This window comes from Rutidosis leptorrhynchoides, chromosome 4 (genome assembly GCF_046630445.1).
Source record: "Rutidosis leptorrhynchoides isolate AG116_Rl617_1_P2 chromosome 4, CSIRO_AGI_Rlap_v1, whole genome shotgun sequence".
Classification (NCBI taxonomy): Eukaryota; Viridiplantae; Streptophyta; class Magnoliopsida; order Asterales; family Asteraceae; genus Rutidosis; species Rutidosis leptorrhynchoides.
The window spans coordinates 634,623,157-634,695,245 of record NC_092336.1 but is presented as its reverse complement, the minus strand read 5'-3'; the positions used below and the strand labels follow the sequence as shown (position 1 = coordinate 634,695,245).

Below are 72,089 nucleotides of genomic sequence, written 5' to 3'. Positions count from 1 at the left end.
CTATAGCACTTATGGTTATGCGTGGAACCCCTATTGGTACCAATATCATCCTTAGTTTACTTATTTTTATTTTTATTTTGTAATTTGTAATTATTGATATATTTAATATTTTTGTTAATATTGTGATCATTTTTATAATTATCTAACTTTTATTCTTAGATTTTAATAATTTTTGAATGTGGGGTAATAAACCAAACTTCAAAAATATGTATATATGTTTGCAGTTTATCTTATGTACACAACAGGGTAAAACAACGCATTTTCAAAGACTGGCATTAAGTTCAGCAAAAGCAAGTAATTTTGACGACAATGATGCAAAATGTATGTGAAATAACAACAAGACGGAATGAACAAATGACGTGCACCATTTATCATTCAGCAAACAAACGCCAATATATTTGGAAACTTTGGTAAAAATTTAATCATTTTCACACAAATCACCCTCAATAATTTAAATTGTTACTGATTTCTTGCAAATGAGGGCATTGCAAGATCTTAAGTGTGGGAAGGGGTTAAATTCTTTCGGATTTTAAAAATTTTTTACTTTATACACTTGGTTACCATTAAAATACTAGTAAAGCAGTAGTTGTATTAGAATCTAGTGCTCTCTGATAAAAAAGAACAGCCCTAGTCTTATATACTGACTACCCAATTCTAGTAAAATTTTTCAAAATTTTCAATTAAATGAATTCAAATCATGTTTATACATATTTATGAACGATAAAACTAGGTTTTAACACCGAAATTATTGTTACCTCGGAAAGGACATAAATTGAGAAACAAACTAAAATGTTAAAATTCATTTAAAATGGAATAGAGGACGATAAAAAGAAAAATAAAAACCCAAGTGTGGGAAAATTTACCAAGTTATTTTAAACATATGTCACATATATTTGTAACAAATAACTGAAAATACTTTTGCTTTGGACTAAACTAAACTGTTTTACCCGATGAAAGAAAAGAAGAGATGGATCTACACGATGAATCAATTCCATCATTAAAAGGAAGTAAAGTCTTCCGAAAAAGACACGCGCTTCTTGATTTAGGTCATGAAGTTGTCGTTCAGACCAGCTGTAGGTTGACGAAAAATCTAGAAAAGTCATCACTAAAATCAGCTGGAAATCCACGGACCTCAGCATTAAACAGGGTCGCCAAGTGGTCAGATTTATCCTAACCATGAGAAGGATTTATCTCGTACAATGGGGGGGCACTATGCAAATTAGCTGGATAAGACTAATGAATCAGATCCCCAGAAAGGATAATCTCCTTAAAGATTAAAAATCAGCTTTTAAGCCTGATATTACTCAATCCTTGAGATTGACCTTAAAGATTGAGAATTACAAACTCATGGAATTCAATGATATCTAAACTCGAGCTTAAACGAGAAAATATTTTGATCAAAAATACAAACCGATTTGTTTTCTGAAAACCCTATTTTCAATGCGTTCATTACCATTGAACGTAAAATCCTAGGAATTCACCTGGAATTCATTAGGTCACCTGAACCAAATCGGGTGTCAACCGTAAGAACGGTGGTTGCATAGCATGGTCAAAGACAGGACCTTGTGCCAGACCGAAAAATTATAAGGGTGAGCTTTACTATTGCTCCTACCAAGGATAGTAATTGCGTCCGACACGTTATAGACCATAATCAAAAGCATGTCACGGGACATTGCCTTAAACAGTTGCTTGTTCAACGCTTTCCTTTACAACCGGACGGTAGTTTACCGAAAGGTAATATACGGAACAAGTAAACTGGACGTGTTGCTTTCCAAATACAAGGTTAGCAAGTGGGTGACACAAAACCGCAAGTTTTGAGCTAAAATTTTCAAATCTGAAACCCACCAAACCCACAAAAATATTTTGCAAACACCGGTGAAGGGTTATTCCGGAAAACTTATCTAGGGTAAAAACTAGATTTAATTTTCAAAAGATCAAATGTTTTCATAAAGATCCAATTTTCTTAATGGATCTAAATTTTTATAGTCATGTGGGACTGTAAACCATATCGTTACTACCATTGTTTATACCGCCGTATAGAAATCACTGATGTACAAAGTGTGAAGAATAAAGAAGTGATTCTAGTATTTCAAGACAATATTGCTTGAGGACAAGCAACGCTCAAGTGTGGGAATATTTGATAATGCTAAAAACGAACATATATTTCATAGCATTATTCCTCAAGAAAGACAAGCTTTTAGTTGCAATTGTTCTATTTACAAGTGATATTCGTTTAAATAATAAAAGGTGAAGACAAAAGACAGATTCGACGATTTGAAGACGCAAACGACCAAAAAGCTCAAAAGAACAAAAGACAATCAAAAAGGTTCCAATTATTGATAAGAAACGTCTCGAAATCACAAGAGTACAAGATTCAAAACGCAAAGTACAAGATATTAAATTGTACGCAAGGACGTTCGAAAATCCGGAACCGGGACTAGAGTCAACTCTTAACGCTCGACGCAACGGACTAAAAATTACAAGTTAACTATGTATATAAATATAATATAATATATAATTAATTATATTAATTATATATATATTATATATATATATTTAAAACCGTCGGCAGCAGGAAACTCCAAGGGTGTAAACTGAAAATACCTCTCCGCGACTCGCGGAGTTTGAAGGCTATTTGGCCGCGAGTCGCGGAGCCCCAAAAATCATTCCTGGCTATAAATCAACCCGAATTCTGATCAAAATCAACATCAATTTTTTTCTTCTCTTCATACGAAGTAATATATATTTATATTTATAATTTATATTTTAATTTTAATTATAATTCTAATAATAAGGGTATGTTAGCGAATGTTGTAAGGGTGTAAGTCGAAATTCTGTCCGTGTAACGCTACGCTATTTTTAATCATTGTAAGTTATGTTCAACCTTTTTATATTAATGTCTCGTAGCTAAGTTATTATTATGCTTGTTTAAAACGAAGTAATCATGATGTTGGGCTAATTACTAAAATTGGGTAATTGGGCTTTGTACCATAATTGGGGTTTGGACAAAAGAACGACACTTGTGGAAACTAGACTATGGGCTATTAATGGGCTTTATATTTGTTTAACTAAATGAAAGTTTGTTAATGTTAATATAAAGATTTACAATTGGGCGTCCCTATAAATTACCATATACACTCGATCGGACACGATGGGCGGGGTATTTATATGTACGAATAATCGTTCATTTAACCGGACACGGGAATGGATTAATAGCCACTAGAATAATTAAAACAGGGGTGAAATTACATTCAAGGGTAATTGGTGTAATTGTTAACAAAGTAGTAAAACCTTGGTTTACACGCAGTCGATAACCTGGTGTATTCATTAAACAAAGTATTAAAACCTTGTTACAATTCGAATCCCCAATTAGTTGGAATATTTATCTTCGGGTATAATAATAATTTGACAAGGACACTTGCAATTTATATTTATGACTGATGGACTGTTATGGACAAAAACCAGACGGACATATTGAATAATCCAGGACAAAGGACAATTAACCCATGGGCATAAAACTAAAATCAACACGTCAAACATCATGATTACGGAAGTTTAAATAAGCATAATTCTTTTATTTCATATTTAATTTCCTTTATTTTATATTTAATTGCACTTTTAATTATCGTACTTTTTAATTATCGAAATTTAATTTTATCGCATTTTTATTATTCGCAATTTCATTATCGTTATTTACTTTACGCTTTAATTTAAAGTCTTGTATTTATTTTATATTTTACATTAGGTTTTAACTGCAACTAAAGTTTTAAAATCGACAAACCGGTCATTAAACGGTAAAAACCCCCCTTTATAATAATAATATTACCTATATATATATTTGTATTTTTATAAAAGTTAACTAATATAGCGTTGAGCTTTGTTTAAAGATTTCCCTGTGGAACGAACCGGACTTACTAAAAACTACACTACTGTACGATTAGGTACACTGCCTATAAGTGTTGTAGCAAGGTTTAAGTATATCCATTCTATAAATAAATAAATATCTTGTGTAAAATTGTATCGTATTTAATAGTATTTCCTGCTAAAATATAAGCTATTTTATATACACCTCGTTCGACATCAGGACCCTTTAAATCGAAAATCCAAACCCTCTGCCTAGAATCTCATAGAAACCATTCGTCAAGAAAGTTCGAAGATCTATACATCTCTAATACATATCCCAAAATGTTTTTATGTTACAGCATAAGTAGTAGGTTATAGGTGCTAGTAATAGTAATAGTGTATACATGTTATTTATTTTATTTTTAATTGCATATAATTTATAATATTATTTACATGTTTCGGTAAAAATAATAACCGAAGTAAAAAGTAAAAAGTAAAAAGTAAAAAGTAAAAAAATAAAAAGTAAGAAAAGAATACTTACTAGTAGTAATTCTTCAAAGAGAGAATGAGAGAAATTTTGGTGTGAGTTTGAATGAGAAATGAGGGGTATTTATACTTGAAAAAATTAGGTAAAAAGAATAAAATAATTAAAAGAAAAAGAAATATTTTAATTCTTAATGGGATTTTAAAATTAAAAAGTATTAAATGTTAGGTCATGGGATAATGCACAAAATAAAATAATAAAAGTAGTTTTTCCATTACAATTTTTAATTAAAAAGTAATTTATTTATTTATTTATTTTTTCATTTATTTTAAGGATTTTTTTTTTATATAAATAAACAAATTGATTTAATGCTTTTCCAAGAATATTTGTCAATAATATTTTATTTTATTTTTTTATTATTTTTTTTAATTAATAAATACAAATTTTGCATAAATAATTCGGTATTTTGTATTTTTAATAATAATTATGATTTTAATTATTAAACTATAGTTTTAGTAAGTTTGTAAATATTATTACATTTATATATAATTAGATTTATTATATAGTTAAATATATAATACATTAACTAAATAATAAAAGTGATACAAAGTTTATATACTTAGTTAAATTATGTCAAATTATATAAATTAATAATATATTATTTATTTAAGCGTACATTGTTGACTAAAAATTACTATTCGGTCAATATTTAATTGTATATAACAACCCTTAATACATATAGTCAGACATATAACCCTAGGGTTAATTCAGTAAATTTAGAAGTCGAAAAGTGAGGGTTGTTACAGAAACAGTTTACATGCATCAACCAGTTGGTTTTCGGGATCCTAAACGACCAACTCACGTTTGTCTTCTACAACGTTCTCTTTACGGGTTAAAACAAACACCCCGTGCTTGGTACCAACGTTTTGCCGACTTTGCATCTCACGTTGGTTTTCGACATTGCAAGTGTTACCACTCTTTATTCACATATCACCATGGTTCCCAACTTTCCTATCTATTGATATATGTCGACGACATCGTTATTACTACATCATCTGCTGCCCTACACTCTCACATTTTGTCTCTATTTTCTAAAGAATTTGCTATGAAGGATCTCGGCCCGCTAAGCTCCTTTTTGGTATTTCGGTTACTCGACATCACTAAGGCTTATTTCTCTCTCAACGGGGCTACGCTTTGGATATTATCACGCGTGCTGGTATGTAATCTAGTAACCCCGTCTTCACACCAGTTGACACTCAAAGCAAGCTAAGTTCATATTCATGTGACCTGATCTCGAAGCTAAAAGAATACCGTAGTTTATGTGGGGTATTACAATACTTGACTTTCACTCTTCCCGATATTTCCTATGCCGTTCAGCAAGTCTGCTTACACATGCATGATCCTCGTGTAGGTCATCTGCTCGCGTTAAAACGCATCATTAGGTACCTTCGAGGTACTTCTTCCCTTGGCTTGCATATCTCCAAATCCAAAATGCATAATCTTGTTGCTTTTACTAATGCGGATTTGGGAGGGTGTCCGGATACACTCGGTCAACTTCGGGTTACTGTGTTTACTTAGGTGACAACTTACTCTCTTGGTCCTCTAAATGCCAACCTACATTGTCCCGATCAAGTGCAGAAGCGAAATATAGGGGTGTTGCAAATGTAGTAGCTGAATGTTGTTGGTTACGCAACTTATTGCTCGAATTACAGTGTCCTGTTTATAAGGCTACTTTGGTTTTTTGTGACAACGTTAGTGCTATTTATCTCTCCGGTAATCCCGTGCAACATCAACGTACCAAGCACATTGAGTTAGATATTCCCTTTTTACGCGAAAATGTTGCTCGTGGCCAAGTGCGTGTTCTACATGTTCCTACCCAGTTTCAAATTGCAGATATTTTTACTAAAGGGTTACCACGTCTATTATTCAATGACTTTCGGACCAGTCTGTGCATTCGTCCACTGATCGCTTCGACTGCGGGGGTGTATTAGACATAATCATACATATCACATCCATAAATAGATATTTGTATTATTTAGAATATATATGTATAGAAAAGATAGTCAACAATATAATCTCTACATAGTTGTGATCGCTGTGATGTACCTTAGCTGGCATATGATATGTACGTGTAAATATATAGGCGATATTACATGAATGAAGAGAGAACATTATACTCATACATTTGCTTTCAGCCGGGAGCAAGGAGGAAGGTGCATTACTCCTTGCTATCAAGTGAAACCAAGGTCGCAAGGGAGCTAGGCACCTTGCTCTTTGCGAGGATAAATTGACAATTTTTTTTTAAGCGTTCGTGCAAAAAAAAGTTAAAAAAATAGACTTTTTGGTGATAATCTCCTTTTAAAATGGAAGAAGAAAAAGCATAATTACATTGTCACTTTTTAATTATTTGTTTAATGTTTTATTTCCCTTTACATATGATATGATTGTGCTGACGTGTATGGCTGTATTTCAACATGTGGGACAATGCTACATTGCTACTATTAAAATATTGAATTATTTGTTCGTGACATAATGTTGGGCGTTGAAATTAAACACATTCCTAAAAAGGTATCGTAATGATTGTTTAGTGGAAGTTGTTATGGAAAATAAATTGACCTATGGAAATTCAATACCTGCGGAAATTGCGGGGAGCCGGCAGGAAGGAGACAAGCTCCATGAAACTTCAGAATACATTTTGAAGCCAATTGTTGTCACTTGCTAACCGGACGTGAAATGAGCTACGGAATGCTTCGTAATAGATTAAATCATGTCGAGTACGTTGTATTTTTGTTATATATGTTAAAAGTATGTCGTTATCAAACAAATTCCTGACATGCTATGTTGCTGAATTCTTTTTTTTTTAATGACGAAAATTTCATTAAAAAATGACTAGCCTATTAACTATTAAGGCACTATAAATGATCGTTTGTTCTTGGCTTGCACGTATCTTGCGTGCCTGTTTTAATGAATGATCATTGCTTTCATGTTCAACAACAAAAAAAAAAAAAAAACACTAAAAATGATCCATAATATGTTGCTAAAATATGTACATGGAAATGAAATCTTCTCATGTTGTTAGCTAATATGACAATAAAATTAATATTAATTGTTAATTACACTTTGTTCCAAACTTTTATTTTAAAAGGAAAAGAAATTAGATGATTTTTTTATGTTTTCAAGTTATGACAGTTAAAAAGAAAAATGTAGAAAACTGACGATTTTAGTTTAGTTTTTCTTTCCGTCTTCATTTTCAAATCAGAAAGATACCCCCTTTTTTTTTTTTTTTTCAATCCTCTTTATTTTTTCCTACTTTCTTGATAAAACTTGGGATCAAAAATATATGATAGCTTAATAAATTTTTTTTTTTATCAATTACGCTAATACTAACCAACAAGGAGCTATGATAATTTCCAAAAGCTTAATTAGCTAAGGATTTAATCAAAAAAGTTTTAGCGATCCTAAATTAAGTCAAGAAAAAACTAAGAAAATAAAATAAAAGTCACTCTCTTCATTGAATGAGAATTGGAAGCAACATCAATTCGAAAATTTTCAAATCATCCACATAGCAGCCGAAGATACGACAATTACGAAAAAACTAAAGACTCTTGCCTTTAAGTCTTTTTGTTCGGAAAAAGCGGATTACAAAGAAAAAAATATCGTAGTGTTTATAATCAATATCAATAATATAATACTAATAAATTCCGACAAAACTTTACATTCCATCTTTATTATTCATGTTTCATAGTTATCTTTACTACAAATGTTGTTTTTTTTTACATTTTTTTCTAACTCGAGAATACATTTAAGCTAACTTATAGTATTACTTTCATTTTCACCATTTTTCTTTTTTCTTTTTACCAACAAACCTTTAAAAAAACTACCAAGAAGAGAGAAAATTACAATTCAAGCAAAGAGTTTTGTAACCAAGAAACCAGTAAATCCCCATAGTTAAAATTCTAAAAATGTTTTCACAACATCATTATTTCACTGCTAGCCCGTATTACCATTGAAATCCCCATAGTAGATCCGCCGTTGAAAGAAACCTATTGTGCTAGAAATTTACATCTACTAGAAATTCATAAAGCGAACTAGCCATGATACTGTCATTGGTGTAACATTTCTTAAACTTCAACACTGAATTGCGGTAACTCCAAAGCATCTAAAGAATAGAAAGAATGTGAACCTCTAACACATCTCAGGATACTTCCAGCCGCATGTGAATCATAAATTCACGATCAAATGTCCCGAATGTTAAACCATTGCGGAAAAGATGTGTTTGTTCATCACCCATGAACCTTTTTTTTATATCTTTATTTGCCATTACATTCTTTTCTGTTTAAATAACATAAGAATGCAATGTAGGGATAAGTTATGATTTTGTATGTTGAAAGGGTTGAATAACGAGTCTCTTTACACAAAGTAGAGGAATGTCTCTAAATTTTATCTATGACATACCACGTGATATTGTAATTGTTATTTGAATTGTTTATTATTTAATATATATTTTGTAACAAAGAAAGACCAAAGCAAAAGAATTGAGATTATTTGTATATGTGGGATTGGGTAACTCAACTTTTTTTCTAGTCCACTATAAATGTGCACTGCATAGGCTGCAATAATTGAGATTATTGGAATAGTTACCACAAAACCAAAGCAAAAGAAATTCAATTTTGATTTTAATAGGATAAAAACGACAAGTACTAAGGAAGGTTATATCCCGTTAATATTCACATTTCAAAAAGAAAAACATCCAACCAAGGGAGGCTTATATGCAAATTATAATTAACACAATCATGTGTCTTTTTCTTGTTGGCATCCTACTAAAGTTTCTTCTTGTTCTCATGTATACCTTGAGTTTATAATTTCAGATGTTAAACCTTTATCAGGGCTTGAAAGCCCAAAATATGAATAAAAGCATATTCGAGCAAATGGAACTCGGGGGGGGGGGGGGGGGGGGGGGGGGGGGGGTGTTTTGAAATGTCCCGTTCTTATTGATTAAAAACGTTCCATATTAATTGATTTCGTTGCGAGGTTTTGACCTCTATATGAGACATTTTTCAAAGACTGCATTCATTTTTAAAACAAACCATAACCTTTATTTCATAGATAAAGGTTTTAAAAAGCTTTACGTAGATTATCAAATAATGCTAATCTAAAATATCCTGTTTACACACGACCATTACATAATGGTTTACAATACAAATATGTTACAACAAAATAAGTTTCTTGAATGCAGTTTTTACACAATATCATACAAGCATGGACTCCAAATCTCGTCCTTATTTAAGTATGCGACAGCGGAAGCTCTTAATAATCACCTGAGAATAAACATGCTTAAAACGTCAACAAAAATGTTGGTGAGTTATAGGTTTAACCTATATATATCAAATCATAATAATAGACCACAAGATTTCATATTTCAATACACATCCCATACATAGAGATAAAAATCATTCATATGGTGAACACCTGGTAACCGACATTAACAAGATGCATATATAAGAATATCCCCATCATTCCGGGACACCCTTCGGATATGATATAAATTTCGAAGTACTAAAGCATCCGGTACTTTGGATGGGGTTTGTTAGGCCCAATAGATCTATCTTTAGGATTCGCGTCAATTAGGGTGTCTGTTCCCTAATTCTTAGATTACCAGACTTAATAAAAAGGGGCATATTCGATTTCGATAATTCAACCATAGAATGTAGTTTCACGTACTTGTGTCTATTTTGTAAATCATTTATAAAACCTGCATGTATTCTCATCCCAAAAATATTAGATTTTAAAAGTGGGACTATAACTCACTTTCACAGATTTTTACTTCGTCGGGAAGTAAGACTTGGCCACTGGTTGATTCACGAACCTATAACAATATATACATATATATCAAAGTATGTTCAAAATATATTTACAACACTTTTAATATATTTTGATGTTTTAAGTTTATTAAGTCAGCTGTCCTCGTTAGTAACCTACAACTAGTTGTCCACAGTTAGATGTACAGAAATAAATCGATAAATATTATCTTGAATCAATCCACGACCCAGTGTATACGTATCTCAGTATTGATCACAACTCAAACTATATATATTTTGGAATCAACCTCAACCCTGTATAGCTAACTCCAACATTCACATATAGAGTGTCTATGGTTGTTCCGAAATATATATAGATGTGTCGACATGATAGGTCGAAACATTGTATACGTGTCTATGGTATCTCAAGATTACATAATATACAATACAAGTTGATTAAGTTTTGGTTGGAATAGATTTGTTACCAATTTTCACGTAGCTAAAATGAGAAAAATTATCCAATCTTGTTTTACCCATAACTCCTTCATTTTAAATCCGTTTTGAGTGAATCAAATTGCTATGGTTTCATATTGAACTCTATTTTATGAATCTAAACAGAAAAAGTATAGGTTTATAGTCGGAAAAATAAGTTACAAGTCGTTTTTGTAAAGGTAGTCATTTCAATCGAAAGAACGACGTCTAGATGACCATTTTAGAAAACATACTTCCACTTTGAGTTTAACCATAATTTTTGGATATAGTTTCATGTTCATAATAAAAATCATTTTCTCAGAATAGCAACTTTTAAATCAAAGTTTATCATAGTTTTTAATTAACTAACCCAAAACAGCCCGCGGTGTTACTACGACGGCGTAAATCCGGTTTTACGGTGTTTTTCGTGTTTCCAGGTTTTAAATCATTAAGTTAGCATATCATATAGATATAGAACATGTGTTTAGTTGATTTTAAAAGTCAAGTTAGAAGGATTAACTTTTGTTTGCGAACAAGTTTAGAATTAACTAAACTATGTTCTAGTGATTAAAAGTTTAAACCTTCGAATAAGATAGCTTTATATGTATGAATCGAATGATGTTATGAACATCATTACTACCTTAAATTCCTTGGATAAACCTACTGGAAAAGAGAAAAATGGATCTAGCTTCAACGGATCCTTGGATGGCTCGAAGTTCTTGAAGCAGAATCATGACACGAAAACAAGTTCAAGTAAGATCATCACTTGAAATAAGATTGTTATAGTTATAGAAATTGAACCAAAGTTTGAATATGATTATTACCTTGTATTAGAATGATAACCTACTGTAAGAAACAAAGATTTCTTGAGGTTGGATGATCACCTTACAAGATTGGAAGTGAGCTAGCAAACTTGAAAGTATTCTTGATTTTATGTAACTAGAACTTGTAGAATATATGAAGAACACTTAGAACTTGAAGATAGAACTTGAGAGAGATCAATTAGATGAATAAAATTGAAGAATCAAAGTGTTTGTAGGTGTTTTTGGTCGTTGGTGTATGGATTAGATATAAAGGATATGTAATTTTGTTTTCATGTAAATAAGTCATGAATGATTACTCATATTTTTGTAATCTTATGAGATATTTCATGCTAGTTGCCAAATGATGGTTCCCACATGTGTTAGGTGACTCACATGGGCTGCTAAGAGCTGATCATTGGAGTGTATATACCAATAGTACATACATCTAAAAGCTGTGTATTGTACGAGTACGAATACGGGTGCATACGAGTAGAATTGTTGATGAAACTGAACGAGAATGTAATTGTAAGCATTTTTGTTAAGTAGAAGTATTTTGATAAGTGTATTGAAGTCTTTCAAAAGTGTATAAATACATATTAAAACACTACATGTATATACATTTTAACTGAGTCGTTAAGTCATCGTTAGTCGTTACATGTAAGTGTTGTTTTGAAACCTTTAGGTTACCGATCTTGTTAAATGTTGTTAACCCAATGTTTATAATAACAAAAGAGATTTTAAATTATTATATTATCTTGATATTATCATGTATGAATATCTCTTAATATGATATATATACATTAAATGTCTTTACAACGATAATCGTTACATATATGTCTCGTTTAAAAATCATTAAGTTAGTAGTCTTGTTTTTACATATGTAGTTCATTGTTAATATACTTAATGATATGTTTACTTATCATAGTATCATGTTAACTATATATATATCCATATATATGTCATCATATAGTTTTTACAAGTTTTAACGTTCGTGAATCACCGGTCAACTTGGGTGGTCAATTGTCTATATGAAACATATTTCAATTAATCAAATCTTAACAAGTTTGATTGCTTAACATGTTGGAAACATTTAATCATGTAAATATCAATCTCAATTAATATATATAAACATGGAAAAGTTCGGGTCACTACAGTACCTACCCGTTAAATAAATTTCGTCCCGAAATTTTAAGCTGTTGAAGGTGTTGATGAATCTTCTGGAAATAGATGCGGGTATTTCTTTTTCATCTGATCTTCACGCTCCCAGGTGAACTCGGGTCCTCTACGAGCATTCCATCGAACCTTAACAATTGGTATCTTGTTTTGCTTAAGTCTTTTAACCTCACGATCCATTATTTCGACGGGTTCTTCGATGAATTGAAGTTTTTCGTTGATTTGGATTTCATCTAACGGAATAGTGAGATCTTCTTTAGCAAAACATTTCTTCAAATTCGAGACGTGGAAAGTGTTATGTACAGCCGCGAGTTGTTGAGGTAACTCAAGTCGGTAAGCTACTGGTCCGACACGATCAATAATCTTGAATGGTCCAATATACCTTGGATTTAATTTCCCTCGTTTACCAAATCGAACAACGCCTTTCCAAGGTGCAACTTTAAGCATAACCATCTCTCCACTTTCAAATTCTATATCTTTTCTTTTAATGTCAGCGTAGCTCTTTTGTCGACTTTGGGCAGTTTTCAACCGTTGTTGAATTTGGATGATCTTCTCGGTAGTTTCTTGTATAATCTCCGGACCCGTAATATGTCTATCCCCCACCTCACTCCAACAAATCGGAGACCTGCACTTTCTACCATAAAGTGCTTCAAACGGCGCCATCTCAATGCTTGAATGGTAGCTGTTGTTGTAGGAAAATTCTGCTAACGGTAGATGTCGATCCCAACTGTTTCCGAAATCAATAACACATGCTCGTAGCATGTCTTCAAGCGTTTGTATCGTCCTTTCGCTCTGCCCATCAGTTTGTGGATGATAGGCAGTACTCATGTCTAGACGAGTTCCTAATGCTTGCTGTAATGTCTGCCAGAATCTTGAAATAAATCTGCCATCCCTATCAGAGATAATAGAGATTGGTATTCCATGTCTGGAGATGACTTCCTTCAAATACAGTCGTGCTAACTTCTCCATCTTGTCATCTTCTCTTATTGGTAGGAAGTGTGCGGATTTGGTGAGACGATCAACTATTACCCAAATAGTATCAAAACCACTTGCAGTCCTTGGCAATTTAGTGATGAAATCCATGGTAATGTTTTCCCATTTCCATTCCGGGATTTCGGGTTGTTGAAGTAGACCTGATGGTTTCTGATGCTCAGCTTTGACCTTAGAACACGTCAAACATTCTCCTACGTATTTAGCAACATCGGCTTTCATACCCGGCCACCAAAAATGTTTCTTGAGATCCTTGTACATCTTCCCCGTTCCAGGATGTATTGAGTATCTGGTTTTATGAGCTTCTCTAAGTACCATTTCTCTCATATCTCCAAATTTTGGTACCCAAATCCTTTCAGCCCTATACCGGGTTCTGATGTGCAGCGGGGTAGTATATAAAATAGTTATTATTTTACTAGAAAATACTATTAAATACGATACAATTTTACACAAGATATTTATTTATTTATAGAATGGATATACTTAAACCTTGCTACAACACTTATAGGCAGTGTACCTAATCGTACAGTAGTGTAGTTTTTAGTAAGTCCGGTTCGTTCCACAGGGAGATCTTTAAGCAAAGCTCAACGCTATATTAGTTTACTTTTATAAAAATACAAATATATATATAAGTAATATTATTATTATAAAGAGGGGTTTTTTACCGTTTAATGACCGGTTTGTCGATTTTAAAACTTTAGTCGCAGTTAAAACCTAATGTAAAATATAAAATAAATACAAGACTTTAAATTAAAGCGTAAAGTAAATAACGATAATGAAATTGCGAATAATAAAAATGCGATAAAATTAAATTGCGATAATTAAAAAAATACGATAATTAAAAGTGCGATAAAATAAAATAAATAAAAGTGCGATAATTAGAAGTGCAATTAAATATAAAATAAAGGAAATTAAATATGAAATAAAAGAATTATGCTTATTTAAACTTCCGTAATCATGATGTTTGACGTGTTGATTTTAGTTTTATGCCCATGGGTTAATTGTCCTTTGTCCTGGATTATTCAATATGTCCGTCTGGTTTTTGTCCATAACAGTCCATCAGTCATAAATATAAATTGCAAGTGTCCTTGTCAAATTATTATTATACCCGAAGATAAATATTCCAACTAATTGGGGATTCGAATTGTAACAAGGTTTTAATACTTTGTTTAATGAATACACCAGGTTATCGACTGCGTGTAAACCAAGGTTTTACTACTTTGTTAACAATTACACCAATTACCCTTGAATGTAATTTCACCCCTGTTTTAATTATTCTAGTGGCTATTAATCCATTCCCGTGTCCGGTTAAATGAACGATTACTCGTACATATAAATACCCCGCCCATCGTGTCCGATCGAGTGTATATGGTAATTTATAGGGACGCCCAATTGTAAATCTTTATATTAACATTAACAAACTTTCATTTAGTTAAACAAATATAAAGCCCATTAATAGCCCATAGTCTAGTTTCCACAAGTGTCGTTCTTTTGTCCAAACCCCAATTATGGTACAAAGCCCAATTACCCAATTTTAATAATTAGCCCAACATCATGATTACTTCGTTTTAAACAAGCATAATAATAACTTAGCTACGAGACATTAATATAAAAAGGTTGAACATAACTTACAATGATTAAAAATAGCGTAGCGTTACACGGACAGAATTTCGACTTACACCCTTACAACATTCGCTAACATACCCTTATTATTAGAATTATAATTAAAATTAAAATATAAATTATAAATATAAATATATATTACTTCGTATGAATGAGAAGAAAAAATGATGATAAATTCGATCAGAATTCGGTTGGCTTTATAGCCAGAAGTGAAATTTGGGGCTCCGCGACTCGCGGCAAAAAGCCCTTCAAACTCCGCGAGTCGCGGAGAGGTATTTTCAATTCACACCCTTGGAGTTTCTGGCTGCCGACAGTTTTTAATATATATATATAATATATATATAATTAATATAATTAATTATATATTATATTATATTTATATACATAGTTAACTTGTAATTTTTAGTCCGTTGCGTCGAGCGTTAAGAATTGACTCTGGTCCCGGTTCCGGATTTTCGAACGTCCTCGCGTACAATTTAATATCTTGTACTTTGCGTTTTGAATCTTGTACTCTTGTGATTTTGAGACGTTTCTTATCAATAATTGGAACCTTTTTGATTGTCTTTTGTTCTTTTGAGCTTTTTGGTCGTTTGCGTCTTCAAATCGTCGAATCTGTCTTTTGTCTTCACCTTTTATTATTTAAACGAATATCACTTGTAAATAGAACAATTGCAACTAAAAGCTTGTCTTTCTTGAGGAATAATGCTATGAAATATATGTTCGTTTTTAGCATTATCAAATATTCCCACACTTGAGCGTTGCTTGTCCTCAAGCAATATCGTCTTGAAATACTAGAATCACTTCTTTATTCTTCACACTTTGTACATCAGTGATTTCTATACGGCGGTATAAACAATGGTAGTAACGATATGGTTTACAGTCCCACATGACTATAAAAATTTAGATCCATTAAGAAAATTGGATCTTTATGAAAACATTTGATCTTTTGAAATCTAGTTTTTACCCTAGATAAGTTTTCCGGAATAACCCTTTACCGGTGTTTGCAAAATATTTTTGTGGATTTGGTGGGTTTCAGATTTGAAAATTTTAGCTCAAAACTTGCGGTTTTGTGTCACCCACTTGCTAACCTTGTATTTGGAAAGTAACACGTCCAGTTTACTTGTTCCGTATATTACCTTTCGGCAAACTACCGTCCGGTTGTAAAGGAAAGCGTTGAACAAGCAACTGTTTAAGGCAATGTCCCGTGACATGCTTTTGATTATGGTCTATAACGTGTCGGACGCAATTACTATCCTTGGTAGGAGCAATAGTAAAGCTCACCCTTATAATTTGTCGGTTTGGCACAAGGTCCTGTCTTTGACCATGTTATGCAACCACCGTTCTTACGGTTGACACCCGATTTAGTTCAGGTGACCTAATGAATTCCAGGTGAATTCCTAGGATTTTACGTTCAACGGTAATGAACGTATTGAAAATAGGGTTTTCAGAAAACAAATCGGTTTGTATTTTTGATCAAAATATTTTCTCGTTCAAGCTCGAGTTTAGATATCATTGAATTCCATGAGTTTGTAATTCTCAATCTTTAAGGTCAATCTCTAGGATTGAGTAATATCAGTCTTAAAAGCTGATTTTTAATCTTTAAGGAGATTATCCTTTCTGGGGATCTGATTCATTAGTCTTATCCAGCTAATTTGCACGGTGCCTCCCCATTGTACGAGATAAATCCTTCTCATGGTTAGGATAAATCTGACCACTTGGCGACCCTGTTTAATGCTGAGGTCCGTGGATTTCCTGCTGATTTTAGTGATGATTTTTCTAGATTTTTCGTCAACCTACAGCTGGTCTGAACGACAACTTCATGACCTAAATCAAGAAGCGCGTGTCTTTTTCGGAAGACTTTACTTCCTTTTAATGATGGAATTGATTCATCGTGTAGATCCATCTCTTCTTTTCTTTCATTGGGTAAAACAGTTTAGTTTAGTTCAAAGCAAAAGTATTTTCAGTTATTTGTTACAAATATATGTGGCATATGTTTAAAATAACTTGGTAAATTTTCCCACACTTGGCTTTTTATTTTTCTTTTTATCGTCCTCTATTCCATTTTAAATGAATTTTAACATTTTAGTTTGTTTCTCAATTTATGTCCTTTCTGAGGTAACAATAATTTCGGTGTTAAAACCTAGTTTTATCGTTCATAAATATGTATAAACATGATTTTAATTCATTTAATTGAAAATTTTGAAAAATTTTACTAGAATTGGGTAGTCAGTATATAAGACTAGGGCTGTTCCTTTTTTATCAGAGAGCACTAGATTCTAATACAACTACTGCTTTACTAGTATTTTTAATGGTAACCAAGTGTATAAAGTAAAAAATTTTTTAAAATCCGAAAGAATTTAACCCCTTCCCACACTTAAGATCTTGCAATGCCCTCATTTGCAAGAAATCAGTAACAATTTAAATTATTGAGGGTGATTTGTGTGAAAATGATTAAATTTTTACCAAAGTTTCCAAATATATTGGCGTTTGTTTGCTGAATGATAAATGGTGCACGTCATTTGTTCATTCCGTCTTGTTGTTATTTCACATATATTTTGCATCATTGTCGTCAAAATTACTTGCTTTTGCTGAACTTAATGCCAGTCTTTGAAAATGCGTTGTTTTACCCTGTTGTTTACATAAGATAAACTGCAAACATATATACATATTTTTGAAGTTTGGTTTATTACCCCACATTCAAAAATTATTAAAATCTAAGAATAAAAATTAGATAATTATAAAAATGATTACAATATTAACAAAAATATTAAATGCATCAATAATTACAAATTACATAATAATAAAAAAAAATAAGTAAACTAAGGATGATATTGGTACCAATAGGGGTTCCACGCATAACCATAAGTGCTATAGAATGCTTCGGCAGGGTCATACGTAGGATATGGTGGCTGCATCTCTATCGACCAAGGAGGGAAGACGGGCTTCGGTGTAGGAATATAGTTTCTACCTATATGTTGGCAATGCGCTATGATCTGGTTCTGATGAACTTGCCAATCTTCAAATGCTCTCTGTCTAGCATTTTCGTATTCCTGAGAAGCTATAAACCTATGCATCTCATTCCCCCCTCCTACATTACCTTGTTCCTGGTTTCTCTCTACCTGTGGATGTCTACCATTGTATCGTACTGCGGCGTTATTTCGCCGCTTCAACACTTTCGCACCATGGTATACATTTAAACCTATAGTGTCGCGGGGTTCCGGCTCTTCTACTAATAATCCCCCCCGACTTATATCCACACCGAGATATTCACCAATCAAAGTAATAAAAATACCACCTCCTATTATGCTATGTGGACGCATCCCTCGAACCATAGCTGATAAATAATAACCCACACAATATGGTATACTTACAGCGCTGTGTGGGTCTCGAATACACATATGGTAAAACAAATCTTGTTCATTTACCTTTTCTTTGTTTTTACCCCTTTGTGTAATCGAGTTAGCTAAAAACCTATGTATTACTCTTAATTCGGCTCTATCTATATCCAAATAAGAGTAGTTTCCTCCTTTGAAACGGTGATGGCTTGTCATTTGACTCCACACACCGTGTGTATCAAAATTTTCATCTATTTTCCTACCGTTTAGTATCAATCCTCTACAATCGGCAGACGCTAATTCCTCAGGCGTATATATACGTAAAGCCTGAGCCATGTCCAGTAAAGACATGTGGCGCATCGAACCGCCTAACAAAAATCTAATAAAAGAACGATCGGTTAAACTAGCTACCCGATCATTCAACTCTATACTACATAACAACTCTTCACACCATACTTTATATACAGGTCTGCGTATGGTGAATAAACATATCCAGTCATTAAAAGAAGAATTACCATACCTCTGTACCAGTAATTCCCTAATTGGCCCGGCCAATTCTACAGCTTCCAAGGGTCCCCATTCTATGACCCTCGGTACCTCAACAACCTTGGAATGAAGAGTATGCAAACCCCGTTGATATTTTGGATAATCTATCCAAAGTCTGTCAAATCGCAGGTTCGGGTGCAACTGTTCCAAGTGCATATCTGAAAAGGTCATGACTGGATGAGGTACATCCTGCTTGTAGTAGTTATCTACCTCCTGTTGTTCCAAGTTCTCAGCAGGAGCGTGACGGGCTTGGGATGAAGATTCACCCCTCTCATTCTGCAAAACACATCAAACACAAATTTTGTGCATCCAAATATGCATTAGTGTCAGCAAAATCATCAATCAAAATAATTACAATGACATTATCAATTTATATCAAACTTAAGCTTATTTTCACATTTTTATCAAATCTACTTTTTCAAATAAGCATATACGAAAATTTTCGCCAAGTTCATAAGCATTTATCTTAAATAACATGTCAAAATAATCATTACTAGCAAATAAACAAGTCTCAAATGGCATTATTTTTCAAAAATCAAGTTCATGAATTTTGGACTTGAAAAAGTCCACTTTAATTCTCAAAATCATGTTTAGGCTCAAAGTTTGGATCATTTAACTACCTAGACATGTTACACTACTCAATTTAGCAACAATTCATGACAAAAATCGGCCATAACCTGTTTATATCAAAAAGCCCCAAATTGCTCAAGAACACAAACCCTAGATTCTAAAGATTTTGAAGTTTTTGGCTTCAAATCATGTTAACAAGCATCAATCTAGGTTATACATGCATAATATACTAACAATTTAACACTAATTACACTAAAAATTAACAAAATTCAAATTATGAAAATATGCTCAAGAACACACTAAAATTCGGATTTAAAGGTGATTTGGGGTGTAATTGTACCTGTTTTCTTGAGTAATTCTTAGATATCATCCTTCTCAACATGATTTTAGCAAAAAATTTGGTGATTAACGGTTAAAAATTGAGATTTTTGGGGGTGATTTTCGTGGGTTTTCGGGTGCTTTTTCGCAGAAAATTTCTGTGTTTTTGGTGGTGGGAGTTTACTGATCGATTCAGCTGTTTTATTTTTTTTTCTGTGTTTTGGTCCCTCCGCGAGTCGCGGAGGTTTTCACTGAAAACTCCGCGAGTCGCGGAGTTACCCTTTTTTTTTTTTTTTTTTTTTTTTTTTTTTTTTTTTATCCTTAACTTATAAAACAATTAAGAAATTAATTTTAAAATTTTGTTTCCCTTGTTATTTAGGACGAGGTCGTTTCGGATCGATGTCCTAGTCCGTCCTTCGACAAAATTTTAAAATTTGTCTTTTTTGTAGCGATTGTTTTAAAAGCTAAGATTTTTGGGTTTTTTCAATGTTTTTGGCATACTTTAAATCAATAAGATTAAAAATAATGATAATAAAAGTTCTCGTCCCTCCCTCGGGTAAAGCAATTTCGGTTCAGAGACCTAGTCTTCAACTTACGACGAATTTTAAAAATCATATTCTTAACTTAATGAGATAAAGTAAATTTTTGTTTTTAAATTCACACAACTTAAATATAAAATTCAAAATTAATATTAAAAATTCAAAATTCACACCAAACTTAAAATTTGAAATGCATAAAATTAAAATTTCATATTTTAAAACTTAAAAATTCACACCAAACTTAATTTAAAAATTCATAAATTCATACCAAACTTATATTAATTTTTCAAATATTTACAATTTTAAAAATATTGTTTTTACAAAGTTTACAATATTAATTTAAGATTTAAATATTAATTTTAAAAACATAGTAAAAATAAAATTAAAAATCTTTTTGTCTTTTTTTTTTCCCACTTTAATCAATCAAATATTATCAAAAATATGCGCCCCTCTTTTCGGTAAAGTAATTTCGGTTCCAAAACCTAATTTAACTCATGACGAATTTTTGAAATATTTTGGGTTGATTTGATTAAAGATATTTATACCTTAGGAATAAACGTTAAATTTCGCAGTGATGTAATAAATTTTTGAATGATATCAATAATTTCGGTCGCCAAACCTAATTTTATTTAATACCAATTTAATACTTTTTAGCGAACAAATTAGCGTTTATTATCAAAAGGTTAAAAATAAAAATAAAAATAAAAACTGTACAGACATACCTGTGAAATAGATTTCTTAGTTATATGATCTATTATATTCATAAGATAGTCGGTTTAATTGGTCTTCCATGGCTGCATAGGCGTAACCTCGAGCATTCATTGTCTTTTCTTCTAAACATATGAACGGTCCGTCTCTGCATAAAGTAACAAATTCGGTATTTGAATAGGTTTGATTATTTGAACATTTACCTCCATGTGACCATTTTCCGCATTTGTGACATTTTTCTAGGTGTCGTGCTCTTCTTTTCGCTGCGGATTTTGATTTTCCTTTACCAAATTGTAACTTATTATCTTCGCATCTGGATCCTTTTCTAACTCCGTCCATTCTTTCTCTGATTACTGATACTATTTCACTCGGGAGTATGTCATTATTACGTTTAGTGATCAAAGCGTGTAGCATTAGACCATGGTTTAGTTCACAGGCAGTCTTCATTTCGTAAAAACCTAAAAAAAATAAAAATTCAGAATGGGGGGAGAAGACTAGTTCTTTAGGGTCTGCTAGGGAAAGACCATACGTGTTCCATTTTCGAAAATTACACGAAAACAGACAATCTAACTCTAACAGAAATATATATTATCCTTTAAAGACTTGATTCTCCCCATACTTAGTTAGCTGTGGTATTGAAATTGTGATTAACTTCGTTGTCGACTTCCATCGGACCCTGTATGTAATGTTTAACTCTGTGACCATTAACTTTAAATTCAATCCCATTTGAATTTATTAATTCTATCGTTCCGTATGGGAAAACTCTTTTGACTATGAATGGTCCAGACCATCTTGATTTCAATTTTCCAGGAAATAGCTTGAATCGTGAATTGAAAAGAAGAACTCTGTCTCCTTCTTTAAATTCTTTTGAACTTCTGATTCTTTTATCATGCCATTTCTTCGTTCTTTCTTTATAGATTAACGAATTCTCGTATGCTTCATGTCTTAATTCTTCTAATTCGTTTAGTTGACTTAATCGTAGACGTCCGGCTTCATGTAAATCAAGATTACATGTCTTCAAAGCCCAAAATGCTTTGTGTTCAATTTCTACTGGAAGATGACATGCTTTTCCATAAACAAGTCTAAAAGGTGTGGTTCCAATTGGAGTTTTGTAGGCTGTTCTAAAAGCCCAGAGTGCATCCTCCAATTTAATGGACCATTCCTTTGGATTTGATCCTACGGTTTTCTCTAGAATACGTTTTAAAGCTCGGTTGGTATTTTCAACTTGTCCACTTGTTTGTGGATGATATGCGGTGGAGATTTTATGAGTTACTCCATATCTTTTAAGAACTTTCTCAAGTTGATTATTACAAAAATGAGTACCCCGATCACTTATTAAAGCTTTCGGTGTTCCAAACCTTGCAAAAAGACGTTTTAAAAAGTTTACTACAACTCGTGCATCGTTAGTTGGGAGAGCTTGTGCTTCCGCCCATTTAGATACATAATCAATGGCTACGAGTATATATAGATTATTATGAGATTTTGGAAATGGACCCATAAAGTCAATACCCCAAATGTCAAATACTTCACATACTTGGATGACATTTTGTGGCATTTCATCACGTTGACTTATTTTTCCGGTCCTTTGACATGCATCACAGGATTTGCAAAGAAGGTGTGCGTCTTTGTAAATTGTAGGCCAATAGAATCCAGCTTCATAAACTTTTCTTGCTGTTAGTTGAGGCCCATAATGCCCTCCTGTTGGTCTTGTGTGACAATGGTTTAAAATTTTACTAGCTTCATCTCCAAATACACATCGGCGTATTATTCCATCGGGACAACTTTTAAACAGATGTGGATCTTCCCAGAAATAGTGTTTTATATCACTGAAGAATTTCTTTCGTCTTTGGTACGATAATCCTTTTTCAAGGAATCCACAAACTAAGTAGTTTGCATAGTCTGCAAACCATGGGATTTCTTTATAATCTATCTTCAATAGATATTCATCAGGAAAGTTGTCTTGTATGGCCGATTCATTCAGAACTTCTAATTCGGGATTTTCAAGACGAGAAAGATGATCAGCGGCGAGATTTTCTGCTCCTCTTTTATCTCGGATTTCAATATCAAACTCTTGTAAGAGTAAGATCCATCGGATTAATCTTGGTTTAGCATCTTGTTTTGAAAATAGGTATCTAAGAGCAGAATGGTCGGTATAGACCACCGTTTTTGCTAGAACGAGATATGATCGAAATTTGTCAAAAGCAAAGACAATAGCAAGGAGTTCTTTTTCAGTAGTTGTATAGTTCGTTTGTGCTCCTTGTAATGTCTTACTAGCATAATATATAGGTTGAAATCGTTTTTCAATCCTTTGTCCTAAAACGGCTCCCATTGCAAAATCACTTGCATCGCACATTAGTTCAAATGGTAGATTCCAATTTGGTGTTATCATGATCGGTGCATTAGTGAGTTTTTCTTTAAGAATATTAAAAGATTTGATACATTCATCTGAAAAGATGAATGGCGCATCCTTTTCTAGGAGTTTATTCATAGGAGTGGCAATTTTAGAAAAATCTTTTATGAAACGTCGGTAAAAACCGGCATGCCCTAGAAAACTCCTAACTCCTCTAACATTGGTGGGATGTGGAAGTTTAGCAATTACATCTACTTTAGCTCTATCCACTTCAATTCCTTCTTTTGAAATTTTATGTCCAAGAACGATGCCTTCTTTAACCATGAAATGGCATTTCTCCCAATTAAGTACTAGATTTGATTTTTCGCATCTAATTAGCATTCGTTCCAGATTAACTAGACATGATTTAAATGTATCACCGAAGACTGAAAAGTCATCCATGAATACTTCCATGCATTCTTCTATCATGTCGTGAAAAATCGCCATCATACACCTTTGAAAGGTTGCAGGGGCGTTACAAAGTCCAAATGGCATGCGTTTGTAAGCAAAAGTACCATAAGGGCACGTGAATGTGGTTTTCTCTTGGTCTTCGGGTGCTATTGGAATTTGAAAATATCCGGAAAATCCATCTAGAAAACAATAGTAACTATTTCCGGCTAATCTTTCCAACATTTGATCTATGAAAGGTAAGGGAAAGTGATCTTTTCTGGTGGCGTCATTTAATTTTCTATAATCAATACATACACGCCATCCTGTTACAGTCCTAGTAGGAATAAGCTCATTTTTCTCATTTGTGATAACAGTCATGCCACCCTTCTTAGGTACGCATTGAACTGGGCTTACCCATGGACTATCAGAAATTGGATATATCAAACCTGCATCTAGCAGTTTAATAATCTCTTTCTTAACTACATCTTGCATATTAGGATTTAGTCTTCGTTGGCGTTGCACATACGTTTTATGACCTTCTTCCATAAGGATTTTATGTGTGCAATACGAAGGACTTATTCCTTTAATATCATGAATCTTCCATGCAATGGCTGGTTTATGAGCTTTCAACACAGAAATGAGCTGTGATTTCTCATTTTCAGTAAGAGAAGACGATATTATTACAGGTAATTCAGATTCACCATGTAAATAAGCGTATTCCAAATGGTTTGGAAGTGGCTTTAACTCTAATTTCGGAGGTTCTTCTATCGATGATTTATATCGATATCTGTCTTCTTCTTTTAGCATTTGAATTTCTTCTGTTGTTGGTTCATATCCATTGGCTATAAGTGTAGCTAACATTTCAGCTTCTTCAATTGGTTCATTTCCTTCTCCTAAAGAACATTCTCCTGTTCCTTGTAATTCTGGAAATTCTTCTAATAATTCTGCATGTGCATCTATAGTTTGAATATAATAACATGTATCATCTGCAGATTGTGGTTGTTGCATTGCTCTATCAACTGAAAAGGTAACACTCTCATCCTCTATACTTAGGGTCAGTTTCTTACCGAACACGTCTATCATTGCTTTAGCCGTGTTTAAGAATGGTCTTCCTAATATGAGAGGAACTTGAGAATCTTCTTCCATGTCCAAAACAACAAAATCTACTGGAAATACTAAAGTACCAACTTTAACTAGCATGTTCTCCATTATCCCTCTAGGATATTTTATTGATCTATCGGCTAGTTGTATGCTTATTCTTGTTGGTTTCAATTCTCCGAGGTCTAGTTTAGCGTATAGTGAATACGGCATTAGATTTATACTAGCACCTAAGTCTGCCAATGCTTCTATTGAACTAAGACTACCCAGAAAACATGGAATTGTGAAACTTCCTGGATCAGATAGTTTTTCTGGTATCTTATTCAACAGCACTGCTGAACAATTAGCATTCATAGTAACAGCCGAGAGTTCTTCCATTTTCTTTCTATTCGTGATTAGATCTTTCAAGAATTTAGCATACCTTGGCATTCCTGAAATCACATCAATGAAAGGAAGATTTACATTTATCTGTTTAAACATATCCAAGAATTTGGATTGCTCGGCTTCAAGTTTTTCTTTCTTCATTTTACTCGGGTAAGGAAGTGGTGGTTGGTATGGTTTAACATAAGGTTTATCCTTAACTGTGTTATCTTTATTAACCTTTTCAACTACCGGTTCTTTTTCCTTATCCTGATCAGGTTGTGGTTCTTGTGGAGTAGGAATAGTTTCATCAGAAGTTACAGGTATTTCAGGTGGTTTAAGTGTTGTACCACTTCTTGTGGTAATAGCTTTAGCTGTTTCATTCCGGGGGTTAGCATTCGTATCACTAGGTAAACTTCCCGGTTTTCTTTCACCTATTAACCTTGCTAGGTTACTTACTTCTTGTTCTAGATTTTGAATAGAAGCTTGTTGATTTCTAAATGCTTGAGCATTTTGTTCATTTGTTTGTTTTTGAGATGTGAAAAACTGCGTTTGAGTTTCAACTAGCTTCGTCATCATATCTTCTAAATTCGGCTTTTTATCATCGGTTTGTTGTGGTGGTTTGTTTTGAAAATTTGGTCTTTGCTGATTATAAGTATTATTGGATACTTGTTGATTGCTAGGACCTTGTTGGTTGTTGTATGGAATATTTCGGTTATAATTCTGGTTTTGATTGTAAATCGGTCTTGGCGGTTGATAATTATTCTGATAATTATTTCCAGGCCTTTGGTTTATGTATGAAATATTCTCTCTTTGTTCCATTGTTAATTCAATACTGAGACAATCTTTTGTCACATGTGGTCCTCCACACTGCTCACAACTAATTCGTATTGAGTGAATATCCTTAGTCATCTTTTCCATTCGTCTCTCCACAGCATCTATCTTTGCGGAAATGGAATCTAAGTCATGGCTAGAATCGGCTCTAGCTGCTTTAGATGATCTAATGATATCTTTTTCTTGGTGCCACTCATGTGAGTGGGAAGCAGTATTATCAATAATTTTGTAAGCATCAGTTTCGGTTTTCTTCATAATCGAACCACCAGCTGCTATATCTATGTCTTTTCTTGTAGTGATGTCGCATCCTTGGTAGAATATTTGTACTATTTGACAGGTGTCTAAACCATGTTGCGGACATCCTCTTAATAACTTTCCATATCTTGTCCACGCCTCATATAGAGTTTCATTTGGTTTCTGTGTGAACGTAACAATTTCTGCTTGAAGTCTTACGGCTTTAGATGCAGGAAAGAATTGTTTAAGAAATTTGTCAATTAAAACATCCCATGTATCAATCGCCCCTTCAGGTAACGATTCCAACCAATCTTTGGCTTCTCCCTTTAAAGTCCAGGGAAATAACATGAGATATATCTGTTCATCCTCCACTTCTCGTATTTTAAATAGTGTGCAGATCCTATTAAAGGTACGTAGATGTTCATTTGGATCTTCCTTCGGTGCACCACTAAATTGGCATTGATTAGTCACCATGTGTAGAATTTGTCCTTTGATTTCATAATCTGGCGCATTAATGTCTTGATGAGTAATTGCGTGACCTTGGCCAGTGCGTTTAGCTCTCATTCGGTCTTCCATACTTAAAGGTTCTAGATTCTCCATAATTGAATTTGTTGACTCGGTATCACTAGATGATTCTGATTTAATAGTTCGTTCCTCAACAATATCTGTTTGAATGATTGGTGGTTCCGGATGAAAGTTTAATGGTTCAGGATCTATGAACCGTTCCTGAATATTTTCTGGATTCTCAATTGTGAGGTCGGGTTCAAAAAATGGATTATCGGTAATTTGAACTGAAGTACTTGGTCGACTGGATGACGATTCTAAAGAAAAATCAACGGCGGTTATATTTGTTAAACGATGTCTTGATCGAGTTACAGGTGGTGAACGTACAAAAGGTGGTGAACGTCTTGCTCGGTGCATTCACAGAATATCCTATTAGTTTTTAAAAGGAAAGAAAAATTATAATAAGTTATCCAATCAATAGACTTTTCTGATTTTGCCCACGTTTCGAATAGCCAAAAGATGCAGCAGAGGGGCAGGATTCGTTTGGTCTCAATATAATTGAGGACTGTTTGGCTCCAATAACCCGGTCCACGTACAAATCCAACTATTACTACGAACCAGAAAATTTTGATGTCTATCAATTTAACCACTCAAAATAAATTTTCGTAATTTTTAGAAATTTAGATAAGAAGTAGAATAAAATTCTAAGTCCTAAAAACTAGAATGGCGAGAAATAAGAGAGAAAAAGATTGCGCGTCGAAAAATGTCGAAAAAGAAAAAATGGTTGAAAAATAAAAGGTGACGGAAAAATAAAAGAAACTTATCAAAACTTAAAAATACTTAACTAATTTAACCTTATTACTACAACTAACTTAAAATTATAATCGCAAATTGAAATTACTAATTGGAATGATAATTGATACATAGTAAAAGGTGTAAAAATATTAAAGCTTACAAGAAAAACTAAATCCCAAATGGAAATAACTTAAAAAGAAACTAAAACTTAAAAAGGCGTCGCAAAATTCTAAAGCACCTAAATCTTAGTCTAAAGAAAAGGCACTTAAGGAATTCTACGGCAAAGCCTAAAAATATAGGAGTAAAAATAACTATAGCAAAAACTAAGTTTAAAATTAATTATGAGCTAAAAATACAAAAGTTACGCTACAACGATTAAAAAGGTACAAAATATAAAAATATACAAAAAATTGTAAAAAGTACAATTTTTATAAAAATATTATTTTATATTATTTATTTTACTAAACTATTAATTTTACAATTTAATAAAAACTTAATTAATACTAAATACATAAATATAAAGTAAAAATAAAACTAAAATTAATAATAATAATAATATTTAGGTTTTAATAATAATAATAATTAAAAATAACCCGTGATTAGGGTTTTTGTCTGTGTGTCAGAGTATCTCCGCGAGTCGCGGCAAATAAAGAGGAAAACCCCGCGAGTCGCGGGGTTCAGGAATTCAGTTGACAGGACTTACTTTTTACGCGTTTTTCTTTTTATTTTTTTTTTTTATTATTTTCTGTTTTCTGTTTTTAATTTAAATAAACGATTTTAAAATAAAACTTATATTTTTATAAACTAAAATAGAAATAAAGAAACTTATAAAACTTAAATATTTACAAAATCTTAAAAATACTAATATTTTTGTTTTTCTTTTTATATTTTTGAATAATTAAAACGTATTTTTACAAGAGCGAATTTTTAATAAAAGTAACTAAAATTTTTTTTTTTTTTTTTTTTTTATATTAGCGTTGCGCTTCCGGCTTTTAAGATAGTTCCCCGGCAGCGGCGCCAAAAATACTTGATGTGCAGCGGGGTAGTATATAAAATAGTTATTATTTTACTAGAAAATACTATTAAATACGATACAATTTTACACAAGATATTTATTTATTTATAGAATGGATATACTTAAACCTTGCTACAACACTTATAGGCAGTGTACCTAATCGTACAGTAGTGTAGTTTTTAGTAAGTCCGGTTCGTTCCACAGGGAGATCTTTAAGCAAAGCTCAACGCTATATTAGTTTACTTTTATAAAAATACAAATATATATATAAGTAATATTATTATTATAAAGAGGGGTTTTTTACCGTTTAATGACCGGTTTGTCGATTTTAAAACTTTAGTCGCAGTTAAAACCTAATGTAAAATATAAAATAAATACAAGACTTTAAATTAAAGCGTAAAGTAAATAACGATAATGAAATTGCGAATAATAAAAATGCGATAAAATTAAATTGCGATAATTAAAAAAATACGATAATTAAAAGTGCGATAAAATAAAATAAATAAAAGTGCGATAATTAGAAGTGCAATTAAATATAAAATAAAGGAAATTAAATATGAAATAAAAGAATTATGCTTATTTAAACTTCCGTAATCATGATGTTTGACGTGTTGATTTTAGTTTTATGCCCATGGGTTAATTGTCCTTTGTCCTGGATTATTCAATATGTCCGTCTGGTTTTTGTCCATAACAGTCCATCAGTCATAAATATAAATTGCAAGTGTCCTTGTCAAATTATTATTATACCCGAAGATAAATATTCCAACTAATTGGGGATTCGAATTGTAACAAGGTTTTAATACTTTGTTTAATGAATACACCAGGTTATCGACTGCGTGTAAACCAAGGTTTTACTACTTTGTTAACAATTACACCAATTACCCTTGAATGTAATTTCACCCCTGTTTTAATTATTCTAGTGGCTATTAATCCATTCCCGTGTCCGGTTAAATGAACGATTACTCGTACATATAAATACCCCGCCCATCGTGTCCGATCGAGTGTATATGGTAATTTATAGGGACGCCCAATTGTAAATCTTTATATTAACATTAACAAACTTTCATTTAGTTAAACAAATATAAAGCCCATTAATAGCCCATAGTCTAGTTTCCACAAGTGTCGTTCTTTTGTCCAAACCCCAATTATGGTACAAAGCCCAATTACCCAATTTTAATAATTAGCCCAACATCATGATTACTTCGTTTTAAACAAGCATAATAATAACTTAGCTACGAGACATTAATATAAAAAGGTTGAACATAACTTACAATGATTAAAAATAGCGTAGCGTTACACGGACAGAATTTCGACTTACACCCTTACAACATTCGCTAACATACCCTTATTATTAGAATTATAATTAAAATTAAAATATAAATTATAAATATAAATATATATTACTTCGTATGAATGAGAAGAAAAAATGATGATAAATTCGATCAGAATTCGGTTGGCTTTATAGCAAGAAGTGAAATTTGGGGCTCCGCGACTCGCGGCAAAAAGCCCTTCAAACTCCGCGAGTCGCGGAGAGGTATTTTCAATTCACACCCTTGGAGTTTCTGGCTGCCGACAGTTTTTAATATATATATATATAATATATATATAATTAATATAATTAATTATATATTATATTATATTTATATACATAGTTAACTTGTAATTTTTAGTCCGTTGCGTCGAGCGTTAAGAATTGACTCTGGTCCCGGTTCCGGATTTTCGAACGTCCTCGCGTACAATTTAATATCTTGTACTTTGCGTTTTGAATCTTGTACTCTTGTGATTTTGAGACGTTTCTTATCAATAATTGGAACCTTTTTGATTGTCTTTTGTTCTTTTGAGCTTTTTGGTCGTTTGCGTCTTCAAATCGTCGAATCTGTCTTTTGTCTTCACCTTTTATTATTTAAACGAATATCACTTGTAAATAGAACAATTGCAACTAAAAGCTTGTCTTTCTTGAGGAATAATGCTATGAAATATATGTTCGTTTTTAGCATTATCAGGTTCCGTCTTCCCGAATATTAAGATGCTTCTCCGATCCTTTGGGTATTTCATCCTTTAAATTTCCCTCTTTTAAAACTCCTTGTTGCGCCTCCTTTATTTGAGTAGTAAGGTTATTATGAATCATTATATTCATAGATTTTACTCGAATGGGTTCTTTGTCCTTCCTGCTCAAGGCATCGGCTACCACATTTGCCTTCCCCGGGTGGTAACGAATCTCAAAGTCGTAATCATTCAACAATTCAATCCACCTACGCTGCCTCATATTCAGTTGTTTCTGATTAAATATGTGTTGAAGACTTTTGTGGTCAGTATATATAATACTTTTGACCCCATATAAGTAGTGCCTCCAAGTCTTTAATGCAAAAACAACCGCGCCTAATTCCAAATCATGCGTCGTATAATTTTGCTCGTGAATCTTCAATTGTCTAGATGCATAAGCAATCACCTTCGTTCGTTGCATTAATACACAACCGAGACCTTGCTTTGATGCGTCACAATAAATCACAAAATCATCATTCCCTTCAGGCAATGACAATATAGGTGCCGTAGTTAGCTTTTTCTTCAATAACTGAAACGCTTTCTCTTGTTCATCCTTCCATTCAAATTTCTTCCCTTTATGCGTTAATGCAGTCAAGGGTTTTGCTATTCTGGAAAAGTCTTGGATGAACCTTCTGTAGTAACCAGCTAGTCCTAAAAACTGGCGTATGTGTTTCGGAGTTTTCGGGGTTTCCCACTTTTCAACAGTTTCTATCTTTGCCGGATCCACCTTAATACCTTCTTTGTTCACTATGTGACCGAGGAATTGAACTTCTTCCAACCAAAATGCACACTTTGAAAACTTAGCGTACAATTCTTCCTTCCTCAATACTTCTAACACCTTTCTCAAATGTTCACCGTGTTCTTGGTCATTCTTTGAGTAAATAAGTATGTCATCAATGAAAACAATGACAAACTTGTCAAGGTATGGTCCACACACTCGGTTCATAAGGTCCATGAACACAGCTGGTGCATTAGTTAAACCAAACGGCATGACCATAAACTCGTAATGACCGTAACGTGTTCTGAAAGCAGTCTTTGGAATATCATCTTCTTTCACCCGCATTTGATGATACCCGGAACGTAAGTCAATCTTTGAATAAACAGACGAGCCTTGTAGTTGATCAAATAAGTCATCGATTCTCGGTAGTGGGTAGCGGTTCTTGATGGTAAGTTTGTTCAACTCTCGGTAGTCGATACACAACCTGAATGTACCATCTTTCTTCTTGACAAACAAAACAGGAGCTCCCCACGGTGATGTGCTTGGTCGAATGAAACCACGCTCTAAAAGTTCTTGTAATTGGCTTTGTAGTTCTTTCATCTCGCTGGGTGCGAGTCTGTAAGGAGCACGAGCTATTGGTGCAGCTCCTGGTACAAGATCTATTTGAAATTCAACGGATCGATGTGGGGGTAATCCCGGTAATTCTTTCGGAAATACATCAGGAAATTCTTTTGCGACGGGAACATCATTGATGCTCTTTTCTTCAGTTTGTACTTTCTCGACGTGTGCTAGAACAGCATAGCAACCTTTTCTTATTAGTTTTTGTGCCTTCAAATTACTAATAAGATGTAGCTTCGTGTTGCCCTTTTCTCCGTACACCATTAAGGGTTTTCCTTTTTCTCGTATAATGCGAATTGCATTTTTGTAACAAACGATCTCTGCTTTCACTTCTTTCAACCAGTCCATACCGATTATCACATCAAAACTCCCTAACTCTACTGGTATCAAATCAATCTTAAATGTTTCGCTAACCAGTTTAATTTCTCAATTCCGACATATATTATCTGCTGAAATTAATTTACCATTTGCTAATTCGAGTAAAAATTTACTATCCAAAGGCGTCAATGGACAACTTAATTTAGCACAAAAATCTCTACTCATATAGCTTCTATCCGCACCCGAATCAAATAAAACGTAAGCAGATTTATTGTCAATAAGAAACGTACCCGTAACAAGCTCCGGGTCTTCCTGTGCCTCTGCCGCATTAATATTGAAAACTCTTCCGCGGCCTTGTCCATTCGTGTTCTCCTGGTTCGGGCAATTTCTAATAATGTGGCCCGGTTTTCCACATTTATAACAAACTACATTGGCATAACTTGTTCCGACACTACTTGCTCCGCCATTACTCGTTCCGGCACCATTTGTTCCTTTCGTTCTGTTAACCCCTGGTCCGTAGACATCACACTTCGCCGCGCTATGACCATTTCTTTTACACTTGTTGCAAAATTTGGTGCAGAACCCCGAGTGATGCTTTTCACACCTTTGGCATAGCTGCTTCTGATTGTTGTTGTTGTTGCGGTTATTATTGTTGTTGGGATGATTGTTGTAGCTGTTGTTGTTGTTGTTGTTGTTGGGCCGTTTGTTGTAGTTGCGATTGATGTTGCGATTGTTGGGATAATTGTTGCGATTATTGTTGTAATTACTGTTGTTGTTGTATTGGTGATTCTTATCACCGTTTTCCTCCCACTTTCTTTTGACTTGCTTCACATTGGCCTCTTCAGCAGTCTGTTCTTTAATTCTTTCTTCAATTTGGTTCACGAGTTTGTGAGCCATTCTACATGCCTGTTGTATGGAGGCGGGCTCGTGTGAACTTATATCTTCTTGGATTCTTTCCGGTAATCCTTTCACAAACGCGTCGATCTTCTCTTCCTCATCTTCGAATGCTCCCGGACACAATAGGCACAATTCTGTGAATCGTCTTTCGTATGTGGTAATATCAAATCCTTGGGTTCGTAACCCTCTAAGTTCTGTCTTGAGCTTATTGACCTCGGTTCTGGGACGGTACTTCTCGTTCATCAAGTGCTTGAATGCTGACCACGGTAGTGCGTACGCATCGGCTTGTCCCACTTGCTCTAGATAGGTATTCCACCATGTTAACGCAGAACCTGTGAAGGTATGCGTAGCGTACTTTACTTTGTCCTCTTCAGTACACTTACTTATGGCAAACACCGATTCGACCTTCTCGGTCCACCGTTTCAATCCGATCGGTCCTTCGGTTCCATCAAATTCCAAAGGTTTGCAGGCAGTGAATTCTTTGTAGGTGCATCCTACACGATTTCCTGTACTGCTAGATCCAAGGTTATTGTTGGTATGTAGCGCAGCCTGTACTGCGGCTATGTTTGAAGCTAGAAAAGTACGGAATTCCTCTTCATTCATATTCACGGTGTGTCGAGTAGTCGGTGCCATTTCCTTCAAAATAGTTAAATGGAACAAGTTAATCATACAGAATATTAAGAGTAGTTAATAGTATTTCGTAGCATAATATGAACTCATTTATAAAAGCTTTTTCTTCATATTAGCGTTTTATAAGTTTAAATTCGGGTAGTACCTACCCGTTAAGTTCATACTTAGTAGCTAATATACAATTCAACTACTACAATTCTATATGAAAAACTGATTATAATAATATTTCGCGTTCAAACTTTTATACAATATTTTACAAACTTACAATACTGCTTATTTTACATAAAGCATGAAATATAGCACACAATAACTTTGATACAAGATAGTTGTGAAGATAATTCTAGCTAGTACACAAGTCGTTCAGCAAAGGCAATAAAGACACGTAATTCATACGTCCAGAAACAAGTCATGCATTCTGGTTTTACTAGGACTACTTCCCATCCTTGGTCTTGTGCAACATAACCGTTATGGCCGTTGATAAGACAGCGTGTTGTAACGTCGTCAAAGGGACGAGGGTTACGTAATGTCCAACAGTCCCGTAATAATCTAAAAACCTCATTTCTTACCCCAATTACCGACTCCGTCACTTGTGGAAACGTTTTGTTTAATAGTTGTAGCCCGATGTTCTTGTTCTCACTTTGGTGAGAAGCGAACATTACTAATCCGTAAGCATAACATGCTTCTTTATGTTGCATGTTAGCCGCTTTTTCTAAATCACGAAGTCCAATATTCGGATATATTGAGTCAAAATAATTTCTTAACCCGTTGCGTAAAATAGCATTTGGGTTCCCCGCAATATATGCGTCAAAGTAAACACATCGTAACTTATGGGTTTCCCAATGTGATATCCCCCATCTTTCAAACGAAAGTCTCTTATAAACCAAGACATTCTTGGAACGTTCTTCGAATGTCTTACAAACTGATCTCGCCTTAAATAGTTGTGCCGAAGAATTCTGGCCGACTCTAGACAAGATTTCATCAATCATGTCTCCGGGTAGGTCTCTTAAAATATTGGGTTGTCTATCCATTTTGTGTTTTTAAACTGTAAAATAGACAAGAGTTAGATTCATAAAAAAAATACTTATTAATACAAGCAATTTTTACATATATCATAAAGCATAAGAACACTATATTACATATATTACACCACACGAATACAACTATCTTATTCCGACTCGCTCGTTTCTTCTTCTTCGGTTTTGGTTCGTTTTGCCAAGTTTCTAGGGATATATGATGTTCCCCTAATACGAGCCGTCGTTGTCCACATTGGTTTAGAAAAACCTGGTGGTTTAGAGGTTCCCGGGTCATTGTTACAACTTAAGGACTTCGGGCGTTGACGATACATATAAAGTTCATCGGGGTTGGAATTAGATTTCTCTATTTTTATGCCCTTTCCCTTATTATTTTCTTTTGCCTTTTTAAATTCAGTTGGGGTAATTTCTATAACATCATCGGAATTCTCGTCGGAATCCGATTCATCGGAGAATTGGTAATCCTCCCAATATTTTGCTTCCTTGGCGGAAACACCATTGACCATAATTAACCTTGGTCGGTTGGTTGAGGATTTTCTTTTTCTTAACCGTTTTATTATTTCCCCCACCGGTTCTATTTCTTCATCCGGTTCCGATTCTTCTTCCGGTTCCGATTCTTCTTCCGGTTCCGACTCTTCTTCCGGTTCCTCTTCGGGAACTTGTGAATCAGTCCACGAATCATTCCAATTTACATTTGACTCTTCATTATTATTAGGTGAGTCAATGGGACTTGTTCTAGAGGTAGACATCTATCACATAATATCAAACGCGTTAAGAGATTAATATATCACATAATATTCACATGTTAAAAAATATATAGTTTCCAACAAAATTTGTTAAGCAATCATTTTTCAAGTAAACACGGTCGAAGTCCAGACTCACTAATGCATCCTAACAAACTCGATAAGACACACTAATGCAAAATTCTGGTTCTCTAAGACCAACGCTCGGATACCAACTGAAATGTCCCGTTCTTATTGATTAAAAACGTTCCATATTAATTGATTTCGTTGCGAGGTTTTGACCTCTATATGAGACATTTTTCAAAGACTGCATTCATTTTTAAAACAAACCATAACCTTTATTTCATAGATAAAGGTTTTAAAAAGCTTTACGTAGATTATCAAATAATGATAATCTAAAATATCCTGTTTACACACGACCATTACATAATGGTTTACAATACAAATATGTTACAACAAAATAAGTTTCTTGAATGCAGTTTTTACACAATATCATACAAGCATGGACTCCAAATCTCGTCCTTATTTAAGTATGCGACAGCGGAAGCTCTTAATAATCACCTGAGAATAAACATGCTTAAAACGTCAACAAAAATGTTGGTGAGTTATAGGTTTAACCTATATATATCAAATCATAATAATAGACCACAAGATTTCATATTTCAATACACATCCCATACATAGAGATAAAAATCATTCATATGGTGAACACCTGGTAACCGACATTAACAAGATGCATATATAAGAATATCCCCATCATTCCGGGACACCCTTCGGATATGATATAAATTTCGAAGTACTAAAGCATCCGGTACTTTGGATGGGGTTTGTTAGGCCCAATAGATCTATCTTTAGGATTCGCGTCAATTAGGGTGTCTGTTCCCTAATTCTTAGATTACCAGACTTAATAAAAAGGGGCATATTCGATTTCGATAATTCAACCATAGAATGTAGTTTCACGTACTTGTGTCTATTTTGTAAATCATTTATAAAACCTGCATGTATTCTCATCCCAAAAATATTAGATTTTAAAAGTGGGACTATAACTCACTTTCACAGATTTTTACTTCGTCGGGAAGTAAGACTTGGCCACTGGTTGATTCACGAACCTATAACAATATATACATATATATCAAAGTATGTTTAAAATATATTTACAACACTTTTAATATATTTTGATGTTTTAAGTTTATTAAGTCAGCTGTCCTCGTTAGTAACCTACAACTAGTTGTCCACAGTTAGATGTACAGAAATAAATCGATAAATATTATCTTGAATCAATCCACGACCCAGTGTATACGTATCTCAGTATTGATCACAACTCAAACTATATATATTTTGGAATCAACCTCAACCCTGTATAGCTAACTCCAACATTCACATATAGAGTGTCTATGGTTGTTCCGAAATATATATAGATGTGTCGACATGATAGGTCGAAACATTGTATACGTGTCTATGGTATCTCAAGATTACATAATATACAATACAAGTTGATTAAGTTTTGGTTGGAATAGATTTGTTACCAATTTTCACGTAGCTAAAATGAGAAAAATTATCCAATCTTGTTTTACCCATAACTCCTTCATTTTAAATCCGTTTTGAGTGAATCAAATTGCTATGGTTTCATATTGAACTCTATTTTATGAATCTAAACAGAAAAAGTATAGGTTTATAGTCGGAAAAATAAGTTACAAGTCGTTTTTGTAAAGGTAGTCATTTCAATCGAAAGAACGACGTCTAGATGACCATTTTAGAAAACATACTTCCACTTTGAGTTTAACCATAATTTTTGGATATAGTTTCATGTTCATAATAAAAATCATTTTCTCAGAATAGCAACTTTTAAATCAAAGTTTATCATAGTTTTTAATTAACTAACCCAAAACAGCCCGCGGTGTTACTACGACGGCGTAAATCCGGTTTTACGGTGTTTTTCGTGTTTCCAGGTTTTAAATCATTAAGTTAGCATATCATATAGATATAGAACATGTGTTTAGTTGATTTTAAAAGTCAAGTTAGAAGGATTAACTTTTGTTTGCGAACAAGTTTAGAATTAACTAAACTATGTTCTAGTGATTAAAAGTTTAAACCTTCGAATAAGATAGCTTTATATGTATGAATCGAATGATGTTATGAACATCATTACTACCTTAAATTCCTTGGATAAACCTACTGGAAAAGAGAAAAATGGATCTAGCTTCAACGGATCCTTGGATGGCTCGAAGTTCTTGAAGCAGAATCATGACACGAAAACAAGTTCAAGTAAGATCATCACTTGAAATAAGATTGTTATAGTTATAGAAATTGAACCAAAGTTTGAATATGATTATTACCTTGTATTAGAATGATAACCTACTGTAAGAAACAAAGATTTCTTGAGGTTGGATGATCACCTTACAAGATTGGAAGTGAGCTAGCAAACTTGAAAGTATTCTTGATTTTATGTAACTAGAACTTGTAGAATATATGAAGAACACTTAGAACTTGAAGATAGAACTTGAGAGAGATCAATTAGATGAATAAAATTGAAGAATCAAAGTGTTTGTAGGTGTTTTTGGTCGTTGGTGTATGGATTAGATATAAAGGATATGTAATTTTGTTTTCATGTAAATAAGTCATGAATGATTACTCATATTTTTGTAATCTTATGAGATATTTCATGCTAGTTGCCAAATGATGGTTCCCACATGTGTTAGGTGACTCACATGGGCTGCTAAGAGCTGATCATTGGAGTGTATATACCAATAGTACATACATCTAAAAGCTGTGTATTGTACGAGTACGAATACGGGTGCATACGAGTAGAATTGTTGATGAAACTGAACGAGAATGTAATTGTAAGCATTTTTGTTAAGTAGAAGTATTTTGATAAGTGTATTGAAGTCTTTCAAAAGTGTATAAATACATATTAAAACACTACATGTATATACATTTTAACTGAGTCGTTAAGTCATCGTTAGTCGTTACATGTAAGTGTTGTTTTGAAACCTTTAGGTTACCGATCTTGTTAAATGTTGTTAACCCAATGTTTATAATAACAAAAGAGATTTTAAATTATTATATTATCATGATATTATCATGTATGAATATCTCTTAATATGATATATATACATTAAATGTCTTTACAACGATAATCGTTACATATATGTCTCGTTTAAAAATCATTAAGTTAGTAGTCTTGTTTTTACATATGTAGTTCATTGTTAATATACTTAATGATATGTTTACTTATCATAGTATCATGTTAACTATATATATATCCATATATATGTCATCATATAGTTTTTACAAGTTTTAACGTTCGTGAATCACCGGTCAACTTGGGTGGTCAATTGTCTATATGAAACATATTTCAATTAATCAAATCTTAACAAGTTTGATTGCTTAACATGTTGGAAACATTTAATCATGTAAATATCAATCTCAATTAATATATATAAACATGGAAAAGTTCGGGTCACTACAGGGGAGGGGCGCTTGTAGTATTCTTGTGGGGTCCAAGGATCCCACTACATTGAAAACTCTTTATGCGTAAGTCTTCAAATTGTATAGAAAACCATTAAATTTAACTATAACATCTCATATATTTTTCAAATTTAAGATTTTTTAAAAGTAAACAACTACTAAAATACCTTTTATATATAACTAGTTTTGAAAAGAAAAAAAATGTGACTCCATTGGGTTTTCATCATAGACTATGCGCCGGTGGAACTACATATTCAAGTTGACGTTAGTGTGCTTTCTCAATTTCTTGCATTATTCGTGTGTTTCAACATTAGTTACAACTTAATTCGTAAAATCTAACGCGGATGCTTGTAAATAGGGTTATAACATGTTATACTTTGTTATTCAAGTATGAAATAATTATTAACAATGGTTCAAGCAATACACGTTGTATCATTATAGTAGGTGGTCGCAGTGTAAGTCACAATGTTAAACCAGATAATTTCATTGGTTATAAAAAAGTGTAAGTCTCACAATCCATAACAACATAAATTAAGCATTTTAGACTCTAAAGGGAGAATATAAGAAAGCCAATTTCGTAACATTAAAAAGGCATACACCCGTTAAGCTAAAGGGAGTATATGTCGAGTAACTGCATAAAACAACATGTCTTTTAGCATATAAAGTTATCTTTTAAATCTTATGCAACAAAGGTGTTTTCCATAATATAATATATAAGACTAAATTATGATGTAGTTTTATACTCCCTGTTTTTATGTTATGTTTCACAATACACAGTTTGACTGATTAGTAATGTTAAAAACATAAGATCAAGCACACCATTTTAACGTACGTGAGATTTGTTGTCATGTTTAATTACTCTTAAACTACGTACAATTAATGTTCTTTTTAAGTTGAAACTATAAATAACATGTTTTGATGCTAATAAACAATAAACAATGTAGACATGTAGTGATATAAGAACATACTAAGACAAAAAGATAGTTTTGATAAAAGAAAACATATAAAGAAGCTCCATTATGGTATACAAGTGCAAAAGAAACCACGAAGAATATATGCAGGCTCTAGTTATAGAAAACCAAAGATGGAAATGGCGCAGAACCGTTCCTTTTGGATGTCATGATTGAAGTTCTTGATGAATCATATATTAATCTATCTCGTGATTCATATACATAGCCATATCTAGCTTATTCTTTAGGAGAGCCAGTTAGCAATCATATATAAAATATATAAACATTTAAAAGTTGGATTTCATTTTAACGAACTCAATTATGGGAGAGTATTTTAATCAGTTTTTTCTGTCATTTATTTCGCGTCTCCCAACAAACGTGTTCAAGTTTCACCATTGTCAGTTAGTGATGAAGGAACTTGAAATAGAGGCTAGGTAAAAGATACCACCATTGTTAATGGATCGGTTCAAACATGCATTAACAAGAGTATTTGACGGTTCGTGAAGCTTCGTTACTGCTAGTGTTCTCTGATTTTCGACGACGCAATGAGGCTCAACATTCTCCTGATGATTTGTTGCTGCGTCGGGAATTGTTTTGACGCAGTTGAGTCTAGGGTTAAGTTTTTTAGGCTTGTTTGTTGTAGCTAGTTGTATTAAATGTTTGCCACCTTGGTGGTTGTTTGTTTAGTTAGTTTAGCTCGTGTTTGTTTCGCTTGTTGCGGGTCGTTATACGCCAGATTTCTAATCCTGATGATTCAATTTTGTAATTGTTCATCTTCGGATATGTAATTTATATATTATTGATTTTCATAAAAAGATAAAAAAAAAAAAATAACAAGACTATTATAGTATTATGTAACTGAATTGATATTTCTACCATTAAAAATGACATATCTATCATATTTATGCATTAAATACTTGTATTCTACATGTACTTAATTTACAATGTGGTGGATCTATCATATATTTTTAATGGTGGAAATATCATGTAAAAGTTAGGTGTTGTTTGTTTTCAATTCTGCAAATCTTATTATGTCTTATTTATGCGCGTTTGCGAACTTTTTACTGCAGATTGTTTGTTTTTATAAAGACATAAGATACAAAAAAATGTCTTACTTTGTCTGCAACCTCGCAGACTTAAAAATATGCTTTTAAGTGATGCAGACAGGATTGCGTTATTTTGCAGACATAAAAACACACATGCTTCACTATGCAGTATACAGACCTCTAGGCCGCATTTTCTTCACAGACATGGTCCGTAGATTTTCAAACAAACATCTCAAAAAACAAACAAGACCTTAACATTTTGTAACTATTATTTTAGAACAAGGATTAACTAGGAATGTCAATGGATCAGATATGGATCGGGTGAGGTAGTATCCATATCCATTTAGTTTTTGTTCATCCATATCCATTTAAGTTTAGTTCATCCATCCATATTCATATCCAATGAATTAAGCGGGATATTGGATATCCAATGGATATTTAAGAAATGTTATAAAATTTTCACTATATAATGAAAACAAAAACGTAGTATAACAAAAATAAATTTAATATGACCTAAATCAAATCTTTCCACCAAAATGTGTAATCTTTGTCGAAGATTGCACAAGTTGTTATTGTTTTTGGAACCTTGATCTGTTAGGTTCAGCTCAGAGAGGTCAACCTAGTTGTGGTTGGGTCCAGTTGGCTACTGTTTGTTGAGTATAGTGATGAATGACGCATCACCTGCGTGTGGATGACTATACTAGGGATTCAGTAGTAAGTACTATCGGTAGATTCTAGCCTGATCAGCTAGGGTCATGTGCCCGTACAAGTCGCCGGTCCTCTAGTTGGAACATAGTTGCCAGTTGCTAGTTGTTGTATCTTGTATGTGGTTGAATACAGTTGTTGTTGTAGGAGTACAAGTTGGTACTGTATGCTAGACCTTTTGATAGTTCCATTCACTTAGCCTTGTGCTAACCTCTCACCTCCTCCCTTGCAGGTTCTGGATCTTAGTGCTTGTAGGGACGGGAGTCGAGTTGAAGATATGTTTGACAAGACGAACTCTGATGTCTTAACTTTTGTAAAATATGTAGCTAGTCATTTAACGTAACACCTGTGATTTGTAATTAAGTAATTAATGAATGATCTGTGATAATCGTGTTTGAAATTAACTAAAAGTATTTATGTAAATTAAGTCTTCCGCTGTGATTTAAAAAAAATCGGGGTGTTACAATATCCATATCCATTAAGGTTCATCCATATCCGTATTCATATTCATTTAAGATCATCCATATTCACTTTAAACGGATCGGATGGATATCCAACGGATCGGATGTTCATTGCCATCCCTAGGGTTAACGTAGCATCCACTTTTAGTAGGGGTGGAAGTGCCAAATACTCATAATTTGGGGATAGAATTGAAACTTTTGACATTGTATAGAAAATTTAATTGAAAATTGAATGCAGGTCGAGTCAATTCCACAAATGAGATCTACAGTATATGTCGCCCTTTCAGGCGAATTAAATAGCAGAGAAAGCTTTCGTAATTAGTCTGTTTGTTAATTAATATTATATATATATATATATATATATATATATATATATATATATATATATATATACACACACATTAATAGATAAAAAAAAAAGTGGACAATTATTTGTGAAAGAAATCAATATAATCCAACTTTTGCCAAAAAAAAAAAAAATTTAATTTAAAATATTAAAAAAAAATACTGGACTATAGAATTAGAACAGGTAGAGTATCAAATACAATTAATACTATGAAAAAGGTAATGATTAATAGTAATCTCACAAGATTTAAGCTTTCGTGTTCCTTTTTCATTAATCACAAAGGATGTCGGTAACAATTTTTTTTTTTTTTTTTTTTTTTTAAGTGAGAAAACTCTCATATGAACGAGCACATTGGCTCCCCCATAGAAGGTAAAATCTCAGGTAATCAAGCCTCCCGAGCGCGAGACCTGATACCGGGTGAATTGCGCATTATGCGCACTCTCTAGTCACACTCATTTGAACAATTTGGCATAGCCAGGAATTGAACCCGGATGATGTGATTCATTGAGCAACTCGATAACAGTTTTTTTCACACAAATGTTCTCAACACATGTAATTTTTTAGTAACTTAAGGCATATGTTGGTGTTATTAGGCCACAAACAATCATTGAAAATTACATATATTATTGATTCATAAATCCTTAATAGACATAGCTAATGTAAAATGGTTTAACAAATATTTTTATTAAACTAACTTTTTGGCCATGCATTATTCATATTTTGTATGCTCGTCAATCATTAAAGGACATAACTAATGTAATACATGTGGTGTAATAAAATTATCTAGTAATGATTTTTCGAGAAGTTAATTTACAAAGATATATTTTAATGCAATATTACGACATAGGCGTTACAAACATTTATATCACTTAAAATTTTCGATTAATGTACTAGTGCACATTATGCATATGTTCGAAAACGCCTTTGGTATCTATTGGATAGTAAGGATTATGTATATATTTACCTAATATACTATTAGTGGAAGGATGTGGAACAATAAGAAGGAATTTTCTTTTTCTATATATTTCTAGTTTTTTTATGGGCTTTTTATCACGTTTTCTCCTTTCATCAGAATAAAATTTTGAATGATGCGTATCTATTTAGTCATATAAAACTCTAAATTATGATGTCATCATTAAGTTAATTACCCTTTAATTTTCATAATGATGATTTCATAATTATATATTAATTTAACTAAAAAATAATACGAAATCTTTTATAAAAAGGAAATACTAATCTCTCCTAAATTGTAATTTTAATTTTTTTTTTTTAAATTTAAAAGGCATTTATTATTACTAATTATTATTATTATTATTATTAAAAATATAAATACTCAACTTTGAGCGAACTTTATTATTATTATAATTTACTTTTATTTTAATAATCATAATTATAATTATTATATTATTGATATTCAAATATGGATTCTTTTTACGAAATTAATTACGTTATATATGTATGAGAAAATACATGTCTCTATATATTTGTAAAAACAACGACAAGTTTCTTAGTCAAATGGGTCATTAAAATAAATGACTTTGGCAAACATTCACTTAATACCTAAAACATGTCATTAAATTGTTTCGTTTAAACAAACCAGTAATTTCACGTGTCATTTCACTAGTTATAAGTACAAAGTTTTTAGATATACTAAACAGTAGTATATAAGTTGGTTAATATTTTCAATATAATTCGTCAATTGTTTTTGCAAAAAGTTATAAGATGATTGAAATATGTATTCAAATATATACCATAATCTTAAAATAAATTAATATAATAAAATGTGTGATATTAACAATCTTTTGGATTAAGAAAGAAAAAATAATTAATTACTTCTAGTTAACAATTACCATGATAATCTGAGAGAAAAAATATATGAAAGTTTCGAGTTTAATTTATAAGTATAGTCTATTGATATACTCAACGGTAATAGGAATCTTATGTTTATGTTTTTTTGTTGGTGTGTGTAGCACATTATAGCGTTACAAATATATTGCAAATATTTTCCACAACAATGTACAACCATAATCCTCACTCGATATTATCATATACTAAGTACATTATACAATTAAAATAATGTCCAAAAAAAAATACAATTAAAATAATCTTTTTAACCATTTTACCTTTAATGAAATTATTCATATTAATTTATTTTTTATTTTTTTTGAAAAGCAGAAAATTTTATTTCTAAAAAAGAGAAGATACATAAACACGAGAACAGGAAAGCTATACAGAAGCGCCCTCGACACACTGTGTAATTATTCATATTAAATAAAAACAGAAATCAAAGGAATGGTAAAATGATTAAAAAAGTTTTTTTTTTTTTTTTTTTTTTTTTTTTTTTTTTTTTTTTTTTTTTTGCTTGGACAAATATTAAGTGGTTAAGGATAAGATACCTTACAATAAATACTTACCATATTTAACATATTTAACTTATTTTTATATTATTTACAAATATACAGCATTTGTTTACACTTGAGATGTAGGCGGGTAGTAAATGTATGCTTTACTTTATACTTCAAAATTAAAAATTAATTTGATTGTAAAATAATAGTAATAGATCAATGACAAAGGTCATAAATAAAAACGACTAGGATTTGAATCCTATAAATCCTATAAACGAAATTATGGTTCATCTCAGACGTCATATAATCCTATAAAGTTTTTATTTGTGATTTTGTTACTCCAACTTGTCCAAAGAAGTGAACAAATGGTCAAATAAAAGTCAAATTAGACCTCATTAGTCATTAATTTCGTTTTTATGCTAATATTAGTTAAATTACATAGTTATCCACAATAAATCTGAATATATTCTCATCTTTAATTTTGATTTCCACCAACCTTCTATATATACCCCATTCCCACCACCCTTTAGAATACTACCCCTTTTCTCATAACAACATATTCCTCATTCAAATGGCACCAGCTGAAGTAGTAGCAACTGGAGAAACATTTCACAAGGTGAATTTTGCAAACCCGAGAAGCTTTACGAAAACGTTCAAGTCCGATTTGAAAGAAACTTTCTTACCCGACGATCCATTTCATGATTTGAAAGGGAAACCATTGCCCATAAAGGCTAAAAAAGCCTTGCAATATTTCGTTCCAATATTCGAATGGCTTCCTAAATATACACGAAAATTGTTTGTGTATGATCTTTTAGCCGGTATCACTATTGCTAGTCTTGCAATTCCTCAAGGCATTAGTTACGCGAAACTCGCTAATGTTCCTCCTATCATTGGTTTATGTAAGTTTCTAAATTTCAATCATATATTGTTAGTTTGTTACATGCATTAAAATATTGCATTCATGTGGATAGAGTTAAAGATTGTTATCAAGAATATGATACGGAGTATTGAACTAGGAAATCACATAACATTTTTTTATTTAATTAATTAATATCATATAATGATAATGATAATGATAATGATAATGATAAATGATGATAATGATCATATCCTATAATAACGCTATTTCTAAAAATAACGGTGCACAAACTTCATTGATAATTAAGTTGATATATTTTTGGATTTCACCCATAGGGGTGGAGTTTGGAAACAATTACTCGTAATTAACTTTAATTTTATCCAAATTTAGTATTTAGTATACTGCTCCAAAATTTTGTTACTCCCCAAACCTTTATATCAACGAATTGTCAGTTTTACTTTTGTAATCAAATTTCAAAGTAAGTTTAACTTATATAATTATTAATAATTAAACTATTAACATGAATAAGTGAGGATACAATACAGAGATTAATGATTATTAATAATTATTTTTCTGTAGAACATTTTTTGTTACAACATGCAAAAATAGGATGATGGACGATTAAAATGAGGAGGTAGTAATACTATATACTCTAAAGTTGTAATTAGTCATAGTTAGTCATGACATCCTTATTCCCCCCCCCCCCCCCCCCCCCCCCCCCCCCCCCCCCCCTTATGCCATCATAAAGTAAAAAAAAAAAAAAAAAAAAAAAAACAGTAACACATAGGTGAAAAATGGGAGTAGAAACTATTCTTGTGCTATAATTGCGTGAGTATCATGCTAATAGTGATGAACTAACACGTGCATTATGTGTGCAGATTCGAGTTTCGTTCCCCCTCTAATCTACTCAGTTTTCGGGAGCTCAAAGCATCTAGCCGTCGGAACAGTAGCCGCGAGCTCGTTAATCATAGCTGCAACCATCGAAACAAAAGTGAACCCAGCCGAAAATCCACAACTCTATCTTAATCTAGTCTTCACTGCTACACTCATTTCGGGTGTAACTCAGCTTATTCTTGGCGTTTTTCGGTAAGTTCTCATTGACGGTTACAAAAATCCTTTTTTTTTGCCTTTTTTTTGCCTTTTTTTTGGAATGACATGCAAAATTTTATTAAACCGGTAGCAAGGTGTTGGGGGAAAAAACTACTAACAAAGAATCCAATGGATTTTGTAACCACATGGACCATTTAACTCTACATTTTTTATATCGAGAGAACGACCGAAAAATGAAGAAACAGTGATATTGTCCAAAACATGCGATTTTCTGAACGAATTGAAGAATGAAAAATACTAATTACATGTTTTAATAATTTAATTTCTTCAATTAATTACTACTTATATGATTTTATATCATGTTAAACTAAACAGGTTGGGAATATTGGTAGATTTCTTGTCACATTCAACAATTACTGGCTTCATGGGAGGGACAGCAACACTTATTTGCCTTCAACAATTAAAAGGAATATTTGGTTTGAAGCATTTTACAACACATACTGATATGGTATCTGTTATACGTGTCATCTTGAAAAATAAAAAAGAGGTATACTTTAATAAGTCAATTCGCTAATTAGGCACATAAATAACTAAACATAAACATTACAGTAGACAAACAAACATATATATGCCCGTTATATGTTTACTTTGTTTTTCTGCCTACTGTACATTTATTTGTCACGCATCTTTTTTACTTTTAACCATTAAAACATGTGGTTAATACAATAATACTTTGTTTTTGTATGTTTTACGGTGGTTATGCGTCAAACAGACGTTTAAAACTAGGCAATATATATTCGTGTTTATTATAGAAAAAATCACTGTTTTTATTTGTTTATATTATTTACGTATTTATAATTATAATTAAGAATATAATCTATCAATGGTTTTGCAGATAAGATGGGAAAGCACGGTTGTAGGTGTAATATTTTTGGTATTCCTTCAATTTGCAAAGTTTCTGGTAAGTCACATTCCAATATGCTTTGGTCTGTAATTTGTGAATTCTCAGCATGTGTTTCGCACGTGTCATTTAAAAACTGTTCAACATTAGAATTATATTGCAAGTACGTAATACGTAATGAAGATCATTCAAAGAACAATAAAGAAAACAAGCCGATAGGGCTTCCCTTTTAAGTGAAATTTCTTTTATACAGAGATTACTACATATGACAAAAGAGTTTTGATAAACATTTTGATGCCACATAAAGCTCCCCAAGTCAAGCTTGATCAGTCGAGTCGAGTTTGAACTTATTTAGGTTGGAGTTGAGCTCGTTTAAAAGAGCTCGAGCTCTACTCCTTTAATATGATACAAGTTTAAATTCGACTTAAGCTCGACTCGAGATCGACTATTTTATATAAACAGCATATAGTTATTATTTACTCCATATATGATTATATTTATATATTATTATAATTACAAATTGTTATAAAATAATAATATATGTATTTAAATGAAAAGGCTCGTTGGGCTCGCAAACTTTTCGGAGCTCGGAATCGTTTACTAAACAATGTTCAAAATATCTTTAAGGTCGAAATCGAGTTCAATTCGAATCGAATCTTAATGATTTCAGCTCGATTATATGACGAGTAGTTCAGTTCATTTATATACTTACATAGATATTACACTTAATTATAATCAAAAAGATAATTGATATTGTTAACAGAAACAAAAGAAACCAAAGTTATTTTGGGTGTCTGCGATAGCTCCAATGTTCGTGGTCGCAAGTGGATGCGTTTTTGCCTATCTAGCTCACGCAGAGAAACACGGCATCGCAATTGTAAGTTTTGATTTTTTTCATGTAGTTATAAAATAAATAACTTGAAATTTTAAATTAAAAAATGAGTTTGCTTTACTTGCCTAGTTGGACTAGTTGGATTGGATTTGGTATGGAATATTGTTGGTACATATGTTCAAGTGTCACGTCATTATGGTGGGCCCAACATATCACTTTTACTAGAAAGTCTAGTCGCACTAAAATTTTCTTCCGCCAAATAATTATATCATACTGTTCAAATTGTTACCATAACACTATTTGTTAATTGTCAACCATCAATCACTCACAAATGAAAATCGAATAATCAAAATTTTCAACGAGTACACATTTGTGTAGTTTACGTGATGTCTGGAGATAACCAAATGTGTTTGTTCAGGTCGTTAGTATATATATTTTTTTAATGACGGTTAGGAGTCACTGACTAAGATCCGAATGCGATATCAGAACTCACACCCCGATCATTTCTTGTGACGAACATTACAATCCTACCATCCCTCGTGAGGAAAGCCTCACAGTGAATCTATACGGACATCGCGTGTGGTAAAATCATCTTGGGTGACGCTCGAACGCAAGATGCCTGCAACCTCTGAGGCCTTGAAATTGACGGATAACCTAGGGGAAATATTTTGAAGTTCATGGGATCGAACCCCTGACCTCATTTATGGAAAGTAGGGTTATCGGCAATAAACCAACACCATGAAGTTGGGTCGTTAGTATATTTTAGGGCTTTGATACTTCACCATTAGTTATGATAATTAATTGTGAATAGTTGTACAATACAAATATTTAATGTAATATTATAAAATGATTTATCAACTTTAAAAAAATATATATATACTGTTTTCCAAAATTTAAGATAGAGAGATAGACATCATGGTCAAAAGCCAAGATATAACATTCTGTTTTTTTTAGTACAAGCGACTTGAAAACGATTATCATAGATTATATCGAAATGTTTTTACAAATGAATAACAAATAACTATAACTATATAAGTTTATATAGACTTCCAAATAAAAAATTATTTATTATTATTTAAAATTAATATTAATATTTAATATTAATATTAATATTAATATTATAATTACACTTACAATTTTAATCAAACTTTAATTATTATTATACCAATCTCCTTTTACTCTCTCTCTGACACTTTCCCCACCCCAAAAGCAAACAACAACGCCTAATTTGTAAACGGAAATTGCTCCTATTTTCTAGTGAATTAGAAGCCGTAACCTACATCATTAAACTTGCGGCATTTTTCTGATTCTGTGAGTTCGATTTTCGCCGGCAAGCGTTTCGAAACGCGCCGCCACGCGCCGTCGCTCAGTTCGCCGGAATTTTTTCCGGGCACTTTCTCTGTTCTTTTCGCAGGTATTAAAACGAAGCTTCGCTAATTCCGCCGCCTCCTGCTACCCTTGTGCCGTCGCTAGCCACCGCTGCCGGAATTTCCTTGTTTACACAAGGCTGTGTTTGTTTCTTTCTACCCTTAAACTTCTTTTACCCTTAACCTTACTTTGACTGTATTATCCTAATCTTGTGAGCCTTACTTTTTTGTATACTAGTTACGTGATTGGTATTATTAGAATACACGGAGTATTTTTTTAACTTGCTGAACTTGTTTTTTTATTTATTTTCTTATCTCATCTATTTATTTCTTACTATTTGCTATCTTTTTCCTATCTTTTGCCTTACTTTGACTGTTTACTATTGTATAGCCTGGTCTTTATTGTATTTTACTTTTTTGTTTTGAATTCTCTCAATTTTTATTTTCTTTATAGGTTAATATAGACCCTACTAGCACCTATGATCACCTGAGGTCATGTCCTCCTAGATTAGGGGCGGATAGGACTAGAGGGGTTAGAGGGGGTAATAGGGTTGCTACCCCGGGTGGGATTAGAGTGGGTAGTTGGAATATAGGAACCTTGACGGGCAAGAGGATTGAGCTCGTTGATACATTTCTTAAGAGTAATGTAGACATAGGGTGTGTTCAAGAGACTAGATGGAAGGGTGAAGGGGCGGTAGATATTAAAGACTATAGGTTGTGGTACTCGGGTTCTAGGATAGCACGAAAGGGGTAGGTATCTTTTTGGGCAAACTACATAAGGATAACGTTGTTGACGTGAGTAGGCTTAGCGATAGGATTATGTCGGTTAGTCTAATTATTAAGGAGGAGACTTTCACGGTCATAAGCGCATACGCACCTCACACGGGCTTAAGTGATGCGGAAAAGAAGAGTTTTTGGGAATTGTTAGATGAGGTAGTGAGGGGGTGCCCAGCTGACCATCGACTGATTATAGGGGGTGATCTGAATGGACACATAGGAGTGGAGGCAGAAGGTTACGAGGGAGCCCATGGGGGCTTTGGGTTTGGCCCTAGAAACGAAGAAGGGGCTCAATCCTGGAGTTTGCCATTGCCCACGAGATGGTCGTAGCAAACTCTTTCTTCAAGAAGAGGGATGCTCAGTTAGCTACTTTTCATAGCGGGGGTCGTAGCACCCAGATTGACTTTTTGCTCCTCCGTAAAGGGGAACTTAGGACTTGTAGGGACTGTAAGGTCCTTCCAGCATTGACGTGCTCCTCCCAGCATCGATTGTTGGTCATGGACCTAGTCACTCGGGGAAGAGTTGGTAGGAGGGCCAGGGTTGTGCAACCTAGAGTCCTTTGGAAGAACCTGCATGGAGCGAATGCAGAGTATTTTAGAGCGACTGTTGCTGATAGATTGAGGGTAGAAGGGGATTACGTAGCCCCTACTGATGTAGATCAGATTTGGAACCGCATGGCGTCCGCTATCAGAGATGTGGCAAAAGAGACTTTAGGGGTGGCAATAGGGACATCGAGAGCCCATAAGAGTAGTAGAGAATCGTGATGGCTTAATGACGATGTCCAAACGAAAGTCGCGTTAAAACAGACGAGGTTTAGGGAGCTCATTACTTTTGGAGAAGGGACACCTGCAGAGAGAACTAGGATAGAAGAAAGATATAAAGAAGCTAAAAGAGAAGCAAAGAAGGCCGTAGCTATTGCTAAAGACAAAGCATATGAAGATTTATATAGGAAACTAAACTCTAAAGAGGGAGCTAATGACATATATAGGATAGCTAAAGCTAGGGAGCGAAGAAGCAGGGACTTGGTTAACGTCAAATTTATCAAGAATGAAGCGGGTCAAACTATAGTGAAAGAAGACCTTATTAGGAATAGATGGGAGGAGTATTTTGCATCCCTCTTCTGTAGGGAAAGACCCGAGCGGAACGGGGAACTCCATGAGGTTCGTGAGTATCAAAACAACTGTTTCTGTACGAAGATTAACCAGGAGGAAGTTAGATCGTCTCTACGAAAGATGGGGAGAAACAAAGCAGTAGGACCAGACCAAATTCCGATTGAGGCATGGAGGTGCCTAGGAGATGAAGGGGTTAGATGGCTGACAAACCTTTTCAACATGACGTTTAGAAGCGCAAAGATGCCTATGGAATGGAGACTTAGTGAGGTTATTCCCATTTACAAGAATAAGGGAGATGCGCAAATATGTAGTAATTATAGAGGCATAAAGTTACTTAGTCATACAATGAAGCTTTGGGAGAGAGTGATTGAGACGAGGCTCCGACGTGAGACAAAGGTTTCAGAGAACCAGTTCGGTTTCATGCCAGGACGTTCGTCGATAGAAGCGATCCACATCGTTAGAAGCCTTATGGAGAAGTATAGGGAAAAACAAAAGAACCTACACATGGCATTCGTAGACTTGGAAAAGGCTTATGACTGTGTCCCGCGTGAGCTGATTTGGAAGACCCTTAATGTTAGGGGTGTCCCAAGTAGATATATAAGGACTATTAGAGATATGTATGAGGGGGCGAAGACTCGTGTACGTACGACGGTAGGAAACACTGAGTTTTTCCCAGTAGAGGTAGGTTTACATCAGGGATCGGCCCTTAGCCCATATCTTTTCGCTTTGATTCTAGACGAACTGACTCAAAGGATACAAGATAACATCCCATGGTGCCTAATATTCGCGGACGATATTGTATTAGTTTCGGATTCCCAGGATGAGCTTAACAGAAGGATAGAGCAATGGAGGAGCGCCCTAGAATCAAATGGCCTACGGATTAGCAGACTTAAGTCGGAGTACCTTAGATGCGATTTCAGGACGAGCGAAGAGGAACAAGAGGATATTGTGGACGTCCGAATTGGGGACCAAATTTTACCTCCACAAGAGTCCTTTAGATATTTTGGCTCGATGCTTCACAAATCGGGAAGGATAGATGAGGACGTGACACATCGTATACGAGTAGGATGGTTGAAGTGGAGGGCAGCGAAAGGGGTGTAGTGCGACAAGAAGGTACCCCTTAAATTGAAAGGGAAATTCTTCAAGGTGGCAATCAGACCGGCCATGTTGTACGGATCGGAGTGTTGGCCAATGACGAAAGCCCAGGAGAGAAGGATGGAGGTGGCAGAAATGAGGATGCTTAGGTGGACGTGTGGTAAGACAATGCTAGATTTGATACCAAATGGAGTTTTTAGGGAGAACTTGAAAGTTGGGAACATAACCAACAAGCTGAGGGAAGGACGACTAAGATGGTTTGGACATGTTTTGAGGCGCCCACTTTTAGCCCCGGTTAGGAGAGTCGAGACCCTTGTTGTTGGGGCGTAAGGAGAAGGGGTAGACCCAGACGTAGGTTGGAGGATAGATTGAAGCTTGACATGAAGGAGCTCTTATTGACTGAGGACATGACTTCTGATAGGAATTTGTGGAGGAGTAGAATTAGAATAGATGACTAGGCTCTACATTTTGTTTATTTTTTTATATATATTTATATTATATTTCCTGCCTACTTGCTTGTGTGCCTTATCGTATTGGCTGTACCTGTTTTATGGTTATATTATATATCTATACTTATTGTAGCATTTTCAGAGGATTTATTGCACTATATGGTTACATGTTTGTATTACATTATATAGCAATTAATTTATACATACTTTACATATCACATGCTTTTATGCTATCATTGTATGCTTATTTGTCTATGTTTACATTGTATACCATCTATTTTATACTGCATAGTATACCTACATGCTTCTTACCAACATGTTTTCGTATACTTATTGTACTTACATGACTGGTTATACTTGCATATTTGACACGCACATATTTTAATTATATGTTATATTACATTATTTTGTTACATGCTTTATTTACCTATACATATCGTATTGATATATACTTTATTCATGGTAAAGTTTCTTTTTTATCTACTTTACTTGTATACTTTTACTGCACATATCGGAATTCATGGTTCTTTATGGTCGGAGGTCCCTAGGAAGCAGCCTCTCTGCTCTACAGAATAGGGAGGGACGACTTCCTCTACCTGGGGACCGATAGGTATCCGTGAGTGGAGGAATGACTTCCCTTTTACTTTAGGGTAGAGGAAAGGACTGTCTACATCTAACCTCCCCACACTTCACTCTGGTGGAATTGGGTATTGTTGTTGTTGTTAATTATTATTATCATAATAATTATAATATTTTAATATAATTCTGTGTTTTGTATAGTCAATGAAGTGCATCTACAACTGTTTGAAATGTGTTCTATTCCATTTGAAATATTCGATCTTTTTGTAATGTTCTAGTAAAGTTACTAAAAGCATGATTCATAATTAAATCTCTTACAGATCTGTTGGTCTATTTTTATCAACTTTCTGTTATAGGTTACTCTGTTCCTTAATATACTCCTTATAGTTGTATTAAAATTACTGATTTAGTCCTTCATAGTTTTTAATTAAGTCAATAGACCTTTAATTAAAAACCTATTGCCTATATAGTCCTTTAATCTAAGTTACCCTCATCTAAATTATTAACATTATTTAGATAAAGGACTAACTAGGTAACAAGTTTTCAAATAAAGGACTATTAAGGTAACTAAAAAGTTTACAGGATCAAATCAATAGTTATGATATAACTATAAGGATCAACGAAGTAATCTAGGTTATAATATGGGAATACAAATACATACAAATACATATAATAATAAACAAGGTCGGATTTTGGTAAGTGCAATGTGTTCAAATGCACATGCCTAAAGTGTAAAGGTCTCAAATATATAATTCAACATTCAACAACATATTCTATGGTCCATTTTCTATAAAATTTTAAAAATATTGCATTTTTTGTAGTATTAGTTAACTATTTCTCATATATTTGAAACACTTTCGTATACAAAGGAGCATTTTCTTTATTTGCTCAACAAGACCCTTATAATCAACAGGGCGCCTTGAATAAATATCAATTATCAATTATTTATTACTTGAATATGCATTAGCCAGAAAAAAAAAAAATGTGGGTTAACCGAAATTGGAAATTAAAAACACGTGCAGGTGGGTGACTTGAAAAAGGGAATTAATCCATCTTCTCTTAAAAATTTGGACTTTGATCCAAAATATATATCAGCACCAATTCAAGCAGGCCTCGTAACAGCCATGATTGCTCTTGCAGTAAGTACAAATCAATTTTTCTTTTAGATATTGTGCTAATTGCATTAATAGATATTATGTTAATTATATTTAAAAAAAAAAAAAAAAACTTATCAAAGGGCCATTGGCCTGGGAGTATCGTGGTTTCCTTATAACCAAGAGGTTAAGGGTGAATTCAAGTCTTGTTGTGGACACATTTCGTGGATTAGTGTAAATATTCGTGTAATTTTTGTGTTAGTTTGCCATAAAAAAACTTAAAACGGAATTGTGGTTTCGTAGGAAGGAATCGCGATAGGAAGAAGTTTTGCAATAATGGAAAATAAACAGATTGATGGTAACAAAGAGATGATAGCTTTTGGTCTCATGAACATTATTGGATCTTTCACTTCTTGCTACTTAACCACAGGTTTATTCATTTTCCTTATATTTCATCAAAAATGTTATAAAATCAAATCCACTATAATCTCTTCTTAACCTCTCCCTTTGTTTATTTCAGGGCCATTTTCAAAAACCGCAGTGAATTACAATGCAGGATGCAAATCACAAATGGCTAACGTAGTAATGTCAATATGTATGATGTTAACATTACTCTTCTTGGCACCACTTTTTAGTTACACTCCTCTTGTTGCACTTTCGGCGATTATCATGTCTGCAATGCTTGGTCTAATCGAGTATGATAAAGCTTATCATCTATACAAAACCGACAAATTTGATTTCGCCATTTGCATAGTGGCGTTCTTTGGCGTCGCTTTTATTAGCATGGACGTTGGCCTCATGTTATCGGTACATATTATATGTTCTTCATGACATTCTTAAACACTATGAATAGGTTCATATGTTTTATCTACTAATACAGAAAATATAAAACGCCTCGTTATTTTGATAGGTGGGATTAGCGTTGTTGAGAGCGCTTTTGTACGTAGCTAGGCCAGCAAGTTCGAAACTTGGTAACATACCGGACACTGATTTATATCGCGATGTAGAACAATATCCTGGAGCCATTGGCATTCCTAAGACACTAATTTTGCAACTTGGTTCACCAATTTACTTTGCTAATTCGGGTTACATTAGAGAAAGGTTTATTTCTTTTTTAAAACCTTTGATTCCTAATTAGTGGCAAACATGATTAAGATAAAGATTTGATGATTAAATCTAACACATTTTTCATGATTGTGGAATCTTTTTAAGGATTTTGAGATGGATTAGAGATGAAAAAGCGAATAAAGATTTTCAAGGAGATGATGTTGAATATGTTATTTTGGACTTGGGAGGTAAAATATTCTTAATCCATTATTAATTAACAGGTAACGGGATAAAGTTTTTTATACTTGGGATAGGAAACCATTTTTGGGGATTGATATTTCCACCATGAATTTTACTATATCCATCCAGATGTACTAATTTATCCTTAATGATGGCTTGTACAAAATTGTTGTTATAGTTTTTTTAGGGATATTGTTGGAATAGAAGCATCAAATGATGGTGGAAGGATAAAATTTGATGGTGAAAGTATCATCACCCTTTTCCATTTTATTTAAATGTAAACGGATAAGGTTTTTCTTGTTTTAACTACTCGGACAAAAAGAGTATTCAACTCATCTTTTTTAATGGCAAACACATACAGATGGGGCGGGTGTAAAAATTTAATAAAAAATTTTCATTGTCAGCAGAGGCAAACATTAAAAACAACCTTATTTTTTGGTAAAAACTTTATTTTAGTGTAAATTTTTTTCTTTCCCGTTAAATCCAGGTGAGTCGGATAACCCCTCTAACTATCACTATCTTCTGCCACTCCACACGAATATTCATGAATATGTACAAATAGTCCATCATAGACCTACAACCCTAAGGTTGATGAATTACCTGATACCGCTAGGCCGATGGTCATTTGGCACACGATAAAGCTTGTTATGTCGTTTAATCAGGTGTTACATCCATTGATATCACCGGTGTCGAAACTCTGGTTGAAATTCTCAGAAGTTTAGAAGCCAAGGAAATGAAGGTAATATATTGACATACTTCTTATTCATTTCATATTATTTTACATATTTGAAACAAATTATAATAAAACTTCCAAATTGATAGTAATTAACTCAATACATGCATGTAAATACAGGTTGTCATAGTAAATCCAAGACTTGAGGTGATGGAGAAATTAATCGTTACTAAATTCATTGAAAAAATTGGAAAAGAACGTGTGTTTTTGTCGATCGAAGATGCTATCGAGGGTTGCAAATTCTCACTAGCGCAATCAAAGGATTATGGTGGCCAGTTGCGTAATTGAAGATAAAAGAAGGGGTTGATTCATTTGTATTGCAACAAGAAGATGAAAATAGCATGTTGCATCTACCATCTGTACTGTTTGAGTAATTGTAAGTGCGTGAATTGTTGTTGCAATACAAAAGATCACTAGTTTGTATGAAAACTAATATCTAGTGGTAGCAAAACATAAACTGATTAGATTTTCACTGTTCCGACTAACTGAAAAGTACAGTATATTTTACTCAAATAGTCAAATATATGATGTCTAATCAGGTTATCAATAACTTTTTCGACTATTTTCCTTGATCAACTCAAGATAGATATGCGAGTGAGGTTTGAACTAATAGTAATTTTATAAATTCGTAGTGCAATTTTTGAATATTAATGTTGATATAGTTAAGAGTTTTTTTTTTTTTTTTTTTTTTTTTTCAAAGAGCAAGATATATTAATGTTGAGAAAGTTCAGAGTTATAAATTGTTGGTATTAGTATTTTTTTTCTTTTATTTAGTTATTACTTTTGTTATGTTTATAATCATTTCTCAAAAGGTTTTATAACATTTGTTTTAACACTTATTGAAAAACGATCAATATAGCGTACATTTAAACATATCATATATAAGTTAGTTTCATATTTATAATGTATCGGACCACCAGGAATAATAATAAAAATTCTACTTAAACAATAGGTTGTTCAGTTAATTATTCTACTAGTTACATAACTTTTTTACCAAATAAGTTTCATACTAATGACTACTTTTATATAATGGGCCTATGAGCCAATTCTACCATCGCCATGTACTTATACCCGAGAAACAGTTGGCTGAACTTTTGGGCTCCCTAAGTTAAGCCCAATACGCTTCAAACTCACATTATGGTGAGAATAAGAAATACTAAGAATTGAATTACGGAGTAAGAAATAAGAAATGAAAAATATCAAATATATACAATTAACCACGCACTCAAAACTTAATTAAGCAGCATTCTTTCCTATTTCTATATTTTAACCGTATTATTTTATGTCATGTCCTTCATGGAATCAACTGTTCATATACATAGTACAATAATGTTATTCCTAAACGAAGTAATGTTGGAACCATATAAACACTTCAATTCATTTGGATATACAATCTTGTAGGAATCCAAAAACCATGTCTAAATTAAATACATACGACATCGCAAATAAATCTTTTAGTCGAACCCACTGGATGAAGGTCATATTTCGAAAATATTCCATTTTGAAGCAACTCACATTTCAATTTCAATCTTCCTCATAACAAATTCCTTCCTAATTCGTACACTATTCTTTCGGGAACTACAAAAAAGTCGTTTTAATCGAATGGATAAGCAATTTCCTTCGTAGTTTAACATATGGAATTTGAACATGTCAACTTTAATTATCCAATAAGCCGATTTTATGTGGATAAAAAGCCTATATTTAGAATCCCCTTTAAATATGAATCTGTCAACATTAATCTCAACTTACTACTCACATATACTTGATATAAAATTACGTTTTTATCTCTCATTTTTAGACTTTTTACCTAACCTTCTATAAATACGCCATCCCAACCTCACTTTCTAATACCATTTTCCACATTTATCACACACACATAACGATTAACTAACTAACTTCTTTCTTTATTTTTACTATTTTCTATTTATCTATTTATTTATAGAATTATATGATTCCAATGGAGCCGGTGAAAGGTGAAACTGATGCTGCCGGAAAGGTGAACTTTGCGCCCCCACGGAGTTTTTCGGTGGCATTCAAATCGGATTTGAAGGAAACTTTATTCCCCGATGACCCGTTTCATGACTTTAAAGGGAAGACATTTTCTGTTAAGGCTAAAAAAGCCGTACAATATTTTGTACCGGTGTTTCAATGGCTTCCGACTTATAGTAGCAAGGTTTTCATGTATGATCTTTTGGCTGGGATCACCATTGCTAGCCTTGCCATTCCTCAAGGCATTAGTTATGCCAAACTCGCTAATATTCCTCCCATTATCGGTTTATGTAAGTTTCATTTGTTTTTATTACTAGGATATTGCTAAACATGTTGTCGTTAAGAAGCTTAAAAATATTGTATAGGTGTTAGTCTGTTATGTCCAACACCTTTAATATTATATATTAACTACAACATAAGGGTTATGTTTAGAAAAATCCTTATTATTATTATTCTCCTGTAATGTTACGTGTAGTATTCAGGAATTCATGACCGTCTTGTAGATCATTTTTAATATGTGGATCATTCATTGTTTTTATTATGATTAATACGGAGTAGCACTTTTTATTTATTTATACTTAATAGAGTAATTATCTAGGAAGGTCGGGTCGAAAAGATATTAAGGAAAAAAATTTATGCTCAATTCGGAAGGATTTGTTTTGTTGTATGTCATGAAATTTGTTTCTTTTTGACGAATAGTAACAACAATGACAAGATCATTTAACATGCAGATTCGAGCTTTGTTCCGCCTCTAATTTATGCAATTTTTGGCAACTCAAAGCATTTGGCTGTGGGAACAGTCGCTTCAAGTTCGTTGATCATAGCTGAAGCTATTGAAAAGAAAGTGCACGAAGCCGATGATCCACAACTCTATCTTAATTTAATCTTCACTGCTACACTCATATCTGGTGTAATTCAGTTGATTCTTGGTATTTTCAGGTGAACTGATTGTGACGCACAAAACTCAATTTATATATGATAATGTATGAGTTTATAACTATACTAACTTATATGTTACAATTGTAAACTGCAGGCTAGGGATTTTAGTTGATTTCTTGTCACATTCTACGATCACTGGCTTTATGGGAGGGACAGCAACAATCATTTGCCTTCAACAACTGAAAGGCATTTTTGGATTAAAGCATTTTACTACACATACTGATGTTGTGTCTGTTACAACTGCTATCTTTAAGCATAAACATGAGGTATACATTAAAACCACTTTAAGATATATTTATTTAAGTAGACTAAATTAGAGTTAAAGACTTAGGACCCACAAGTGCCCTGCTTATGAATTAAAAATACACCAAGTTTACTGGACACAACTTTCATAATTAATTGAATGCAGTTTTCTAAATCAGTTCTTGGTTTTACAGATAAGGTGGGAATGCACGCTTGTGGGCGTTTTCTTCTTAGTTTTTCTGCACTGCGCAAAGATGGTGGTACGTGACTTTCAAATATCTCGCTAGACTCTGTTACATGATGTTTTTTCGTCCCTAAATTTGCATCACATGTGGCTTAAAATATGTATCAATCTGAAATATGATATAATATGATACAGTAACAAATAAGATGGAATGTTCCTATCTGAGATATACATGAAAAAAATACATCATTGTCATTCATATGTGTTCTGTTATTATATTATAATATATGCATACGTTAAAAGTTAATGTATATGAATGTACAATGGCTATGCAGAAGCAAAAGAAACCGAAACTATTTTGGGTGTCTGCAATAGCTCCAATGTTTGTTGTCGCAATTGGATGCGTCTTTGCTTACGCATTTAAGGCGGAGAAATATGGCATCACAATTGTAAGTTTTTGCTTGCTAATTTTGCATTTGTGGGGATATGAAACTTAGTTTCCCATATGTAACTGATAATTGTACCTGAACTGAATTTGTATACAGGTGGGTCCGTTGAAAAAAGGAATTAATCCTCCCTCTCTAAAGAATTTGGATTTTAACCCCAAATATATATCAGCACCTATTGAAGCAGGAGTCATTACAGCCCTCATCGCTCTTGCGGTAATTACACACTTATCGAAAAGAATATTTCAATATACATATAAGTTAAAGTCTGCGTTTTTGAAATGTGCTAGCGTTGTTGACCATATAATCACGATCATTACATTATTCTTATTTGTCATAAAATTTGTCATTTTGTAGGAAGGAATAGCAATTGGAAGAAGTTTCGCATTGATGGTAAATCAACAAATTGATGGTAATAAAGAAATGGTAGCTTTCGGTCTCATGAACATTGTTGGATCTTTGACCTCTTGCTACTTAACTACAGGTTCTTTCTTCTTTGGTGATTTTTTAGAATAATAAGGAACTAAATTTGTTTACATTTTCATCAAGTATAACAATGTTACTTATTAATTTAATGTAGGGCCATTTTCGAAAACAGCGGTGAATTACAACGCGGGGTGTAAAACACAAATGTCTAATGTAGTGATGGCAATATGTATGATGTTAACATTGTTCTTCTTGGCACCACTCTTTAGCTATACTCCACTTGTTGCTCTTTCGGCCATTATCATGTCAGCAATGCTTGGTCTTATCGATTATGATAAAGTTTACCATTTATACAAAACCGACAAGTTTGATTGCGTTATTTGCTTGGCTGCTTTCCTTGGTGTTGCTTTCATTAGCATGGACGTTGGCCTCATGTTGTCGGTATATTACCTTTCATTAATTAATATTCTTTTGCTACCTATATACATATATACATTTATATATATATATAGAATGTTCGTTCTTTGTCTGTAGGTGGGTTTAGCTCTGATTAGAGCCCTTCTGTATGTGGCTAGACCTGCAAGTTCAAAGCTTGGCAACATAGCAGACACCGGTTTGTATCATGATATAGAACAATATCCCGGTGCCATCAACATTCCTAAAACTCTAATTTTGCAACTTGGTTCTCCAATTTACTTTGCGAATTCTGGTTACCTTAGAGAAAGGTATAAAATCTTGGTATACATTCTGTTGCATAACATGAAGTTTTGAATATAACAGTATAATCTTAACCTTTTTTTTTATTTTTTTTATGTTTTTGAAGGATTCTAAGATGGGTTAGAGATGAAAAGGCCAATAAAGATTCTGAAGGAGAAGATATTGAGTATGTTTTATTAGATTTAGGAGGTAAGATCTATAGTTATATCTTTACCCATAACCCATTACATAAGTTCATATGTTTGAAACTTAAAATCTGTCTTAATCCTCTTATGGGACCTACAAAATTTACTAGTTGACTTTCAAATGTACTAGTACCATGTCATACTATTACATGTTCCATGTTTAGCATAATAATATATGCAACATTTTCATATACAGGTGTTACATCTATTGACATAACCGGTGTCGAAACTCTAGTTGAAATTCGTAGATGTTTAGAAGTTCAAGAAATCAAGGTAACATAGAGTTATATTCACACTATTTTTCCTGATTACATAATCGAGTTTTTAGTAAGTGTAGTAATTTGATTTTGAATACAGGTTGTTATAGTAAACCCAAGGCTGGAGGTTATGGAAAAGTTGCTTGTTACGAATTTCATAGACAAAATTGGGAAAGAACGTGTGTTTCTATCGATCAAAGATGCAATAGAGGGATGCAAGTTTTCACTTGGACAGTAAAAGAATGGTGATAGCGAAGATCATTAACGATAAAAGAAAGTAACTGAGTCTTTGGTATTGCAGGATTTAGGTGAACAGAACACATATATCATCCTTGTGCTTAGTTGTGTAAATGCATAAAATGTTGATGCAATACAAAAGTTTGTAAGGAAACTAATAACTACTAATTCAAAATTTTTGGAGACTTACTGTTCAAAAGCTTCATATGATGTGTATTAGATCTTTCTTTTTATCAAACATATAGTTATTAGTGATGGGAAAATAGTCACAACGGGCAATCTACAAAGCGAAAATAAACCCGTTTGACCAATACTTTCCCGACCCGTATGAACCCGTGAGGATGCTAACAAACAAGCTATACCACAATCATCACAAATCAATCTCAATTCTGTCCCAAATCAGTAAATACGAAATAAATAAGCACACACAATACACACGAGACTTTTTACGTGGAAAACCCCTCAAAATCGAGAGTAAAAACCACGGGACTCGTAAGCCACTTAAATTCCACTATCATCAACAAAGAGAGCAATACAATAATCCTTTTCTAGATCAACTAGAGGCATACAACATCATCATACTCTTGAACAACAATAATCAACAAGTATATGAAACAATTTAAAGACAAAAGAGGAAATTCGTCACCCAATAATCTGCTCTCTGTTCCAGCAGCAAAATCACGAGTTACAGACCTCTTTAGACGAATTCAACGGTTGAAAATGTTGGCACTGATGTCAGGAGGACACAGCCCAAAAATGAAGAAGATTCAACGGTCGGATCTCCGGGGATCGTCTCTTTTATGGACTGCTGTAGCTAAAAACGGAAATTGGGGTTTTCTCCCTTTTTCTTAAAACTCTCTGATCTCTCTCTTAATGAAAAATGGATCTGCACTTGGAGTTCAAAATGCCTAGAATGCTTGACCAAATCAACAAGCATTTGGGCCTATTTTTGTTGGGCTTGGGCCATTACTTTCACATAAATGGAAACAAAATAATAAACCCAACAAATCTCCCCCTTTCCAATTATGTGGAAGAGTTCGCCATCCCGACGATCGAGCAACATACCTTGAGCTTCTCACTTGCTAAAGCCTTTGTGAACATGTCGGAACCATTATCATCGGTATGAACTTTATCAAGTTCAAACAAACCATCTTCAAGACGTTCTCTAATCCAATGATACCGCACATCTATATGTTTTGTCCGCTTATGATACATAGAATTTTTAGCCAAATGAATCGCACTCTCATTATCACAAAGAACCACATATCGTGATTGCTTAAACCCAAGGTCTTGTAGAAACCTTTTCATCCACAATAGTTCTTTGCACGCTTCTGTTGCTGCCATATACTCAGCCTCGGTTGTAGACAATGCAACACACTTTTGTAACCTTGATTGCCATGAAACTGCTCCCCCTGCGAAAGTCATCAAATATCCAGAAGTGGATTTCATGTTATCTTTGTTTCCTGCCATATCTGAGTCTGTATAACCAACAAGCATCGGCTCTCCATTTCCGAATGTGATACCTAACTTTGAAGTACCTCGTAAGTATCTCATAATCCATTTAACCGCTTCCCAATGCTTCTTACCCGGATTTGACATAAACCGACTAACAACACCTACCGCATGAGCTATATCAGGCCTAGTACACACCATAGTATACATCAAGCTACCAACCGCTGAAGCATATGGAACTTTATCCATCTCCTCAACATCCTCCTTTGAAGAAGGGCAATCTCTATCTGTTAGCTTAAAGTTGTTAGTAAGAGGGGAACTAACCACTTTAGCATTCTCCATGTTGAATCTACTAAGCACCTTTTCAATGTATTGCTCTTGTGATATGTAACGTCTTAGCACCTCTATCTCTAGAAATCCGAATGCCAAGAATCTGTTTTGCTTGCCCCAAGTCTTTCATAGCAAAAGACTTGCTCAATTCTCGCTTCAACTGCGCAATTCTTTTAATATTTTTACCAACAATCAACATATCATCAACGTATAACAACAATATGATAAAATCATCATCACCAAACCTCTGAAAGAAAATACAGTGATCTGAAGTTGTCTTTCGGTAGCCTTGCTTTCCTATAACCGACTCAAACTTCTTATACCACTGTCTCGGTGCTTGCTTCAACCCATATAGACTTTTCTGAAGTCTACAAACATAATTTTCTTTACCCTTAACCCGAAAACCTTCAGGTTGCATCATGTAGATTTCCTTATCCAAATCACCGTGAAGAAAAGCAGTCTTGACATCCATCTGTTCAACCTCAAGATCAAGACTAGCAGCTAACCCAAGAACCACTCGAATAGATCCCATCTTCACAATCGGTGAGAAAATCTCATCAAAATCAATACCCTTTTTCTGGCTGAATCCTTTAACGACTAACCTAGCTTTGTACCTTGGTTGTGAAGTAAGCTCATCTGTCTTCACTTTGAATTCCCATTTGTTTCTCAAAGCTCTTTTGCCTTTAGGTAACTTCACCAGGTCATAAGTATTGTTCTCATACAAAGAATTCATCTCATCTTGCATAGCTTCAACCCACTCTTTCTTATGCTCATCTTTCATTGCTTCTGAATAACACTCTGGCTCTCCCCCATCAGTGAGTAATACATACTCATCAGCAGAATATCTAACAGAAGGATGACGGTCTCGAGTAGACCGCCTAAGTGGGACAAATGAAGGAATATCTGGTACTGGAATCTCTACCTGCTCCGGAGCATCACCAACATCAGTACCATGTTCATCATTCTGAACATCATCTCCAACATGTTGTGGAGTAACTGGATCCAAATCAACAAGATCAGTACTAGGTTGAGGAACTGAATCTGTCTTCTCAACATCTTTTAACATCTGATCTTCTGTAAAAACAACATCTCGGCTTCGTATAAGTTTCTTCTGAACTGGATCATATAACCTGTACCCAAAATCATCTTCACCATAGCCGAGGAATACACATGGCTTAGTCTTCATATCAAGCTTTGACCTCTCATCTTTGGGAACATGAACAAAAGCTTTACATCCAAAAACTCGTAAATGATGGTAAGAAACATCTTTGCCGCTCCAAACCCTGTTAGGAACATCAAAACGCAAAGAAACACAAGGGGTTAGATTAATAATAACAACTGCCGTATTTAAAGCCTCACCCCAAAAGGAATCGGACAACCCTGCATGTGAAAGCAAACATCTAACTCTCTCAACCAAAGTTCTGTTCATCCTCTCTGCTAAGCCATTCAACTGAGGCGTCTTTGGTGGAGTCTTTTGATGCCGAATACCATTCTCCTTACAATAAGCATCAAATCTGCCAATGTATTCACCGCCATTATCAGTCTGAATACACTTGAGTTTCTTCCCCGTTTGCCTTTCAACTAGTGCATGAAATTCCTTAAACTTCTCATATACTTGATCCTTTGACTTTAAGGTATAAACCCACACCTTCCTGGAATGATCATCGATGAATGTAACAAAGTAGAAACATCCACCAAGTGTCCTAGTCTTCATAGGCCCACAAACATCTGAATGCACTAGATCAAGTATGTTCTCCATTCGAAAAGGAGAATGACTCTTAAACGTAACTCTGGTCTGTTTACCTGCCAAACAATGAGAACACTTACTCAAATTAATATCACTAACACCCGACAACACATTCTTCTTAAACAAGATAGACATCCCCTTTTCACTCATGTGGCCAAGTCTTTTATGCCACAACTCAGTAGAATCAACATTGTCCACTGCGTTAACAATGTTCTGGATGATCTTCGGACGCGTGATGTATAATCTTGAGTCTTTCTTGCCTCTTCCCACTATCATAGAACCAAGAGTTAGTTTCCAAATACCATTACCAAAACCGTTATAATAACCATCATCATCAAGAATGCCTGTTGAAATAACATTAAGTCTCATATCCGGAACATGTTTTACATTATGCAAAACTAACTCCATTCCCGTGTCAAATTTCAAACAAACATCTCCAATACCAACAATATTTGATAACCCGTCATTACCCATCCTAGCAAATCCATAGTCACCTGGAGTGTAAGATGAGAAGTGTGTAAAGACCCGTCCTAATCCATCCGGACGAAGTCTTCAACCTTTGATCCCAGAGCGATGATCTGACTTCTATATGCCATAAACGACTCCATGTAAGTGAGCATATGCACAGCGGAAGGTTTCTTTCACACCTGAGAATAAACATGCTTAAAAGTGTCAACCAAAAGGTTGGTGAGTTCATTAGTTTAACATAAATAATCATTTCATAATTTTAATAGACCACAAGATTTCATATTTCCATTTCTCATAAACATACGTCCCATGCATAGAGACAAAAATATCATTCATATGGATTGAACACCTGGTAACCGACATTCACAATATGCATATAAGAATATCCCCATCATTCCGGGATCCTCCTTCGGACATGATATAAATTTCGAAATACTAAAGCATCCGGTACTTTGGATGGGGCTTGTTGGGCCCGATAGATCTATCTTTAGAGTTCGCGTCAATTAGGGTGTATGTTCCCTAATTCTTAGATTACCAGACTTAATAAAAAGGGGGCATATTCGATTTCGATAATTCAACCATAGAATGTAGTTTCACGTACTTGTGTCTATTTTGTAAATCATTTAAAAAAATTGCGCATGTATTCTCAGCCCAAAAATATAAAGGATAAAAAGGCAAATGAAACTCACGCATATAAATATTGTAAAACAGTTAATAAAGCATTTGCATGTATTCTCAGCCCAAAATGTATATAAAAGGGGAATAATGAAACTCACCTAATAGATTTTGTAGTAAAAATACATAGAACGACATTGAACAAATATAGGGTTGGCCTCGGATTCACGAACCTATATCAGTTATCAGTTATATATATTAAAACATGTAATAATATTCAAACAAGTTTATCTACTAATATTAATATACTTGTTATCTTAATAATTTATATGTTATTAAGTAGTTTAATTATAATTATTTTATATTTTATATATTTTGAATAATTAATTTATATTTAGATGTCAGATTCTTATTAGAGTACTTTAATTAATATATATATATATATATATATATATATATAATGTATTAAAATTTATATATATTAAAATATATTTATATATTATATCTAACTTAAATAATAATAACATTTTGTTTTAAAAACAATAGTATGTAATATTAATATAGTCATGATATATGTAGTAAATATATGTTTATATAAATATCTTTTATTTAAAATAATAATAATGATAAATATATTAAAGTCTTACTAATAGTATTAATAATTTAATAGTGATAAAACTAGTCATTTTATTTGTAGTACTAATAATAATGATCATAATAATATATTAAAATGAATGATAATAATAATAGTTGGTGTTATTTTTGTAATAACAATAATAATAATAATAATCATATTCATATCAATGTTAATAATAATAATAATAATAATAATATTAATTGTAACTATAATCATAATAATAAATGATACTTCCTAATTAGTTAATAGTTATAATTATAATAACAATAACAATAACAATAATAAAAATAATAATAATAATAATAATAATAATAATAATAATAATAATAATAATAATAATAATAATAATAATAATAATAATAATAATAATAATAATAATAATAATAATAATAATAATAAGTAAAATACTACCTTAAAGGAAAGTGTCCTAAAAAGAAATAGCAGCCCATGCCCGGGCTCGAACCCATAACCTCTCGTTAACTCAAACACCCCTAACCAACTGATCCATCCCATCTTTCTGAAATCATTGACACATTAACTATATTTAACCTGGTTATTCTGTTTACTGTCACCAATATACGACATGTATATTTTAACATCACCTCTCCTTTACGTTTTAAACTTAATCAGAGAACAAGCAATGAAATAACTTCGGCCCAGCTGAATACATCGGCCCAACAAGGTATCTTATCATTGGCCCAAATCAATTATAGCCCAACAGAATAGACAGTCCATTAACAGGTTGTTATTGTTTCTAAAAAAAAATGTGACTGCAGGAGACTAGGGTCGAACTCAGGACCTATCGTTCATCAACACAACACCCTAAACCATTGAGCCATTGCTTACTTCCTTATTTATTTCGGATTCTAAATCCTTTTTAAGATGTCTTCAGGTTCCATCTTCTTCTTCTAAAATTTGAAATTCAATATCATTATCGTCACTCATAACATCTTCTAACACCCTATTCGTGTATTATCCTAATATGAAGATCACGATTATTAATTCATCATCCATCTATCATCTAAATATCTTCATTATCAATACATACATAACATCACCCCATCGCTACCATCATCATCATTAAACGTTATAATTTGATAATTATCATATAACATTTGGGATCACGTAACCATCTTCCTCTTACATTACGTTTACCAGAAACACCTTGAATGGTCTGCCCAAGTAAGACCCGAAAATATGGTAACCTAAATTAGATATAATTCTCATGGCCCAAACATAATATATAAAATGGATCTATGTCTGATAACATCAAGTGGTTTATGACTCACCTAGACAAATCGTATTTTGTGATTCCATTTTACTCCACTGGCCCAGCAGCTTATTTTATCCGCGTTTTGTTTTAAATACTTCCTTTGTTGGATTTGGAATCCAAGGATATCATATAGAATATATAATAATCAACTAACACGTCCCTTTATAGTATAAAACAAATTCACTTTTGTAATTGATTCCACTAATGAAGGTGCGTGGGTAAGATAGTGGGTGTCGGCCCTAGTGTCTTTCAAAATGAATAATCATATTCATATTAAATAAAAGGAATCGTAATAATAGTAGGAATATTTATAATCGGTAGTGAAGGCTCTTATTAGTTTTTAAATGGAAATGGAAATAGGTATCGGGCAGGTGGGGATTTAAAGTGAAGATGACTTTTTGGTTCACAAGGATAACATAAAAGGAGGTGGTGATTCATTCATAAGGTTGAGGTAGGTTGTCGAATTCACACAGAATGTAGAAATAATAAAAAAAAAATGCAGCAGGTTACCAGGGGTTGGGTCGATTTTTGAGTGGTGGTTTGGTGGTTGCTCTTGGTGTTCCACGCCTAAAAAAAATATAGAATGAAAAGTAGTAGTAACAGGCTTGTGAGGTGATGGTAGGTTTGAGGTGGTCTCACGTGGTGATAAGATGGTTGTCTAGATGTTGAAGGTGGTGTTAAAAGTGTGATTGATGCTCGATCTAAACCCAAAACAGAAACATAGCTGCAGCATACCAGTTTCAAGTTGGTTCTTCATGATAGAGACAGGAAACATCAATTGATTGTTCGATGGTTGTGGTAGTGGTGATGGCAAAGGTGATTTCTTGATGTGGTTGTTATTCAAGGTGTTGGTGGATGGTTTCCATATTAATCAAAGACAAACAAAAAAAAAATGTAATGGCGAATGATGATGGGGTTTGGTGTGGTGGACTCTTAACAGCTACAACTAATTGATGTATAGTACAATTGTGGATGTCGACATATAACACCCTAATCGATTAGACAAAAGAAAGAAACAGAAAGTTAAATAAAAATAAGATAAAGTCGAATCTGTTAATTATCTGATGTGTACCACTTGATGTAAATGTGTAACAACTTGAGATAGAAACAAAAATCAGATACAATTCGATTACATTCATGAAACTGATTCCATTATATATTCGCTGTTACAACATTTAATAATAAATACATTATTAATAATAATTCTATTAATAATAATAAATAATGATAATAATAATAATAACTAAAATTATAGTTTTAATCATTCTCATAATAATATTTATATTTATATATGGTTTTATTTAAATCACAAACTTTATTATCTTATTTATTATTTTACATATTCAATTTCAATGATTAAATTGTTTTCTATTTCAAATTAATATATATATATATATATATATATATATATATACATTTAAATCTACATGTATTTATTTACAGACAGTGGTTCGTGAATCGTCGGGAATAGTCAAGATCAAATGAATATATTAAACACAGTTCAAATTTTTTAACATTACGGACTCTGCTTATCGTGTCGAAAACATGTAAAGATTAAGCTTAAATTTGGTCAGAAATTTCCGGGTCATCACAGTACCTACCCGTTAAAGAAATTTCGTCCCGAAATTTGAGTGAGGTGGTCATGGCTAACACTAAAAATGTTTTCATGACGAATATAAGTTGATAAATATAGTTTTATTACTAATAAGTAATATGTATAAAATAATTCGATTACTCGAAGCGTATGAGTGAAGCTATTACCAAAGAGTGAAATTAGGAATCAAAGATTCGTCTTAACTTTTGACGTGATAACGGTTGAATTTAAAAGAAAATAAGGTGCGTCTTAACTTCTGACGTTGTCTTTGTTGACTTCCGGAATTCAAGGGATTTAAAGAAAATCTTCGAAATCTAAAAGATTTGATTCTTCGGCTAGTAAGGAAATTAAGATTTCTATAATTAAATACGGTGATCTGCTTCGTTTAATCTGTCTGATATTTCTATTATAAATTAAACTCTTCCGTTCGATTATTCTCACCATTCCTATATTTTCTTTCTTAATTCATACATCTAAAAGATTATGAAAATGCTTAATCCAGTTCTGATCCTTGTCCTTATCCTTACTATCGCAACAATCATTCTCCTTTTTCAACTTCCACCGGAGGAATCTGTGTTCTTCAACATCGCCCTTGGGGTGATACTATTCTTAATTATACCGTGTCTTTATATTGCTATTCGTATTAATATACACGGTTTGTAATTTCTGTGTTGTTATTGGGTTTTATATCTTCCCTTATATTTCGAAGCCCCTTGCTTCTGTCTCCTATAATCATTGCCATCCACAGATAATGCTTTCTCTTATTTGCTGCGATTTATACTCCTATTTACACTTCGAAGCTTTATGCTCTGTTTTCTCTTCTATCCATTAAGTACCTCAAGTAATGGTCCAGAATTCGTGGGTATGGAGTTTCGAATGAAAATGGTTAATGTTTTAAGAAGGAAATCGTAATAGCACGATTTGATTTTCAAATTTATCAACATCACGGAAGATAGAACCATCAAGAATACATTTTCTTGATATGTTCAGAAGTTAAGTAGAATGAAAGAGTTATGTAACATGGCACATGATGAGGGTGTGATCTACTGTGAACCATCATCACGTTTCATTAGAAA

The 72,089-nt window shown here is 33.2% G+C and overlaps 2 protein-coding genes across 2 annotated transcripts; both read left to right on the top strand.

Moving 5' to 3' along the window:
* Positions 1-45,696: 45,696 nt before the first annotated feature.
* LOC139904262 (probable sulfate transporter 3.5) lies at positions 45,697-57,571 on the top strand. Its single transcript, XM_071886206.1, has 12 exons — positions 45,697-46,038; positions 46,877-47,084; positions 47,424-47,595; positions 47,944-48,009; positions 48,713-48,826; positions 55,183-55,299; positions 55,558-55,684; positions 55,775-56,061; positions 56,165-56,355; positions 56,467-56,549; positions 57,204-57,280; positions 57,395-57,571. The coding sequence occupies exons 1-12, from the start codon at positions 45,711-45,713 to the stop codon at positions 57,560-57,562; spliced, it is 1,938 nt and encodes a 645-aa protein (XP_071742307.1). The 5' UTR covers positions 45,697-45,710; the 3' UTR covers positions 57,563-57,571.
* Positions 57,572-59,231: 1,660 nt separating this feature from the next.
* LOC139843139 (probable sulfate transporter 3.5) lies at positions 59,232-62,898 on the top strand. Its single transcript, XM_071833210.1, has 12 exons — positions 59,232-59,553; positions 59,995-60,202; positions 60,297-60,468; positions 60,640-60,705; positions 60,965-61,078; positions 61,175-61,291; positions 61,433-61,559; positions 61,656-61,942; positions 62,036-62,226; positions 62,325-62,407; positions 62,600-62,676; positions 62,761-62,898. Exons 1-12 carry the CDS (start codon positions 59,232-59,234, stop codon positions 62,896-62,898), a joined length of 1,902 nt encoding a protein of 633 aa, XP_071689311.1.
* The last annotated feature ends 9,191 nt before the right edge of the window (positions 62,899-72,089 follow it).

What these genes read in the sequence shown, in the direction of transcription:
- LOC139904262 (XM_071886206.1), top strand. Translation starts at nt 45,711, where the DNA reads ATGGCACCAGCTGAAGTAGTAGCAACTGGAGAAACATTTCACAAGGTG. An exon ending in CTTATTCTTGGCGTTTTTCG is followed by an intron (nt 47,085 to 47,423) that starts GTAAGTTCTCAT and finishes TAAACTAAACAG; the next exon opens with GTTGGGAATATTGGTAGATT. An exon ending in TCTTGAAAAATAAAAAAGAG is followed by an intron (nt 47,596 to 47,943) that starts GTATACTTTAAT and finishes ATGGTTTTGCAG; the next exon opens with ATAAGATGGGAAAGCACGGT.
- LOC139843139 (XM_071833210.1), top strand. Translation starts at nt 59,232, where the DNA reads ATGGAGCCGGTGAAAGGTGAAACTGATGCTGCCGGAAAGGTGAACTTT. An exon ending in TCCTCCCATTATCGGTTTAT is followed by an intron (nt 59,554 to 59,994) that starts GTAAGTTTCATT and finishes TTTAACATGCAG; the next exon opens with ATTCGAGCTTTGTTCCGCCT. An exon ending in AGAAATATGGCATCACAATT is followed by an intron (nt 61,079 to 61,174) that starts GTAAGTTTTTGC and finishes ATTTGTATACAG; the next exon opens with GTGGGTCCGTTGAAAAAAGG.